Raw genomic sequence first — 63,745 nt, 5'->3', positions numbered from 1 at the left:
GAGGTAGAAGTAAACATCACTCTCTGCAGTAACAGCCATGATTCATCAAACTATGACTCTCATGACATCCTGGCATTTCACTGTATTCAGACTTTGACCTGTGTTTCATGCTCTCATGGGGAGGCACTCTGACCCAGTCAAACAGGAGCACAAGGCTGAAGTGTGGGTTGTGTCATGTTTGCATTCAGAAGCTGTACCTCTATAACTTTACACACATTTCAGGGACTATCCTGAAACTAATGGAGAAGATGATTTTTCACTAGTGAATAATGTTTTATGTGAACTATGTATTACACTGAACTAACTATATATATCTATAGACACTTCAGACATTTCACAAAAAATCCATCTCTGGTTAATTTAAGAGTATCTTTAATGGTGAGGGAAAGTCAGCCTCTGGAGACCATGAATACTCACAAAGTGTAACACTTCTCCATAGTTTTTATTCTAGTTTTTAAAACACAAATGTTGAGAACTGATGGAATAGACTATGTTTTACTTATTCTTTGCCCAAAAGTCATGAAATAAAAAGTAGGTTGGCTTCATCCTCTGACGACCATGAACGCTGACAGAATAGAACACTCCTTTGACCTTTTTTAATCAAACTTACTGACCAAGTTTAGTGTGTTTTGCTGTTTCTTCCTCTACAGTGTAAGCAGAAGCATTCTGCATGTGTATAAACTCACATCATCTTTGGGTTGATATTAAAGCTAGCACCAAACCCAGATCCAGATCCTCTACAGACAAGCACACAGTTCCACAGAAACATGACATAGACAGTAAATAAAGTCACAAAGTACATACCAGAGAGGAAAGAGCATAGATGGTCACGAGCACCAGAGGAAGGCCGATACTGATGACTATGCACATCACAACATATTCTATGTAATACATTCCTACGTCATCCTGAAGTCCTGTGAGGTTTCTGTCATCGTAGTAGTCTGTGTTGTAGGTGGTGTTATTGAAGCCTGCTTCCATTCTTCAGTGTAATCTAAAGTTATAGAGATCAGGAAAAATAACAGTTAGTAAAAAGCATAGTGCAGTAACATGAATAACATGGTCGTCACTAAACACAGCATTTCATCTCCTGTGCGGTATCCTGACTCTCATGTGATCCAGCTGTCGAACAGGTATGATATATTTAAACTGGACGAGTTTCCCTCCTCTGGTTTCCCACTCATGGCTGACCGCCGTGAGTGGGAAACCAGAGGAGACTAGTGCCTCCTTGCTCTCCCCCTCAAAGCCTGTCGTGGGCCAGAATGTCGCCCATTTCCAGCCATTCTCTGCCAAACTTCACCACGGCTCCGCAGGGCATTTCCGCCAGTCGCTCATCTGGCTGTGCTCTGTCGCCGCCGCCTATAGACTCGACTCCGGCCGTGGCTTCCCCTGAAGTCGAGCTGCTTCTCCTCCATGGGTGTTCAGTGCAAACCGGGCTACTCAAACTGCTTCAACCAGGATGAGGCGCCGTAAGATGCTGAAGGAGGCCGTGATCAGACGCTACGTGGATCTCCCTCAGACGGGGCTTCTTCGCTCTTGTTCACCTGGGCTGTGCCCACAATCACAACCGCCGTCCCTGTCTCTGTCCTCCAGCCCCGACAGCTCCCAATCATCGCCCCCACGTCCTCTCATTCCCCCAACAACTCTAATTATCAGCGACTCCATAATAAGGGACATCCACTTCTTTAACGCCATCACTCGGTGCTTTCCTGGAGCTACGGTCCCCGTCATCCTGGACAATCTGCTGGACCTCCTCCCCTCACTCCTGCTGACCATCAAAAACATTGTCCTTCATGTTGGGACGCACCAAACGCACCAAAAATGATTTGAACCTTCTTTTAAATGTTTTGAAGGACTCTGGAAAAACGTTTTTTTATCTCTGGCCCCATCCCTACCCTCGGTCGCGGAGCTGAGCGATTCAACCGAATCCTCAGTCTTCACACCTGGCTCCAATCCGCATGCAGCTCTCATGACCTGTCTTTTGTGGACAACTTTAACCTTTTCTGGGACCGTGCAACACTGTTCAAACGGGACAGAATTCACCCCAACAGACGGGGTAGCCGAATGTTGTCAGCAAACATTCTGCATCAGGTCCACTCTCGACACTCCGAATGACTGTCTGCAATCACAAAACACAGGTACACCTGCTCCTGTCACTCACTCCTCCCCTCAAAACTGCCTGTTGTTGTCATCTGGAGTTACCGCAATAGCCCCACCTACTGGTTCAATAGTGTCCATACATGTCCAACCCCCGTAACAACAATCACAGGAGTTGTCCCATCTGTTAGAATCACTCACACTACCTCACCTCACTCTGTTGATTTCATTAAAGCCATCATCTCTGCTCGCTACAATACTGTCAAAAGAACTACAAAAGGACCAAACAAGAACAACCTTACTACAGTACACATAAACAAGCACTCCTCTTCATCTCCAACTCAGACAGAAATCAACATGGCACTTTTTAATCATCAGGGCATTAACAGAAAAATCTCTCTGTATAAATGAACTCATCACTGATTACAAACTGGACTGTCTTTTTCCAACTGAGACTTGGCTGGGCACAGATGCACCTGCCACACTGCTAGAGGCCTGTCCACCCAGCTACACATTTTCTTTTTGCTTTAGGGAAGGAAAGAGGGGTGGAGGCACAGCCTCAATTTTTAAAGAAACAATGAAGGTAAGAGATGTGGATTTGGGAAGCTTTAATGCATTCGAATATAATGCAAGCTTTTTTAACGCCAACCCTAACTTCCTTGCTGTGACTGTATACAGAGCTCCTAAATGATCTGTACCCCTGTTTTTAAGAGAATTCTCAGAACTACTGTCAGTCATTCACACTACCCATAATGCCTGTATCTTAACTGGTGATTTTAACATACTATACATGTCGACAATCTGGCAGATACCAGAGCCAAAGAGTTTTTAGAATTGTTAGAATGTATGGGTTTTAAGATAAGATACTCCTTTATTCATCCCCCAACGGGGGAAATCATGGAGTTACAGCAGCAAACAAGAAGGTGTACAGTACAAGAATTTAACAAGAATATACATAGAAATAAAATGTTCATCAAAGACGACAGCTTGGCAGTAATTTTCCTATCCGCCACCACCTCCACAGGGACCAGGACTTTGAACAGTTTTAATCACTGCCTACCAAATTGCACAGAACATAGTCAGAAAACGCTCCCCCCCCCCCCCCCCCCCCCCCCCCCCCCCCGAAGTAGCCACAGCTCTCACATCACAAATATCAAACTACAAAAATCATGTCAGACCGTCAGCCTGTGATGACTTAGTCAAGGATTTTAACAGTAAAATGAAAACAGTGCTTGATGCAACTGCTCCAATTAAAACCAAGAAAACGACCACAAAAAAGGTGGTACCATGGGAAAATGACCACACAATGAACCTCAAGAGAGAGTGTAGAACTGCTGAGTGCAGATGGAGAAAAACAAAACTCACTATACATCAAAACATATTTACTGAAAAATTTCAAAACTACAATAAAGTAATTCGAACATCACGACAAGCATACTTCTCAAACCTCATAAACACCAACATCCACAACCCCAGACTTCTTTTAACGTATCATTGATTCACTCTTACACCCCACAGTCAACAACAGTGCTCTGCTTTCAGGTTCCAAATGTGAAGAGTTTGCTGGCTGCTTCAGGGAGAAAGTACTCAACATTAGGTCTGGTATCTGCCAACAAAACATGCACACTGCACTTTTACCTGTACCACATGTGCCATGTGATGACAAGTACGGCTGTTTTGACCTGGTTGATGGTGACACACGGAGAAAAGTAGTAACAGAACTGAAACCCTCCACATGTTCCCTTGATCCCATCCCTACCTCTCTCTTTAAAACTGTTTTTAATTCTGTATCTGAAGACATACTCACCATAGTAAACTACTCTCTACAGCTGGCTGTCTTCCCCAATGATTTTAAAACCGCTGTAGTCAAACCTCTTTTAAAGAAAGGGAATTTAGACATTTTATCAACTAGCAATTTTAGACCAATTTCAAATCTCCCATTTTTAAATAAGATTTTAGAGAAACTTGTTTTTATTCAGTTAAATACCTTTTTAAACTCAAATACCAAATTTGAAATGTTTCAGTCAGGTTTTAGAACACATCACAGCACAGAGACCGCCTTACTAAAAGAAGTAGATGACATTAGAAAAAACCTTGACAACAAACCTACAGTCCTGGTGCTACTTGACCTCAGTGCTGCTTTTGATACTGTTGACCATCAAATCCTTTAAAACAGATTAAGTGAGCATGTTGGCCTGTCCGGTAGTGTTTTTAAATGGTTCACATCCTACCTCTCTAACAGAAATTTGTATGTAACAATCAATAATCAAAACTCCAAACATCATGAGGTTAACTGAGGGGTACCACAAGGATCAACTTTAGGACCCCTACTTTTTAACTTGTACATGCTTCCCCTGGGCAGTGTCATCAGGAGACATGGCATAGATATCCACAGCTACGCTGATGACACTCAGCTCTATGTGGCCGTGTCTCCTGATGACACTCAGCTCTATGTGGACGTGTCTCCTGATGACACTCAGCTCTATGTGGACGTGTCTCCTGATGACACTCAGCTCTATGTGGACGTGTCTCCTGATGACACTCAGCTCTATGTGGACGTGTCTCCTGATGACACTCAGCTCTATGTGGACGTGTCTCCTGATGACACTCAGCTCTATGTGGACGTGTCTCCTGATGACACTCAGCTCTATGTGGCCATGTCTCCTGATGACACTCAGCTCTATGTGGACGTGTCTCCTGATGACACTCAGCCCTATGTGGACGTGTCTCCTGATGACACTCAGCTCTATGTGGACGTGTCTCCTGATGACACTCAGCTCTATGTGGACGTGTCTCCTGATGACACTCAGCTCTGTGTGGATGTGTCTCCTGATGACACTCAGCTCTATGTGGACATGTCTCCTGATGACACTCAGCTCTATGCGGACGTGTCTCCTGATGACACTCAGCTCTATGTGGACGTGTCTCCTGATGACACTCAGCTCTATGCGGACGTGTCTCCTGATGACACTCGTGTCTCCTGATGACACTCAGCTCTATGTGGACGTGTCTCCTGATGACACTCAGCTCTATGTGGACGTGTCTCCTGATGAGACTCAGCTCTGTGTGGACGTGTCTCCTGATGACACTCAGCTCTATGTGGACATGTCTCCTGATGACACTCAGCTCTATGTGGACGTGTCTCCTGATGACACTCAGCTCTATGTGGACGTGTCTCCTGATGAGACTCAGCTCTGTGTGGACGTGTCTCCTGATGACACTCAGCTCTATGTGGACATGTCTCATGATGACACTCAGCTCTATGTGGACGTGTCTCCTGATGACACTCAGCTCTATGTGGACGTGTCTCCTGATGACACTCAGCTCTATTTGGACGTGTCTCCTGATGACACTCAGCTCTATGTGGACATGTCTCCTGATGACACTCAGCTCTATGTGGACATGTCTCCTGATGACACTCAGCTCTATGTGGACATGTCTCCTGATGACACTCAGCTCTATGCGGACGTGTCTCCTGATGACACTCAGCTCTATGTGGACGTGTCTCCTGATGACACTCAGCTTTATGTGGACATGTCTCCTGATGACACTCAGCTCTATGTGGACATGTCTCATGATGACACTCAGCTCTATGTGGACGTGTCTCCTGATGACACTCAGCTCTATGTGGACATGTCTCCTGATGACACTCAGCTCTATGCGGACGTGTCTCCTGATGACACTCAGCTCTATGTGGACGTGTCTCCTGATGACACTCAGCTCTATGCGGACGTGTCTCCTGATGACACTCAGCTCTATGTGGACGTGTCTCCTGATGACACTCAGCTTTATGTGGACATGTCTCCTGATGACACTCAGCTCTATGTGGACATGTCTCATGATGACACTCAGCTCTATGTGGACGTGTCTCCTGATGACACTCAGCTCTATGTGGACATGTCTCCTGATGACACTCAGCTCTATGCGGACGTGTCTCCTGATGACACTCAGCTCTATGTGGAAGTGTCTCCTGATGACACTCAGCTCTATGCGGACGTGTCTCCTGATGACACTCGTGTCTCCTGATGACACTCAGCTCTATGTGGACGTGTCTCCTGATGACACTCAGCTCTATGTGGACGTGTCTCCTGATGAGACTCAGCTCTATGTGGACATGTCTCCTGATGAGACTCAGCTCTGTGTGGACGTGTCTCCTGATGACACTCAGCTCTATGTGGACATGTCTCATGATGACACTCAGCTCTATGTGGACGTGTCTCCTGATGACACTCAGCTCTATGTGGACGTGTCTCCTGATGACACTCAGCTCTATGTGGACGTGTCTCCTGATGACACTCAGCTCTATGTGGACGTGTCTCCTGATGACACTCAGCTCTATGTGGACGTGTCTCCTGATGACACTCAGCTCTATGTGGCCGTGTCTCCTGATGACACTCAGCTCTATGTGGCCATGTCTCCTGATGACACTCAGCTCTATGTGGACGTGTCTCCTGATGACACTCAGCTCTATGTGGACGTGTCTCCTGATGACACTCAGCTCTATGTGGCCGTGTCTCCTGATGACACTCAGCTCTATGTGGACGTGTCTCCTGATGACACTCAGCTCTATGTGGACGTGTCTCCTGATGACACTCAGCTCTATGTGGACGTGTCTCCTGATGACACTCAGCTCTATGTGGCCGTGTCTCCTGATGACACTCAGCTCTATGTGGCCATGTCTCCTGATGACACTCAGCTCTATGTGGACGTGTCTCCTGATGACACTCAGCTCTATGCGGACGTGTCTCCTGATGACACTCAGCTCTATGCGGACGTGTCTCCTGATGACACTCAGCTCTATGCGGACGTGTCTCCTGATGACACTCAGCTCTATGTGGACATGTCTCCTGATGACACTCAGCTCTATGTGGACGTGTCTCCTTTTATGTAGGGTTTAACAATTTTATTAATTACTTTTGCAATTATATTGATTTAAATGTTGCTTTATTATTTCATTAATTTTAACTTTTTTATCTTATTCTATTTGTATTAATGGTTTTCTTGGTCAAGGCTTTCCTTTTTCACTTTACAAAATGTTTTCTTTAGAAATATTATTTGTGTTCAATATTTGAAAAAAATACAAAAGGAGGTTTAAAAGGTTCCAAATAACACGGGCTATAAAGATGGAGTCTGGGGTTTGAATCCCACATGGAGCTAAGAATATACAGCTTACATTTTTCACACTGAGACAGGTCAAGTTTCTTTTTCTGGATGATTCCTATTTTAGTCTGATCCAACTTTTTAATATTCATACTGCATAGTACTGTACACAAACACAACAAGCTTTTAGTTTACCTCTTCAAAATAATGCGTCTGCACTGTTTATTGTCATTTTTAAAATATTTATTGATTAATGTGCTGAGAAAAATAATCCAAGATAAAGCTGCAGGTGGTGATGAACAGGCCCTGGCACTTTGGTGTGCAGCAGCTGTTGGTTGTGCAGCAGCTGTGACTTATCACCAGAGGGTGGTGCTGTCACTACTGAATGTATATGTAGAGCTGTTCAGGTCCAGACTATCAGCTTGTGTAAATGTTAGCACAGAGAACAGTCTAACACTGGCTTTAACCCTTTAAAGGGCACTCATTGAAATACTTTGAAATTCAAAATTTCAACCCTAGTGTTATTGGAGGACATAACAAGACTATTTAACATTTGTGACATTTTTAAAAATGTTTTATTTTCATGTAGAAAATCGAGGTCAACGAAGTTACCAAATATAGTTCCTTGCCCTGTAGTGGTAAAAAAAAAATCAAAGAATAGTGTATATGAGAAATACAAGAAAAATCATGTCTGGGTGAAAAGAACATTTATTTAACAACGTTAGAACATGAGAACATAACATAGAACATGGAGTGGGGGGCAATATCCAGGTTGCAGGTGGGTGTGACAAAGTTAGGGTCTGTCAAATCATCATCATCGTCCTCTTCATCATCGTCACTGATGGCAGGGTGGGCTGGCACAACAACATTCTCCTTCCTTTTGCCATAAAACATCTGTGCAGACATTGCGTACCATTTAGACACACACAATAAAACAGAAATTGTATTAAAATGTATTCTTTATTTATTTATATTATTTCATCATCAGTAGGGCTGCAAGTATTGATTATTTTACAATTATATATCAGTTTATCAGTACCTATAGGTGCACTTCACGTCACCTCAGGTTTCTGTTGAACTGTTTCTTACTACATTTGTGCGCTCAACTCTGACACAAGGAGGGCGTATGTCCCAAAATGTATATATCATACTAACTCTAGTTATTACTTGAACAGGGCGTATGATCAAATATGATGCCTACATTTTTCATGCCATAATTGCACTTATTTCACCAATTTGTCCCCAAACAACACACGTGTCATCACTTAGCACAACTAGTGTAGCATAAAATGCTTGAGTTTTGTCAACTTACCATGGTTTGTTTTGATGTTGCACCTTATTTACTGAAGTGGGCGGAGCCGGTAATGCATCTTTTTCCAACTTCAGAGTATAAAGAAAGTTTTTAGTGTTCCAGGACTCTGCTGATTGGTCAAATTCCACGTTGGGGCATTCTGTGACGTAGAGTGATTTTTGCTGATTGGCTGGGTGTAAATCACATGCCTCTCAACCTCACTGTAAAGTAGAGGGGGGTGCCATTTTGGGTGTGTGTGGAAGTTACCAAATATGGTTCCTCACCCCATAAAGGACAGCAGGTGGGCCATGACTGAGTTATCACCTGTGTTCACGGAACGACACCAACCCTGTTAGATCAAACACTGTGTGGAAAAGTTGGTGTCCGTATTCCCACAGGGTGGCGCTATGACTGCAGTTGGAAATCTGCATATAGTTGTGTTCATTTTTCAGATTTTTCAGCAGTCACAAAGGGAGTACCTCAAGGCTCGATTTTAGGTCCAGTTTTGTTTACTATTTATATTAACAATGTTGTTTCTTCTTCTATGGTAAATGGTAAATGGACTTGTACTTATATAGCGCTTTTCTAGTCTGTTTGACCACTCAAAGCGCTTTTACATTACTTGTCATATTCACCCATTCATACCCATTCACTCACTGATGGTAGAGACTGCTATGTAGTGAGGGACCATCAGTGTTAGCTAATCTCATTCATTCACATTCACACACCTCTGAACAACAGAGGGAGCAATTTGGGGTTCAGTGTCTTGCTCAAGGACACTTCGGCATGTGACTGCTGGAGCTGGGATCAAACCGCCAACCTTCTGGTTGATAGACGACCGACTCTACCAACTGAGCCACAGTCTATATGCTGATGACACTGCACTGTATTGTTTTGATGATTCTGTTCAACTTGCAGTCAGTCATTTATGAGACAATTTATAAGATACCCTGGATGACTTAAAGCTAGGGATGTAACTCCACACTCAACCCACGATTCGATTTGAATTCCCGATTTTTGGTCCACGATACGATTCACTCACGATTCTCTAACGATTTTCAAGAAAACTGGATTGAACTCAAAATTTAAATAACTATTATTTTATTTCAGTTCTCAGATATGGACAGTTGGGGTATATATTTGTTTTCTTATATTTCTTTGTAAACAAAGTAATCCTTTTTCATTTTTAAGGTGTGTTGTTACTAAAATAAAACCACTGCACACTTTTTTTCAGCACCTTGAAAAAAAAACTAAAATCACCGTACAAAAATACCTTGTTGGAAAAATTCAGAACAATTATAGAGAAATTGGAAATGAAAAATTCCCAAATGAAAGTATTAAATATTAAACAAATAAGGTCAATCTCTTTAAATTAGGGATGTCAATTTCAAATATTTTCCGTGATCAATCTTTGGAAATGTTAATGATCAATTATAGTTTCATCATTAAAAACATGTTTTCCATGTCAAAAATAATGACAAATGTGTTTTTTTCCCCTAAATCAAATGTTCCTTCACGATACAGTGTATATTACTGACGGTATTAAACAGCTAGGGATCAAAATGTTAACACACTGAATATCAACGTGAGGAGCAGGCTTATAAATAATCTCTGTGGACGCATAGTCATAGGGCCCGATCTACTAAAGGTTTGCGTGTATAAAAACACGTGCTAACTTGATAGCGCACGCAAAGCTGACATACTAAGCGGGTGCACCGAGGATTGCGTCTGTCAAATGAGCAAAATAGCACACTCTATCCATTTAGCGTGTTTGCCTTCATGAATATGCAGAATACATGTAGATCATCAGAACGTGCAAAATACTGGGAGGAGGAGATGCAAATGTAATCATTTAGCACACGCAATGTGATTTATCAAACCTGAAGCAGATAGTGAGCGCTGTTTTTGCGTCTGTATTTAGCACATTTGAAAGGCAGGTGCAAACTGGCACAGCGTTACGCACACATGGCAGTCACAAAAAGGAGCCATGCCATATCTCCTGTCGAGAAACTCCTTGTAACACTTCATTTTATTGTGATAGAAAGACAATAAAACCACACAAATTCAAAGCAGTTCAGCACCACGGATAGCGACCGCATCATCCTGACACCCACTTAAACTTTTTCATATAATGAGAGCACAGTAGGTCACTGTATCAACAGATATAAAGTTTAGTCAAATTGGCACAGCGGCTCACATGTTCACATACAAACAAAAAATCAATATGAAGTACTCGGCCTACTCACCACTGTTTGGATGAGCCTTAAGCTCCGCAGACTTGTCCGCGGTGCGCTGTATGTCCATTTTCTTTGCTCTTGCTCAATGAACAATGTGGCAAGTATACTCAGTCTCTCCTGTCCCACCGTGCTCCTCAAGGGGTTTTTAATTTGTTTTAACTTGGAGAATGAGCGCTCAGAAGTTGTGCTGGAAGTGACGGGAAGAGTAAAAAATAACAGGAGGGCGCAAACCTCACTGCTGGGTGGTTGACAATGAGCATTTTTGCCACATCCCTAACATACTTTTGCTTTGGTATCTGGTCCCTGAAAGAGGTTCTAAAATAAAGCAGTTGGTCAGGGAAGCTGGGGGCGATGTCCAGACTGTGGTGCTCACTAAGCCATTTAAGCTGGTGAATCTTTGGGACAGTTGCTGGATGATGATATCAAGACAGGCATTAAAAACGTTCACCCGAAAGTTGCTCTCTGCGTCAGTGAGGCGACGGTCTTCATCAAAGTGACGCCTAACTTGTCTGGCCCTGGTTGTTTCAAAACTGCGATTGACTTCCCAATTAAGTAGCTAGAGCAAGAGTGGCAGACTTTTGAACTGATTAAATGTGTCCAATATTAGAGATTTTATTAAGTTTATTAAGTTTTTCCTTTTTTCTTCTGCGGATATTTTGCCATATTCTTTTTATTTCATCGGCAGATCTTCTGTTTTTTCTCACAGCATTCACCTTTTCACAGGCCTGATAAAAACGCTGAGATGTCTCTGCTGGAGTTCACCGATGTGTTTATTTGCGTCCTCCACTAAAACCTCCAACTCCATGGCTTCAAACTTCATTTTTCCTTCACGGCCACTCTGCTCTCCAAATCTATCCATGGGGACAGCTGATTTAGCACACGCAAAATCCTAATTTAAGGGCGGTTCGTTCCACTTTTGCACTTGTTATCATTTGCGCACGCAATCATAGTAGATCACCCGCAACACGCCCAGAAATAGCACGTGCAATGTTTTAGTTTGCACACGCAATGAAGCGCTCATTATTTGAGATCTTAGTAGATCAGGCCCTCAGAGTGAAGACTCAGAGTACAACATGTGGATTTACTGCAACAGGACAACTGAACAGAATCAGATTTCAGACTCACAGGGTCCAGTTTTCTCCTTCTTATTGAGAATAATAATAATTTAAACGCAGTAAGGTGTCAGCCAGGAGCGAAACCGGGTCAGAATCAGTCCAGGGGTGGAGAAAAAAAGCGCTCGTGGAGACCTGTCACTCAGCCGCAGCCCCCAGCTGAGCGTCTCCGCTGTGAGCAACACCTTCAGTCAGCTGATTCTGAAACATGCTTTAAACTTCAAACACCTCCACTCAGCGAGTGACGAGAGAGCAACGCAAGAGACTTCATGATGTTGAACAAGCTGAGTATAATGCATAAAGGGCCTTCTAATGTAAGCCCTAAGAAAAAGTAACGTTGAAGGCCTTAAGGTGACCAAAAATGGGCATTGCTTTAAACTGATATAAATATGTCATATATTGATGGATCATTCCAATTTTTTTTTTTATCTTTTAATTAACTTCAGAATTAATGATACATACTGAATATTCACTAATATTATAATTAACCCTTTAGTTACCACGTGTTACAGTGCCAGAGAGGGAAATTTAGGGAATGAAAAAACACTAAAAATCGATTATATCCCGCACAATACAATGAAAACTGGAATTCTGTTTTTAGGGTCAACACATTTTAACATATGTTGATGACTCACAACAACACTAATTAAATGACTGCATTTTTTTGCAAAGTCATGTTTTTTATCAAAAAGTCTCGTTTTTTTTTTTTTAGAGCAGGGTTTGTGCCCCTAGTGGACAAATGGAGAGTAGCATGAATTTGGCGCTATCTGGTGTTCAATGGTAAAAATCGAAATTTGAGGTCCCTGTGATTTGGTTCACAACAATGAGTAACTTGGAACATTTTTTTCTGATGTTGTAGTTACAGGATAAAAAAAAAAATGTTTGAATGGGTTTCAATGGCTGCTATTTTTGGCTTAAGAGCACGAACGTGAGTAAATGAGTAAACTGTAAGACATTAGACTTACCAAATCATATCTGTAAAAAATTTGTAAATTTACCCAAAAAACTCCACTGTCTTTAATATCATGCCCCAAGCTTAGAAAAAAACACCAAACACAACAGGCCAATATTGCGAATGACAAAAATGGGCAAGGGCTTACAGAGGGTTAAAAATGATATCCCGATACAAATTAAGTTGTATCCATTTTAATCCACCCTTATTTGTATCGATTTTTACCAATTTTCGATATATCGTTACATCCCTTCTTAAAGCTGGTACTTAATGTGACAAAATAAAAGTGATGCTGTTCTCCAGAGCCAGAACAATAGAGCAGAATGATGTAAGTATAGTTACAAGAACAGGATTCAGAACTGAGAGAGTCACAGAATCTAAATATCTATGCATTGATAAAAACCTCACATTTAATATTCACATCAGTACTCTTTCAGACAGACTCTGAGAGGAAGAGGGCTGTGGAGGCTGTTTTCATGTCAGTCTTGGACTACGGGGAAATAATCTGTTGAAACACATCTTCCTCAACCCTCAAACGCCTCGACTCCATTCATCACTCTGCATTAAGATTTAAAACAGGTGACCCCTATAACACACATCAGTGTGTTCTGTACAATAAGGTTGGCTGGTCCTCTCTCCAGGAGAGATGGAATATTCATCACCATCTTTTTATATTTAAAATGACCACCATACCTCACTGAACTTTTTAACTACACAGATCGTTTGTATCAGACTCACACCTCAAACCAGCTGCTTCTACATGTTCCTCCATTAAAACATCCCATAATTCCCCCTCATTAGTTTCATGTTGGGGCCAAACATACAGAACAGACCATGTGAAAATGAATAATGAGGAGAGGAATATGTCAAAGGCTATGAACAACATTCTAGGTATACAGAGCTTATATGCAAATAGATATATATTCTTTACTTTTTGTCTTTACAATCACACACTGGACATCATCCCAAATTAAACTAGAAGATAGAAGCATTACAAATGTCATTACTGTAACATTCATTTTCATGCCTTTTTGTTCCTCTTCTCATTCTTTCACTGACGTTTCTGAAAAGATCACAATATTAACTCTGTTGACTACTGAAGGATTCTAAAGAGTCCAGATCTTACCTGAATGAAGTCCCTGCTCTGTGTCTGATGTTTCTCTGCTTCTCCACCGTCTACAGTGATCACTTTAAAGTATTACGTCCACCAGGTTCCTCAATTTATCTCTGGTCTCTTTTAAAGAAGTCAATAAAATGATTCAGATATGATAATGTGTTTTTTGAGGAAGAGATTGCATCACAAGCACAAACCATGTAGTAAGTAAAGCAGAGGCCTTTTATCACATGAGTTTCATGTCCTCCTACAAAGAGACAACCCAGGAAATGTACTTTATTAGTTAATATATATTACATCCTTTTAAAGTGTGTGTTCCACTGAAAGCTGAAGGCAGGGGTTTGTATAAGAGGTGCCGGCTGTAACTTCAGAACACGTTGGCTTCTTAAAGTTGAATTCTGAAAAAGTGAAATTATAGACCCTGTTTTAAACAGGCATCAAATATTCCTGTCCTCCTGCTCTGTCCACTCCTTGGTGGACAGGGGAGATAACCATCGGTATCTGTTGGCCTCCAGTTTTGCAGTTGTCAGGAAATAGGTGAGGGGATTGCTGTCAGGGACAAGTGTGAAGGGAAGCTTTAGTAGGGGGTTCTGATGGTTGAGTCACAGACTGCTGGTTATTGACACTTTGTTTTGCACTCAGTTCAACCAGCACAGTCTTTGTGGGTATTACTACATCATGCCCAGTCTCATTGTGCAACACAACTGGAAGTCGACTGAAGTGCCTTGAGACAACTGGTTACCAACAACCCACAGGTCAAAGAAGAACGCCCTGAGATGGGATGAACCATGGATATGGGACACAGCATTATCTGTCTTGACAATGTGCTCTTCCACTACCTTCTGAACCTCAGGTGGGTTGAACATGTAGCCTGAAAGGGTGAGTGGATGCGTCACTGTGGCAGGAGGCACAAAGAAAGAAGGAAAGTCACTGGTCAGGCTTGGCAGGGTTTTAATCTGTTCTGTATTGCCATCCACTGAAGTGTCTTTGAGTGGACATTTGACTTCATGTTCCCTTGGAGATTGAAACACTTGTTAGCTTTTCCAGTCAGATATAATCTCAGATATAATCTCAGCTCCTGAAGGGGCTTGAGAAAGTTTTTCTAGCTCCTCTAGCAGAGGATGGTGCTGCACAACATGAAGTGGGCGGGACAGATGCTGGAAAGCCTGAATGCTATTGGTTGTCTGGGGTTATGACGGAGGAGTTGATTATACGACAGGAGAGGCACAGAGTGTGGGAATGTTTGGATCAGTTGGACAACAAGAACTATTCCAGAGGGACCCATTGTACCTAGGTTACACTTGCATCTCTCCACTGGCTCTCTGTCCATTTTAGAATTGATTTTGAGGTTTAACTGATCACTTTAAAAGCTTGTCTGGTTTTGCCTCGAGTCTAAAGTCTAGAAATGCAGAACCTTTATGAGCCATCTTGCTGCCTTAGATCCTCGGATGGAGCTCTTCTAATAGTTCAAAAGTCAAGACTTGAATCTAGAGGAATTTCTGCTTGTGCCATCCAAGTGGCAACCTCCGGCCGTGAGAAATGAACAGAAAGTCTAAAAACTGCAGTTCCTCGAGTGTCCACTTGTGACGCTGGCCCCAAAGAACCAGAAACCACATACACACCCATTCAAAGAGCCGGTCTTTACAGCAGAAATAAACATGTTTACAGCCTGGTTTAAAAGACGGTTCAGGTCTGAACAGTTCATTTCTCTGTCGGCACACACTGTACGGGGTGAACCGTTTTATAACTCAGAATTTTTCGATGATATACTGTATATATCTTGAGATGATTTGTTTTCCATAATTAGAGGCACAGCTGACTTAATTAACAGTCGGGAACACTGTAGCTGTTAGCCAGGAAGCTAAAGGCCCGCCTTTTTACCTCACACTAACTCCACAGCATGATCGGCTTCAGAACAGGGCTTTAGGAACAGATTGGTGATGTCACTCAGACTAGGTCTGTTTATTATACAGACTATGGGGCCATCAGGGACCCTCTACACCAAAACGACCTTCCAGTGGGGAACAGGTGTGCAGGAACTGTGACATCTTTTGAGTCACTTATTAAAACTCACCTTTATTCCAATGACTTTGTGTGATTCTACCTTTTTAATTAAAGTCATTTAGTATTCATTAGTTTTGTTTAATCTCTCTGTCATTGATTCTTTTTAATGCTCCTGATCTATTTATCTGTTTGTTCTTCTTCTGATGTTCTGTCTTCCTGTCTCTAACCTCTTTTATGTATTTCTTTTACTTTTACGTCTTACTGTTCCACATCTTTTTATGTTTTGTAGGATGTCAGGGGAGAATTGCCACTTACAGTGGATAGCGAAAGTCTACACCCCCCTGTTAAAGTGCCAGGTTTTGTGATGTAAAAAATTGAGACTAAGATAAATCATGTCAGAACTTTTTCCACCTTTAATGTGACCTATAACATGAACAATTCAACTGAAAACAAAATTAAAATCTTTTAGGAGTAGGAATAAAAAATAAAAAGCTAAAATAATGTGGTTGCATAAGTGTAAACACCCTTTAACTATTACTTTGTTTAAGCACCTTTTGATTTTATTACAGCACTCTGTTTCATTTTTTTGTAGGTCTCTATTATCATGGCACATCTTGACGTGGTGATATTTTCCCATTCCTCTTTACAAAAAAGCTCCAAAATCATCAGATAGTGAGGGCATCTCCTGTGCACAGCCCTCCTCAGACCACCCCACATATATTTAACTGGATTCAGGTCTGGACTCTGGCTGGGCCATTCCAAAACTTGAATCTTCTTCTGGTGAAGCCATGCTTTTGTTGATTTGGATGTATGCTTTGGTTTGTTGTCGTGTTGAAAGTTGAAATTCCTCTTCATCTTCATCTTTCTAACGGAGGTCTGGAGGTTTTGTGTTAAACTGACTGGTGTTTGTAACTATTCATACTTCCCTCCACCTTGACTTTGGCCCTGGTTCCAGCTGAAGAAAAACAGGCCCTGGTGTTCTTTATGTGATGTGCAGTGTTGTTTTTATGACAAACATACCTTTTGGAATTATGGCCAAAAAGTTCAACCTTGGTTTCATCAGACCATAAAACATTTGATGCTTTTGGGAGACTTCATGTGTGTTTTTGAAACATGTTGCTGGGCTTGGATGTTTTTCTTCATAAGAAAAGTCTTCCGTCTTGCCTCCCTACCCATAGCAGAAACATATGAAGAATAGGAGAGATGTTGTCACATGTAGTACACAGACAGTACTAGTCAGAAATCCCTGCAGCTCCTTTAATGTTGCTGTAGACCTCTTGGAAGCCTCCCTGAACAGTTTTCTTCTGGTCTTTTCATCAGTGTTGCAGGGATGTCCAGTTCTTGGTACTGTCACTGATGTGCCATTGACCCTTTACCCCTCAGAAGGCTGTGCCTTTTTCCAGGTCTTCACTGGAAATAAGAATTTGTTCTTAATGACTTACCTGGTTAAAAAAAAGGTTAAATAAATAAAAATAAAAGTGCCGTATTTTCTCCACTTGATGATGACGGTCTTCACTGTGGTCCATGGTAGATCTAATGTGTTTATTAACATGTTTGTACCCTTCTCCTGACTGATACCTTTCAACAATGAGATCCCTGTGATGCTTTGGAAGCTCTCTGTGGACCATGGCTTTTGCTGAAATATGAACTGAGGACATGTGATGAAAATCCTCCTAGAACAGCTGATCTTTATTGGGATTAATCAAAGTCACTTTAAATTCTGACAGGTGGATACTGACTACTATTTGTCATGAGTTTGAATGTGATTGGTTAATTCTGAACACAGCCACATCCCCAGTTATAAGAGGGTGTGTACACTTATGTAACCACATTATTCTTATTATTATTATTTTAATTCTTCCCCCTAAAAGATTTAAGGGGTGTTTAGACATTCGCTATCCACTGTAGGGTGTAATATAAAAATATATGAATATGTTTTTATAAAATATATGAACTTACAGAGAAACTTGTGTGCAATAAAAATGACCACACTTACTGTTGAACATAAAGTAAAGACAACAACAACAACACTTTGAACAATAGTTCAAATGAGCTCTTCTGTTAGAATCTTCTTACAACAAGTACAAAGAAAATAAATAACATAACCAAACAAAACACCACAACTGTGGCTAGAAATACCTGTGGCAGCAGCATATCCACAACACACACACACACACTCAGACACACTCAGACACACTCAGACACACACACACACTCAGACACATACACACACACACACACACACACACACAAACACACACATGCGCGCACATACACACTCAGACACACACACACAAACACAAACATGCAGGCACATACACACACACAAACACACACATGCACGCACATACACACACACACACACACACTCAGACACACTCAGACACACACACACACACACACTCAGACACACACATGCAGGCACATACACACACACAAACACACACATGCGCGCACATACACACTCAGACACACACACACAAACACAAACATGCAGGCACATACACGCACACAAACACACACATGCACGCACATACACACACAAACACACACACATGCAGGCACATACACACACACATGCAGGCACATACACACACACAAACACACACATGCACGCACATACACTAGCACTCACACGCGCACACACACACACACACACATACACACACACACACAACATGGTGAACTGAGTTTACAACATTCTGTTTTTCTGCTTCCCTCTTTGCAGCAGTTCCTATTTCTCATGAAACCTCTGATGTGTTATCTTTCTCTACAGAGCAGGGATGACTGTGCTCAGGTGTTTCTGTTGGTCAGCATGATAACGTGAAACAACAAAACTGACGACTCACGCCCAGGCCTTCTTGGCTGTGTGTCTCTTTCCCGTAAAGAGGAAGTCATTTTGGGAGTGGAGCTTGATCAGCTCTGCTGTGTTCTCTTCCGTCCCTGTTAATGAGGAGATAAGACTGCACTGGATTACTCCTCAGGTGGTAACAAACATCCGAATGCATCAAGCCATCAAACACATCATTTCACACTTGATGACGTGTATAGAGCTCTATGACATGTCTGTGTGTGTGAATGCTAAACGATAGAGTTCATTTGGTCTTGATGTTAGCAGCCACATGAGTGCTTCCTGATGTCGCCCAGGTTAAGCCTTCACGGTTTTCTCCACCAGTTTATGGATCAGTACAGCAAAGGCTGTGATAAACAAGTCCCCTTTGTTTCACAACATGTCTTGTATGTTTGATGAAACCTCTCTTTAACCAGGAACTCCCATTGAGAGTTCCAAACAACACAACATGAAGAACACACAAAGATCATCCTTGATGACGGTCGATCATTTGTTTAGTGATATTAATGTGTCAGATTGAGCTTTGTTAAATCATAATAAATGATCTGTTTGGACGCAGCTGATCGTGAAATTAATGAAACAACAAAGGAGGTTATTCATAGAGGTAACTACAGACACTTCACTGTTCACATTTTTAGTATCCTCACCCTCTTGCATTACATATTGATTGTTTTAGGAGTAAAATGTGGGGTTTTTGGGGTGGGGGGTGTGGGTTGGGTGGACCGGTTTTATACTGGGGGGGGGGGGGCAGATTGTGGTGCAGTAGTGCGCTGCGGCTCTCCCCCCTCTCTCCCGCCCCCCATCTGCCCCCCCCCCTATTTTAATGCACCTCACTAGATACTGATATAGGTAAAGATATAGGGTCGGGGGGGCGGGTTTTATACGGGGGGGGGGGGGGCGGCGGATTGTGATGCAGTAGTGCACTACGGCTCTCCCCCCTCTCTCCCGCCTCCCTTCCTGCCCCCCCTATTTTAATCCACCTCACTAGCAAACATACATACAACAAAAAAACAAACAAAACAAAATTCAAATCATATCACACACACACAGTTCAGGTTTGGCGGGGCCTTAGTGTTTGGCTCGGCCCTACTCGTTGGGGGCCCATCGGGGCTGGGTGGGTGGCTGGTGTCCCTGTCATCCTCCGCCCCCCTGCTGCCCCCTCCCCTGTGGGGGCCTGGTCCTCAGCTGCCCTCGGGGCCGGGTTTCCCGGGGTTCCCTCGCGGTCCTCTTGGGGGGGTGGGGTGGTGCGCAGCTGGGGGGGTGTTACTACGGCAGCCATTGGGGTGTCCCTCCATGCCCCCGCGGCCTGGTCCATCAGTCGTAGGGCGTGGGTGGGGGGCGTGGCTAGGGGGAGTGGTCGGGCCGTCTGGGGGGGGCAGGTGGGATTGGCCCTGCCGCCTCCGCCCTCCCCCCGCTCCGGCGCGCCGGTTGGTGGGCTCTGGTCCTGCCCGTCTGCCTGGCTGTCTGCTCCTGGTGCCGGGCCCCCTCGGCCCTGGTGGCTCCTTTGGCTCCGTCTTGGGGGGCTGTGGGGGTGGTGTTGTGGGGGTGTCCCTTGGGGGGGCTGCGGGATCTCTCCCCCGTCGCCCCCCTTTCCTCCTACTGGGTGACCTGGGGGTCGCCCTGGGTGCTCCGGCGGTACCTGCTTGCTTCCGGTCTGGGTCCTTGGCTTGTCCCCTGGCCTGGGTCTCCCGCGGCGGGTTGGGTCCTTCGGTCTGACTGCTCTCGCGGCCCGGGTGCTGGGCCGTACCGCTCGGCTGGTCTGACCCAGGTGGTTTCATCTGGACGTTTGCCGGTCCAGTTATCCAGACGCCTCTGCTACCGGCTTGTATCTTAGCTGCGGGAGCTATCATTTCGCCACAGAAATTGCCTAAGTTACTCATCAAGAGGAGCTACAAGTTGCCGACTGAAGACCCCTTTTTTCTTCGGTAGGACCACTCATTGCTCTAGTTTTCCTTAAAACTATGGCTCCACTCACCTCTTCCTCCGGCTGTGTCAGCTGTGCTCGCCTATTCGATAAAGTAGCTGAGCTGGAAAAAAGGATATCCACTCTTTACCAGATCCATGAGGCAGAAAAGTTTATGGATACTATAATATTTGGTCCAGCACAAACTGACTGTACCCAGGTGCAGAACGCCTCGGTCCTTTTTCCTGCCGCTGACCATGGCGACACCGCCGGTGCCGTCTTGTCCTTGTCCCCCGCTGCTGACCAACCTGCTGCCGTTACCGATAATCCCTGGACACGGCTTGGGGCCAGACCCAAAACCGTGGTCAGCTCCACACCATCATCCCATCAGGAGCACTGGTCCCAGGTCGGTGGTCGTGGCGGAGGAGGGAGACGCTCCTGTCAGGCACCTCCGCACTTCAATATCCAACTGGAGAACAAATTTAACATCCTGGATCCTCGGGAGTTTCCTCCACTAGCTGCAAACACCCAGCTTCCAACCGATCTGCCTATCAGTCCTTCCCGTGGATGCTTCAACTCACCAGTTAAGCCTCCTGTCAAACCCCTGCTCGCTGCGAACAGGACTCGCCGCTCCTTGCCGCTCTTCACACCTGCGCCGCGGCGGGCTCTGGGCCGCCGCTTGGACCGCTCTGACCGCTCTGACCGCTCTTCTCAATTGACGAGACCTTCGCGGGTTGAAGACTCTCCGCTACCTGCTCCTCCACCTGCTACACTTATCATCGGAGACTCCATCGTGAAGAATGTGAAGCATAAAACAGCTGCCACCTTTTGCTTTCCCGGAATTAAGGTGATCGACCTGCTGGAAAATCTCCCCAGCATCATGGCGAAACATCCTCTGGCCAGGGATGTTGTGGTACACGTCGGCTGTAATGACATTCCTAATCAGTCCTCAGAACTACTAAAGAAGGACTTTAATGAACTCCTGGACTCCATTGTTTCACACGGGAAAAGAGTGTTTATTAGCGGACCTATCCCTCCGCATAACCGCGGCATGGGCCGCTTCACTCGCACGCTGAGCCTGCATACCTGGCTCAAATCTGCATGTGCCACACGCAATGTAGAGTTCATTGATAATTTCAATCTATTTTGGAAACGCCCGCCCCTTTTTCACCCAGATGGCATCCACCCCAATGGCCTAGGCTCGCGCACTCTAGCCGACAATATTTTTTACTCCATCTGGACCTCGTCCTCTCATTGACTGTCTGCATACCCTTACATGGTCGTTTCCGGTCACAACTATCGATCGTCTCCCTGCAATACAAACTCCAATAGCCCCCCCTCTCGGTTTGAGCGTGATCCATGCTCTCTGAGTCTTCCCTGTATCATACATCCTATTAAGTCAAATGAAAACCCTGGTCCTTCAGCCTTGCAATCTGTAAATGAACCACTGTCTCAGTTGACCTCTATCTGTACTTTAAGTCCCTCAAGTTTCAAGAACAGGAGAGGCCTGGGCTTAATTCACTTAAACATAAGGAGCATTCTTCAGCCTGAAAAACTTGACCAACTTAAAATCCTTGTGTCCCAAACTGATCCAGACATTATTGTGTTGTCTGAAACTTGGTTGAAATCTTCTGTGAATGATTCTGAGGTTGTTTTAAGTGATTTTAACCTTTTTAGAATGGATAGACAGTCAAGGGGAGGTGGTGTAGCCATTTACACAAGAGCCTCATTAAATTGTACTGTTCTTAATGCAGTAACAGTTGAAAAAGGTTTTGAGTTTTTGGCTTTGAAAGTAAATATTGCACATAATAATACTATTACTGTGATTGCTGTGTACAGACCTCCTTCTGCTGCCACTTCTGCTTTAAATGCATTGGCTGATCTTTTAGCTCCACATATAAATTCAGAGGTCATAGTTTTAGGTGATTTTAACTTAAACTGGTTGAGCTCCCCCTCTGATAACTTAAAACACATCTTTGAAAATTTAAACTTTGCACAGTTGATTACAGACCCCACTAGGCCAAATCTAAAGGACTCATCAAAGTCCACTCTGATTGACTTAATATTTACAAACAGATTAGATAAAATTACTGATTCTGGAGTGTTTGAACTTGGTTTCAGTGATCATTGTCCGATAGCTTGTATCAGAAATACCAAGTTACAAAAACAGTGTCCTCGCATGGTGGTAAGCCGTAATTTTAAACACTTTGTTGAGCAAGCCTTTCTCTCAGATCTTTGTAATAGTGACATTCATGCTACTGTTGAAATATCTGATGTTGACTTAGCTCTAAACCATTTTTGTAAATCTTTTAATTCTGTAGTTGACAAGCATGCACCCTTCAAACAACACAGGGTAAAAAATAGGTCCTCTCCCTGGTTCTCTGCTGAAATTTCAGCCCTGCTGAGAGAGAGAAATAGGGCCTGGGTCATCGCTAGGCGCTCTGGTGAACCCAGTCACTGGCTAACTTTCAGGCGCCTTAGAAATAAGTGCACCTCAACTATAAGGAAGGCTAAAACAAATTTTTATTTGCTTTTAATCCCCAACCCTCACTCAAATCCATCAAAATTCTGGAAGGTAATAAATTCTATCAATCGAAAGTCCTCCCCCTCTTTACCCTCCCTTACTTCATCTGATGGAACATTAATAACAAACCAGAAAAATATCTGTACAGCCTTTAATGAACACTTTTATGCTGCTGGTAACCTATTTGAAGAAACTTATACAGGTCCCCCCTCTGCCTTTTATCTATAATTCTTCTCAGATGATGCAAAGACCAAGATTTACTCTTCAGCCCATTTTTCCTGGTGATGTCTTCAATGCCTTAGTAGCATTGGACTCAAAGTATTCAATTGGGGAGGATAAACTTGAGCCCTACTTCTTGAAGCTTGCAGCCCCTATTATAGAGAGCTACATAACGTACATTTTCAACCTTTCAATTTCATGTGGTACAGTTCCCTTGCTTTGGAAGACTGCTTATATCACTCCATTACAAAAAGGTGGGGAGACAGGTAATGTGAACAACTACAGGCCTATCTCTAAACTATCATGTCTTTTAAAAATATTAGAATCTCTGGTGAATGATCAACTTAAAGCATATCTTTTCAATCATTCTATTATAAACTCTCACCAGTCTGGTTTTAGACAAAGGCATAGCACCATTACTGCTGCCACTCTTGTTTTAAATGACATTATCGCAGCCTTGGATAACAGGAAACACTGTGCAGCCGTCTTTATTGATCTTTCCAAAGCTTTCGACACAGTAAATCATGTAATGCTCTTAAAAAAGCTAGAAAATGCTGGTTTCGATAAAAATGCGTACAGCTGGTTCAAGAGCTATCTCTTGGGCAGACAGCAGTGTGTTGCCCAAGGAACTGTAAAGTCAGACTTGGTTGAAATTGTAAATGGTGTTCCACAAGGTTCTGTTCTAGGACCTGTTCTTTTTACTGTTTATATCAATGATATTGTGTCTGCTGTCTCAGATTGTAAAATTCATCTTTATGCTGATGACACAATTCTGTACTGTACTGCTGCTAATGCACAGTCTGCTGTGCATTCTGTCCAACACTGCTTCTCTGAATTAGAAGCTGCAATCACCCAACATAGGTTGGTCTTAAATGCTGAGAAAACAAAATTCATGCTCTTTTCCAGGTCCAAACATATTAATCTGAGTAAATTCATCATCAATTCCAATGCAGGCACCGAAATAGAAAGGGTGAAGATTTACAAATATCTCGGCATCTGGATCGACGAGAAAGTAACTTTTAAAAGTCATATTTTAAATTTGTCAAGTAGACTTTGACAAAAGATTGGCTTTTTTTACAGAAACAAGTCCTGTTTTCCTCTCCACTGCAGGAAAACTCTGATAGAGGCAACATTTTTATCAGTCCTCGATTACGGTGACATATTGTACAGGCATGCTTCAGCCTCTACATTAAAGCCACTTGATGCTGTATTTCACTCTGCCCTACGTTTTATTGCTGGTGATAGTTACAGCACTCATCATTGCATACTTTACCAAAAGGTGGGATGGTCTTCTCTGGCAGAAAGACGTGATTTGCATTTTTACTTGTTTATTTATAAAGCACTTATTGGAATGCTACCGTCATATTTATCTTCGATGCTAGTTTGGTCTTCTGGGGCAAAACATACCAGATCAACTGGTTGGCTCACTCTCCAGGTTCCCAGAGTTAATTCTGAGCTGGGAAAATCTGCCTTTTGCGTATTTGCACCATCTGCATGGAACTCCCTGCAAAGCACTTTAAAAATAAATGCACTGGTTTCTTTTAATCATTTTAAATCATTAGTTTTAAAATGTTTAACCTCTGATTGTACCTGTTTTCACTGACTTTGTGTAACATTATTTTTTCAATGGTTGTAACATTACTTTTAACTGTCGTCTGTTTTTAATTGATCATCATTCTTTTAGGGTTATATCTTTTATTTTGCTTGTCATGCATTTTAATGTTTCTTTTATATACTCGTCGTCATTGTAAATGAGGGCTTGCCCTCAATGATTTTCGAGTTTAAATAAAGAGATATTTGACCAAAGTTCTATATTCATCCTTAAAACACTTTTCTTACTTTTAATTCTTTACACCAAAGTCATGGCAGTAAAGCAAAGCCCGCCTTTATCACTAAAGATATTATCTTCTAGTACTTTCTTTTTATATTTTTGAAACACAAGTCTTTAAGAAGCCTGTCTTTTAGACCCATTCCCAACTAAGCTGCTAAAAGAAGTCCTTCCACTAGTTAGCAGTTCTTTACTCAGTATGATTAATATGTCTTTACTGACAGGCTATGTACCTCAATCATTTAAAGTAGCTGTAATTAAACCTCTCCTTAAAAAGCCCACTCTTGATTCAGGCTCCTTATCTAACTATAGACCGATATCTAACCTCCCCTTTGTCTCTAAAATCCTGGAGAAAGTGGTGTCAGTTCAGCTCTGGGACTTTCTTAAGAGCAACAGTCTGTTTGAGGACTTCAGTCTGGGTTTAGAGCCCACCATAGCACAGAGACTGCACTGTTAAATGTAACCAATGATCTACTAATGGCCTCAGACAGTGGTCTTCTTTCCGTACTTGTTTTATTAGATCTTAGCGCTGCATTCGACACGATTGACCATCAAATCCTGTTACAGAGATTAGAGCGACTAATTGGCATTACAGGGACTGCTTTAGCTTGGTTTAAATCGTACCTAACAGATCGATCTCAATTTGTTCACGTTAATGAAAAGTCCTCAGTGCAGACCAGGGTTAGTCAGGGAGTTCCACAAGGATCAGTGCTAGGACCAATTCTTTTCACCTTATATATGCTTCCTCTAGGTAACATCATGAGGAAACACTCTATTAATTTTCATTGTTATGCTGATGACACTCAGCTCTATCTATCAGTGAAGCCAGAAGAAACCAATCAGTTATCTAAATTAGAAGCTTGTCTTAAAGACATAAAGACCTGGATGACCAGAAATGTCTTACTGCTAAACTCAGGAAAAACTGAAGTGATTGTTATTGGCCCCAAACACCTCAGAGAGACTTTTTCTAATAATATAAGTACCTTAGACAGTATTAGTCTGGCATCCAGCACCTCTGCTAGGAATCTAGGAGTCCTATTTGATCAAGATTTATCCTTCAACTCCCAAATTCAGCAAATCTCAAGGTCAGCCTATTTTCACTTGCTCAATATTTCTAAAATTAGACACTTCCTATCTCAGAGCGACGCAGAAAAACTAGTCCATGGATTTGTTACCTCCAGGTTAGATTACTGTAACTCCCTCTTATCAGGCTGCCCCAATAAGTCTCTAAAGACTCTTCAGCTAGTTCAAAACGCTGCAGCTCGAGTATTGACTAAAACTAGGAAGAGAGAGCACATCTCTCCAGTGTTAGCTTCTCTACACTGACTCCCAATAAAATGTAGAATAGAATTTAAAATCCTTCTTTTAACCTACAAAGCTCTTAAAAATCAGACACCCTCGTATCTTAAAGAGCTCATAGTGCCCTATTACCCCTCTAGAACTCTACGCTCCCAACATGCAGGCCTGCTAGTTGTACCTAAAATCTCTAAAAGTAGTATGGGACCTCTCTCTCTTACTCCCCTCTGTCTTTCCAGACCCAACTTGGTCGAGGCATGATGTCTGTCTAACATGAGTCTGGTTCTGCTTGAGGTTTCTGTCTGTTAAAGGAAGTTTGTCCTCTCCACTGTAACTAGCTAAATACTGCGATGTGCAATGGTCATGATGGATTAAGGTGGGGTCAGACTGAGTCTTATCCGGTCTTGAAGTTGGGTCTCTGTTCATAATTTGACATAGACCTGCTATGTTTGTAAAAGCGTCTTCAGATAACGTTTGTTGTGATTTGGCGCTATACAAATAAAGATTGATTGATTGATTGATTTATTGACCATGTCATTGAACATTAAAAAAAGAAACCACATGATGTTACAGTTTTAAGAGTTTTATTTTAAATAAGATAAAGGATGGAGGTAGGGAGGGATGAGTAAGGGTCGAGGTATCTGAATAGTCGGGAATGAGGTGTCGAGACTCAGGATGGGGACACGTCTTGACGCCCCTCTGGTTCAGCAACCCCCAAGTGAACCTCTGTGGACTAATCTGTTATGGGCCCTTTTTGTGTCTTTATGGTAGATGTAACCCTGGTAGGCTTGGGAAGACCAACAACCAAGAGTTTTAATTGTGTGGTCAGGGATCCCTTGCCTGGATGTGGCTCCGATTGAAAAGAGTGACCTGAAGAAAGCTCAGGGGAGATGCCTGTTTTTGTGAGAACTTGGCGGAGGTGGTGGTGGAACCTGAAGCGTGTTTCTACTGTGCCAGTTTTGGTGGTGCAGAGAGGGTCTTGAGGGGAAGCTTGCTAGGCTAGACGTTAGTTTACGTGAGACGTGACGGGTTCGAAAGTGCTAAGATAGTTGTCAAGTTTGAAAAGGAAAATGGGCTCAGAAAGAGCAAGTTGATCTGTTTTGCTGTTTGAGATGAAATCTTTTTTTATTTTGTATTATTTAAGTGTTGCATAACAATACAAGAAGTGTGAGGAACATGACAATACCGTACAAAACAAAGTGGAAGACAGGACAACAAGTGAACATTTCAGAGACAAAACAGTGACAAGCAGGAACAAACAAGGTACTGTAATAATAAGCATATTAAGGAAGTTAGAAAGCTCTCTCTCTCTCTGTGTGTGTGTGTGTGTGTGTGTGTGTGGGCGTGTGTCTGTCTGTCTGTGTGTCTGTGTGTCTGTCTGTGTGTCTGTCTGTCTGTCTGTCTGTCTGTCTGTCTGTCTGTCTGTCTGTCTGTCTGTCTGTCTGTCATTGTAGCAAATAGGTCAGTTGTTTGAGATAGACTGGGTGGGAGAAAGTAATGGAAACAAATCTGGGGGAGTGGGGTGAGTTACATCAATGATTAATAGAGAACAAACATTAAATAAAAATAGATTAATCAATTCATCATAATGATAATAACAACAACAACAATAATAATAATAATAATAGTAATAATTATTATTATTATTGTTATTATTCTAATGATAATAATAATGATAAAATAATAATAATAGTAATAAATAAATAAAAATAAAGAAAAATAGAATTAAGAAAAAAAAGGTATACAGATACTACTGCTACTACAAATAATAATAAAAATCCTCATGAATAGTAATAATAATTACTATAATTAACATTACCAACATCACATACAAATGAAATAAAAAAGGAATATAAAATAATAATATTAAAGGTACTATGAGGAGTTTTTAACTGGCTGAGAAACAGACTAAAACTGATACTGATGCATCATTATGACCCTCTAAGGCAAACAAGACCATCCACAACAACACTGATACCTCCTCTGTTGTCATTTTTAATGCCTGAAACTGTTCTGAGGGGGTAGGTGTCAGAACAGATGATTGACATCTCGCTCTAGAGACACCCTTTTTTTGGCTGTTTTCATGGCAATTAATCACATTGTGTGATGAAGATAAATGGTAAAAGACAACAGGATGAGGTTATTGTCTGAAGACATTAATTTTGTATTTGCAGGAGAAGAGATAAGAGGTATCACTTTGTCCACAAGGGGGCGCCAGAATCGATACACACCAGAAGTTCCTCACAGCAGCTTTAATAATAATAATAATAATAATAATAATAATAATAATAATAATAATAGTAATAATAATAATAATAATAATAATAATAATAACAGTAATAATAATAATAATAATAATAATAATAATAGTAAATAAAAAAAGGGGAAATAGTTCAGTGGGCCAGCAAGAAATTGAGCAAATAAAAAAAAAATACAATACTTATAATACTATTAATAGTAACAATAAAAAAGTTTAAAAAATAAGAGTACTATAACCAAGAACTAAATAATTACAATAATAATAATAATAATAATTCTAATAATATGTTTTGTCTTTTTCCCCCTGATTTGTTGGGTTCCTGATTGGGCCACCTCCCGACAGACTCTCAAACATCCCGGACAGCCCCCAGACCCAATGGGAGGGGGCTTGCCCGAGGGGGTAAATTTCCATGGGAAGTTAAGCTAGGGAATTTTGCAAATGGATAGGTATCATATCCAAGAATAAATATTTGTGTTGTTATAAGCAGACATCCATCCAAAATAATACAATTAAAACAGATTTATTTGTAAGTAGAACTTTATCAAGTGTTAAATTCTTTCATTGAAGAACAAAAACATGAATGTTGAGTTAAATATTACTCATCCCCCTGATCCAACCCATTCAAAACTTAACAAAAATACAATCCCAACAAAGTCCCTTTCAAAATGTTAAATGAAAAGAGCCACTCTTCCTGCAACAATGTCCCATTCAACATGCAAATAAAAAAGCATCTTCCCTCAAGCTTCTCAAGACTAGCCTCTGCAGGATTCTAGAAATCATGTGTGCATGTGATGGAGGAATGCACAGTGCATGTAGGGGGCGTGGTCTCAATAGCCCTGCAGTAAGCAGTGTGCTATGTGCATGTGATTGAGGAATAGCATAGATATTCAGCTGTACTTGCATGAAATCTGGTTGTTTTAGTCAGGATTATGCTCAAATATATTTCCCCAACTATATTTAAGTTCCCTATTAAGAACCAACCTTCAATTTAGTTAATTCCTGCTTTATTCCCATTTATTCCTGTTAATTCCCATGAAAAGTTTCCAACTTTGAAAATTCCTGCAATTTTGCAAACCTAGTCAGGTCCCAAACTGTCCATCAACCACACTGTCTATCACATATTTCCTGATTTCCAAAAGTTTTTTTTATCTTTTCAACAGAGGGTGAGATGGAGGGCATCAGAAGGGAACAGAAAAGGTGAAGTGAAATAAATGATGGTACAGATGGAGCAAAATCGTTCTGATTCTAATGATATAATGACAGCAACAAACATAGTTGGAGTAGAAATAATAACAACAATAAGTCATGAATGAAAATAGAAGAGGTAAATAAAATTTGAAAAAAAAAAATTATATATACTTAGCTTTAGCTTTCTACAAGTAGCCTCTGCACAGTCCATGTGTAGTTTTGTAGAGGTTACTGGATTTATTTCACTTTTGTGTCTGCACTTGAAAGAAAACACACATTTACACATAATTCATCATGTGATTTATTTCTGTGCCATGAAGAACATTTGAAGATGGAAGCGTATGAGTTGAAGAAAGGGGGACGTTTGTCCGTTGGTGAGCACTGATGCTCTCGGCCCTGCGTAGACCACTTTAACCCATTTGATCAATTCTGCCCCAAACCAGGTTTTCCCAGACCTTTATCAGAAAGCCTCACTCTACTCTGTCAAATGCCTTCTCAAGCTGAATTGGATAGAGATATGAAGTTACGTTAGCCTAGCGCTTTTCTTCTGCTAACTATCAGTAGTAATCAGAATTGCCTAGCAGCTGTATCACTGCGTCTGTTAACCGACTCCTGGAGTGGGAGGAGTCATGAAGCTAAGTTCTGGTTGCTGCAGAAGTAAAAGATATACTTATTAAAGATCCACAAGTGTGTGTAGCTAGTTTTCATGCTTTCAAAGATGATTAACAACATGACAAACATGGTCCTTCTTCATGCACATGCTAAAGGTTTTGGATAGACATGGATGTACATTTTGGATATACTATGATTCTAGAGTACATTTGCTCTGTTTTCTCTTCTCTCTCTCTGCCTCCTTAAAGCTTTCTGTCTAAATGTCGTCAACAGTCACTGCTGATGTGGTGGGATCATTGCTCTCCTTTATGCAACAACACACAGAGGCCAGACAGTTGCCCATGGTCTGCTTTCTGATGAAGATATACAGAAGCAAGTCTGCCAGAGGACTCAGTCTAACAAACGCATCGGACGTGTAGTGAAACATAAAACAGTCAAAGCCAGTCATCATTAACAGGAGCAAAATGATGGTGGGCAGGAACAGCAGCGTGTAAATGAGCAGCACCACCACCAAAGTTCCAACTATTCGTCGTTTCTCATCAGAGTGGACCGAGACGGAAGAAGAGAGGGCTCTGAGGGTCCTGACCAGGAAGAAGATGAACAGTGGGAAGGGGATGATGTGGATAATTGAGAGTACTATTACATCAACCATATCAGTAACCCAGGGAAACACAATAAGGAAATAAACAGGAGGCAAGGCCCAGACCACGGCACAGACTGCCACAGAGATCTTGATGGTTCGTTTGAACCGGTACCACAGTGGGTGGACGATGACCAGGTACCTGCAAAACCAGAGGGACACACTGTCTTTGAGGAGGTGCAGGAACACTCAGAAACATGATTATCAGACACTGTAGCACTACACACGGCTTTAAACAGACCTTACCTTTCCAGTGAGATGCACACCATGAAGCCAACACTCGACAGTACACCACAGCGGTAGACATCATCAGCCATGGGAGTCTCAGGATTTGACAGTAATGCGATCATGCAGCAGAGCTGAATGATGTCTGAAATGAGAAGGTTGATGACGTATATTGGAGCAACTTGACCCTGGCGTACCTGCAGAAGAATAGAGGTAGAAGTAAACATCACTCTCTGCAGTAACAGCCATGATTCATCAAACTATGACTCTCATGACATCCTGGCATTTCACTGTATTCAGAATGATTTTTCACTAGTGAATTATGTTTTATGTGAACTATGTATTACACTGAACTAACTATATATATCTATAGACACTTCAGACTAGGGGTGACCCCAAATAGTCGTATATTGGACGATTCGTTCTAACGAGTCTGCCAATCTCATAGTGGAATATTTGCATATGAAACGTGGATCATTCCATTCAAACCATGGGGGTGCTCAATGTCTAATTTTACATTATTTTCCTGTTTCCCGTAAAAACAGTGTCTCATTTAGCCTATTTCTATATAAATATAGACTTATTGAATGTAATTCTGAGAACAGCTCTTGAAGTGTTAAATCTCCTTAAAGTGGTAATTAAATCTCCCCTGGTAATTAAAGGTGGACTCTCCCATTTAGCGGGACCTGTGGAGCAGACGTACCTCAGCTGGTCTTTAAATCTTTCTACGTTCATGGCAGCTCAAAATGTCAGGAAATAAAACTTCAGTTGATCCTAAAAACTAGTGATGAAGATGAGGAGCAGCTTCATGAAGAGGGCTGTGAGATCAAGGATTACCGGACCACACAAAAACTGTATGGGGCCAAAAGAACCAGGAGGAATACCCAAAGCTGTCCGAAGCCTCAAAAACAATCCACAGCATCCCATCCACCTCCACATCATCAGAGAGGATATTCTCAAAGACAGGATTTACAGTCAACAAAGACAGGAGCGCACTTCTGCCCGTACACACGATGGTTTTCCTCACGTACAATTTGAAAAGACTCAAGCGGACAAAGACGTGATAAAGACTGTTTTAAAAGGTTCTGTTAAGAGATTTAAAAACCCTTTAGCTGGTTCAGGTTTGATTTTGAACATTATACAAATGTTTAGCCTTAAGTTAGACAAACTACCCTCCACAGTGCTGCTCTCCTCTGTGTGAACACTGTTTAAATATCTCCTGATTCCTTACTCTATAGTGGAGCGTTGTTCCATGTTTAACTGATGGTGGTCTTATTGGAGTTTTCTCTCCTTCATCACCTCGTTGTTTTTGCAATATAGATTTAAAAAATCTAAGTTTCATACTTATAATATTCTGTTGTCCCTTTTACTTTAAGCTATGAGTCTCTTAATTGTAAAGGGTTATGTGTAATATTGTCATGTGGTCACCATCATGCAGACTTTGGGTCAATAAGGAAAAACAACAAACATTCCACTATTAGTCGACTATGGGCAAAATCTGATGAATCAGATTCCACTAAGCAAATCCTTAGTCGGGCTCACCCCTACTTCAGACATTTCACAAAAAGTCCATCTCTGGTTAATTTAAGAGTATCTTTAATGGTGAGGGAAAGTCAGCCTCTGGAGACCATGAATACTCACAAAGTGTAACACTTCTCCATAGTTTTTATTCTAGTTTTTAAAACACAAATGTTGAGAACTGATGGAATAGACTATGTTTTACTTATTCTTTGCCCAAAAGTCATGAAATAAAAAAGTACGTTGGCTTCATCCTCTGACGACCATGAACGCTGACAGAATAGAACACTCCTTTGACCTTTTTTAATCAAACTTACTGACCAAGTTTAGTGTGTTTTGCTGTTTCTTCCTCTACAGTGTAAGCAGAAGCATTCTGCATGTGTATAAACTCACATCATCTTTGGGTTAATATTAAAGCTAGCACCAAACCCAGATCCAGATCCTCTACAGACAAGCACACAGTTCCACAGAAACATGACACAGACAGTAAATAAAGTCACAAAGTACATACCAGAGAGAGAAGAGCATAGATGGTCACGAGCATCAGAGGAAGGCCGATACTGATGATTATGCATGTCACAACATAGTTTATGAAATACATTTCTACATCATCCTGAAGTCCTGTGAGGTTTCTGTCATCGTAGTAGTCTGTGTCGTAGGTGGTGTTATTGAAGCCTGCTTCCATTCTTCAGTGTAATCTAAAGTTATAGAGATCAGGAAAAATAACAGTCAGTAAAAAGCAGAGTGCAGTAACATGAATAACATGGTCGTCACTAAACACAGCATTTCATCTAACATGCTCAGTTTATTCAAAAGTTTGAGATCAGTGTGAATAGTTTCATGGACTTTAAACTTCAAAGGTTCTGCTGGTCAAGGCTTTCCTTTTTCACTTTACAAAATGTTTTCTTTAAAAATATTATTTGTGTTCAATATTTGAAAAAAATACAAAAGGAAGTTTAAAAGGTTCCAAATAACACGGGCTATAAAGGTGGAGTCTGGGGTTTGAATCCTACATGTCTAGTCTAGTTCTCTGTTTTTAAATACCTCTGTTATTGACTCAGTATCATTGTAAATGAGGGTTGCCCCTCACTGATCTCCAAAGCATAGATGATAGATGAAAGGCTGATTGATTGATTGATTGATTGATTGATTGATTGATTGATTGATTGATTGATTGATTGATTGATTGATTGGGGCATGTTTAGGCTGCCAAATAAAGGATTCATATGGAAATACATTCTTTGGGTTAAGACTTTTTTCACTTGAAGATAATTGACTATATTTCTAAGTGACTGTAATCTGCCTCAGACATCACGTCTCTAACCTGCAGGGAGATAAAGCACTCTTCATGTCTCAGCTGTTATCATTGCTTGGACATTTAAAACATCCCATAATTCCCCCTCATTAGTTTCATGTTGGGTCCAAACATACAGAACAGACGATGTGAAAATGAATAATGAGAAAGGAATATGTCAAAGGCTATGAACAACATTCTAGGTATACAGAGCTTATATGCAAATAGATATATATTCTTTACTTTTTGTCTTTACAATCACACACTGGACATCATCCCAAATAAAACTAGAAGATAGAAGCATTACAAATGTCATTACTGTAACATTCATTTTCATGGCTTTTTGTTCCTCTTCTCATTCTTTCACTGACGTTTCTGAAAAGATCACAATATTAACTCTGTTGACTACTGAAGGAGTCTAAAGAGTCCAGATCTTACCTGAATGAAGTCCCTGCTCTGTGTCTGATGTTTCTCTGCTTCTTCACCGTCTACAGTGATCACTTTAAGATATTACGTCCACCAGGTTCCTCAGTTTATCTCTCGTCTCTTCTAAGAGGTCAGATATGATAATGTGTGAGAAAGAGATGCATTGCAACCACAGATAGCCTGACAGACAGGAAGTGGCAAGCAGAAGATGAGTGATCTGATTCAGTTCTGATCTGAGGTTAGAGTGAAGTATCTCACATGAAACCATATAAGGTAAAGTCTTTGCTGCTTAGAGTGGTTCCAGGAAGTTTAGAGACACCTTTCCTGTTCTTCAAATTACAGTGACAGTTTGCACCCCTTATGTCTTCAGAGCTGGGGTCCAGTATTAATGTGAACCAGATGTTAAGAGAAGTCCATGTGTGTATATAAAGGCTCTACGTGGAAGAAGACTCTATCTGGCCAAGTCGTCCTACCAGCATCCGCGGTGCTTGTTCAATACTGGTGTTGTTTTTTGTAATAAACTTATTACTCTACAAGCAAGCCAGTGTCACGAAGATTCCTTCTACATCTGCACATCACGGGCGGTCAAGACATGACAAATTTGAGTCACAAAATAGGATCAGCTGCAGCCTCGGGAGACACTGCAGCTTCAGCACATCTCTTCCTGCACCACATTGACATCAGGTTCGTGTTTTCTCACTTTTGTGGCACTGGTTCATGTGTTGGGGCTGTTGTGTTCAACTGGTTGGATGCACTGTACAAAGTACTTGTGTGGATGTGCTGTTATGTGTTGATGTTTGAAGAGATACTTCATCTAAATTTGGGATAAAGAAAGGAATAAAAAGAGGTTGTATTGATAAGGAGAGTGAAATAATAAGTGTGTAGAATAGCAAAAAACTAGTAACGGACAGTGTGCTAAATAACCATGCAAGATTAATGAAAACAGGGCCCGTATCTTCCTGGGCCCAGGGAAATTGACAAATAAAATATAGATAAAAGGAAAGGAAAAGACAGAAGATAACGTGAGAGAAAAGTAAAAAGAGAAAGGGCTGAGCAAGCCCAAAGAAGAAAGTGAAATGAAAAGGCTTTTGAAGAAGCTTGAAGATGTTTGATAAACATACATACATACATACATAAGTATATGTATATATATATATATATATATATATATATATATATATATATATATATATATATATATATATATATATATATATATATGTATGTATATCAGTCCCTCCAGGAAGTTGCGATTTCGCGATCGCAACTATCAACGCAAATTCAACCAATCAGCACGATTTTTTCGCGGCCCTGCAATTTTTTTACAATCACCGCAACTTTCACCAATTACCTTAACCTCAGCCCCTGTACGTCATCGGTTTTGTCATCAATTTGACTTCCTTGGAACATAAATGTAAGTCCTCACTTGATCGGCACTTTTCAACAACAAAACACGCACAGAGGACAGGTGATAAGAGGGGACAGCAGGCAGGACAAGTGACCATGACAACGTTGTTATTTATAGATTGAGGGGCTCAGTGTTAGCTTGGTCTCTACTGCAGCAGGTGTGCTTTATGAACCAGCTCTCCTCACCTCCATGCATCTGTCTCATCTTCATTGAGGATTTTTACCCCCCGGTGTGTGTTTGTCACAAAGACACAACCGGGGGACGTCTGTTTACTATTTGATGTTTGACGTTGTTGCCGTGGTTACCGTAAAAAGCTCTTCATCTACAGCTTGATTTAATCCAGTTTGGTGAAACATCAGACACATTCAGTAAGTTTTGATCAACTCCTTGTCATCAAAGATGCAGATTCACTTCAGAGTGCGTGAACTGACTGTGCATCAGTCGCTGCGAGGTGCATTCAGGGACCATCGTAAATGTGCAATACAGTCTTTTCATGGCATTTTTTCTGTGAATCAAGAGAATCAAAATACAGTCAGTGACCACATCAAGAATGCTTTCTAAAAACTACTGTAATTTAGCGTATTTACTTGCCCCTGAGATGTTATTGAGGGAAAAAACCAAAAAAATAATCGCAACTTTCACCGGAATTTTTTCAAAATATATATATATATATATATATATATATATATATATATATACACATATATATATACACACACAGTGAAGCACTTTGAAGCAGGTAGAGTCGTGGTAAAAGAGTTATAACACTTTGAAGCAGGTAGAGTCGTGGTAAAAGAGTTTTAACACTTTGAAGCAGGTAGAGTCGTGGTAACAGAGTGTTAACACACTTTGAAGTAGGTAGAGCCGTGGTAACAGAGTTTTAACACTTTGAAGCAGGTAGAGTCGTGGTAACAGAGTGTTAACACACTTTGAAGCAGGTAGAGTCGTGGTAACAGAGTGTTAACACACTTTGAAGCAGGTAGAGTCGTGGTAACAGAGTTTTAACACACTTTGAAGCAGGTAGAGTCGTGGTAACAGAGTTTTAACACACTTTGAAGCAGGTAGAGCCGTGGTAACAGAGTGTTAACACTTTGAAGCAGGTAGAGTCGTGGTAACAGAGTTATAACACTTTGAAGCAGGTAGAGCCGTGGTAACAGAGTTATAACACTTTGAAGCAGGTAGAGTCGTGGTAACAGAGTTATAACACTTTGAAGCAGGTAGAGTCGTGGTAACAGAGTTTTAACACTTTGAAGCAGGTAGAGCTGTGGTAACAGAGTGTTAACACACTTTGAAGTAGGTAGAGTCGTGGTAACAGAGTTTTAACACACTTTGAAGCAGGTAGAGCTGTGGTAACAGAGTTTTAACACACTTTGAAGCAGGTAGAGCCGTGGTAACAGAGTTTTAACACACTTTGAAGCAGGTAGAGTCGTGGTAACAGAGTTTTAACACACTTTGAAGCAGGTAGAGCCGTGGTAACAGAGTTTTAACACACTTTGAAGCAGGTAGAGTCGTGGTAACAGAGTTTTAACACTTTGAAGCAGGTAGAGTCGTGGTAACAGAGTTATAACACTTTGAAGCAGGTAGAGTCGTGGTAACAGAGTTTCAACACTTTGAAGCAGGTAGAGTCGTGGTAACAGAGTGTTAACACTTTGAAGCAGGTAGAGTCGTGGTAACAGAGTTTTAACACTTTGAAGCAGGTAGAGCTGTGGTAACAGAGTGTTAACACACTTTGAAGCAGGTAGAGCTGTGGTAACAGAGTGTTAACACACTTTGAAGCAGGTAGAGTCGTGGTAACAGAGTTTCAACACTTTGAAGCAGGTAGAGTCGTGGTAACAGAGTGTTAACACTTTGAAGCAGGTAGAGTCGTGGTAACAGAGTTTTAACACTTTGAAGCAGGTAGAGCTGTGGTAACAGAGTGTTAACACACTTTGAAGCAGGTAGAGCTGTGGTAACAGAGTGTTAACACACTTTGAAGCAGGTAGAGTCGTGGTAACAGAGTTTTAACACTTTGAAGCAGGTAGAGTCGTGGTAACAGAGTGTTAACACACTTTGAAGCAGGTAGAGTCGTGGTAACAGAGTTTTAACACACTTTGAAGCAGGTAGAGCCGTGGTAACAGAGTGTTAACACTTTGAAGCAGGTAGAGTCGTGGTAACAGAGTTATAACACTTTGAAGCAGGTAGAGCCGTGGTAACAGAGTTATAACACTTTGAAGCAGGTAGAGTCGTGGTAACAGAGTGTTAACACACTTTGAAGCAGGTAGAGTCGTGGTAACAGAGTGTTAACACACTTTGAAGAAGGTAGAGCCGTGGTAACAGAGTGTTAACACACTTTGAAGTAGGTAGAGTCGTGGCAACAGAGTTTTAACACTTTGAAGTAGGTAGAGTCGTGGTAACAGAGTGTTAACACACTTTGAAGCAGGTAGAGTCGTGGTAACAGAGTTTTAACACTTTGTAGCAGGTAGAGTCATGGTAACAGAGTGTTAACACACTTTGAAGCAGGTAGAGCCGTGGTAACAGAGTGTTAACACTTTGAAGCAGGTAGAGCCGTGGTAATAGAGTGTTAACACTTTGAAGCAGGTAGAGCCGTGGTAACAGAGTTTTAACACTTTGAAGCAGGTAGAGCCGTGGTAATAGAGTGTTAACACACTTTGAAGCAGGTAGAGCCGTGGTAACAGAGTGTTAACACACTTTGAAGCAGGTAGAGCCGTGGTAACAGAGTTCTAACACTTTGAAGCAGGTAGAGCCGTGGTAATAGAGTGTTAACACACTTTGAAGTAGGTAGAGCCGTGGTAACAGAGTTCTAACACTTTGAAGCAGGTAGAGCCGTGGTAATAGAGTGTTAACAAACTTTGAAGTAGGTAGAGCCGTGGTAACAGAGTTTAACACTTTGAATTAGGCAGAGCCGTGGTAACAGAGTTTTAACACTTTGAGGAAGGTAGAGCCGTGGTAACCGATGAAAATCCCCGCTGCAGCTGTATGATGTGTGGCTCTGCCCTGCAGTGACAGAGGGTAACACAGAGAGAATCGGGGTCCGATCTACGTTGCTGTCTGTCACATATCACTCTGCTACTGGGATATTCACTTAACCTGCTTAGTGAAACGGGCCCCAGGAAACCCCCACAGTTTGATTTGAGCCACTGATGTTAACGATGACAACACTTTGTATGAACTCAGGAAATGCTGGGCTGGCTCCTCTCTCACTGCAGGAGTGCACGCTGAACTGAATAGAGGAACTCCACAAAGGAACTAACAAAAGTAAGTAAACAGACACAGAAACAACCAACCATAATGTTTCAACCTGAAAGTTCATCAAAGTAACTCCAGACTGTGTGTCTGCTCTTCCTTTGTGTAACCAAGCTAGGGCTGGAAAGGGATTTCTGGGTTTAGAAGATAAAATACCAACAATGGCACCTTGGAACTTTAACCCAAAGAGTTTTAACTGTCACAGTTATCACCTGCCACACCTGCTCAGCCTCTCAGCCCACTACATTTCCACTCCCCTTCGTTTACCTGAACCACACTCTCCTCATTAAGCCAACACAAATCACCTGTTTCTCATTACCTGCTGCCAGTATTTAAGTCCCGGTCTCAGCCCACTCAGTGCCAGATTGTTCTCACTGCAAATGCAAGACTCTCCAGCACTTATCCTCGGACTGATCTCCCGGTTTCGACCCTGCCTGTCCCCGACCTTCCTTCCTCGTTTCTGCCCTGGTAACTACCTCAGCCTTCTGTCCCCGACCAAGAGATTTGCCTGCTCCTCGTCTGTTTCCAGCCTGATCCTCCACACAGCGAAACCAGCTTCTCAACAGACATTGTGTGACCGGGTTAGTAAAGACCTGCAAAGACTTGTTACCTGCTGTTTCCTCCGGGCTCCAGTGTGCTGCTTTTGGGTTCACCCTCACACCCGTAACATTAACAATATACTTATTTTTAGTTACCGTCCCTTAAACAGAGGGTTTCCCCTTTAACAATACACAGGTTAGTCCACACATGAATACAAAGGCATGGTTTAGAAAAATATATACACAATCTTTATTTAATTGGCAGAAAAATAGTTTGTTTTAAAAATACAATAATCGTTATTAATTTAACCATGAACAGACATACAACTTATCCTAGAGATCAGTGTAAGAAAGACACCGCTAACTGCAGCCAGGTTATCTGAATCAGGCCTATAAACACGGCACAATCACTACAATAACACACATCTAGTTAATAAATTAGAAAATGCAAAGAAACATGAAAAGGCCTGACACAATGAACTGTAGCTACAGCCACGGCTGCTTACACAGCCTGGACATAGATACTTCAACACTGTTACTGAGTAGAGTCTTTAAATCACACTGTTACTGAGTAGAGTCTTTAAATCACACTGTTACTGAGCAGTCTTTAAATCACACTGTTACTGAGTAGAGTCTTTAACTCACACTGTTAATGAGTAGAGTCTTTAAATCACACTGTTACTAAGTAGAGTCTTTAAATCACACTGTTACTGAGCAGAGTCTTTAAATCACACTGTTACTGAGCAGAGTCTTTAAATCACACTGTTACTGAGCAGAGTCTTTAAATCACACTGTTACTGAGTAGAGTCTTTAAATCACACTGTTACTGAGTAGAGTCTTTAAATCACACTGTTACTGAGTAGAGTCTTTAAATCACACTGTTACTGAGTAGAGTCTTTAAATCACACTGTTACTGAGTAGAGTCTTTAAATCACACTGTTACTGAGCAGAGTCTTTAAATCACACTGTTACTGAGCAGAGTCTTTAAATCAAGACTAAAAGAACAAAGACAAGCTAAATAGAAAGGCAAAAAGAGACAAAAAGACAAGGCAAAAGTGGCAATCTGTAACAAAATACATGAGCGTTAACCATTTACACAAAACAACAAAAACGGCACATTAAGATAAACAAAAACCAGTTGAGGTTTACCTCGGCCGTCCCTATCACGGCACTACCCCGCGCTCGCACTGCGTACTGTATGGTTGCCTGCTCACCAAGATCTGCCAACGTGAAAGGAACACATCCTGGAATAAAAGTGAAAGTTACTCACATGTACGATCATTGAACACACTTAAAACGCGACTCGTACCTGCTCTCAACCCGGAGCTCTGCAGAGACTGAAGGGAGCTCCGTCACTCAAATTTATCCCCGCAAACAACCAGGTAACCGCAGGTGATTGGTTCCCACCCAGCTGTGGGGCATGAGCGCTAATCAGCCAGTTACATTTGCACTTTGATGTGAACGGTTAATGCTAACACAAACAGACGTCAGCCGTATGTGCTGCCGTGTTACAAAAGAGGAAGTGGATTATAGCCAAATGAAGAAATGTTTGAAGCAGAATGGGATATGTAAATGAAGATTTCAGTGAGCAGTGTAGAATAAGGAAAAGGTCTCTCCCACTTTGTCCCAGGTCTGCCCTCAGAGCCCTGAAGATTATTACCTCTATGTCTTTGTATATTCAGTAAAGTGATATTTGAAATCTAAAACCTGTCTCTGAGTGTCACTCTGAGCGGTCTCACATGTCCTGACACGAAGTCTCTACAGGTTCCTGTTGTCTGTGTGCTTTGAGCTGGACTCGGCTTCTGGTTGTAGGTCAGGCTGATTTCATGTTAACAGTTCTAGACTTTGTTCAGTGGTGAGAGCGTGACGGCATCCTCAGAGTGATGATGATGAACTGATGAAGGAGGGGCAGCTGCTGAGTGTTGTGATGGATAATTACTGAAAAGGATGAATGATCATGTTTGATGTTTAATCATATTTGTTGTGTTGCTAAAGGTGCTTTTTAATCAGAAGTTCAACCATTGATTGATTGATTGTTTGGACAGTGGGTGAAATAAATCACTGCCGGTACTCTACCAATCAGAAACAGGGACCTACAGGGTCAGATTAAAAGGCCCCTTAAGAGTAAACCTTATTCTAATGTTAAGTGTGTTTTATCTCACGTGGTGTGAGTACTGGAGGATCTGGTAAACAGGATGTGTGTTGAAATGAGGTCAGCGCTCTGCTGCTGCTGACACGTGAACTCGGGGGAACTGTGAAGAGAGCATGTGATTTATGAAACCACAAACTGGAAGTAACCAGCAGATACAGCTTCCCTGTGTCAGTCAGCAGAGAGAGGACTCTGTACTCGGTCGGCTCTGATCTGTTCCTAAAGGTATTTTATGAACAAGACAAAGACTTGTTTGTTGGTCCATCACTTTATCTACAGTTTTTCCACCCCAGTCTCTCTCTGTGGTTCTTCTACAGGTGAAGCAGGAAGTGGATCTGAATTGACCTGGTGAGTACTTTCTTTATTCTGCCAAACATCAAAGTGAAAGTTTTCTCATGTCTTCATGTTTAACTGAACTCTAAATGGATCCAGACAAGCTCTGGAGTCAACAAGGAGGAACGCTTCATCAAGAGAATATAATGAACGTGGCTCCATCTGGTGGTAGAGGCAGGGATGACACTGTGTCAGAAAGCAGTGTGTGTCTCTGTGGTGTAAAGTTGTAATGATGAACATGTTGTTATTTTTGTGTGAAGGTGGAGGCTCTGCTATGAATCAGTGTGAGGACGGAGAGGATTCTGTACCAGGATCAGGACCTGGATCTGGACCCAGCTGTGTGTCCTTAAAGAGTGACTGGTCTATGGACAGACAAGAAGATTTCAATGATGGAGAGATGAGTGCTGATGAGCGGTAAGCCTCTCAAAGTTCCTGTTGTTGTGTGTGAAACCTTTGTAACTGTGGTTGGTGTTTTCTCTGTGAAGGTGAACATTAGTCACTGGTTGTGTTTCTATCAGGATCAACAGCAGTAAACAGGAGTGGAGGCAGAAAGAACTGTACTCAGCATGTAGTATCTCCATGTGTGTCCTGTGTTTGTAGGAGGATCCAGCAGTGTTTCTACCAGGATCCACTACATAGAATCTATCACATCAACACTGTGTGTCATTATATTATATACACTACATGATGTTCTATTTGTTCCACAGAGGTCAGAGATCAGAGGCTCCCATTGGTCAGTCTGCCCAGCAGCATCAAACACAGCTGGACTCCATATTCATGGTGAGTAAATGTACAAACACAGCTCCTCCTGAGAATCAGAGCACACACTCATTCTGTTTGGATGTTTCTGTTTCCTGATTACACTGCAAACATCATCTCTGCCTGAACTCTCTTCACACTCAGTGTTTGACTGACTGAATGAAGACTTACATTTCTGAGCTGCACACAGTCAGAGGTCAGAGGTCATGCTGCTCTCACAGGCTCAGACTTTGGAAGCAGAGTTCACAAAGTGAGTCCAGTTTGAGGTCTAAACAACAGAAACACTTTGCTTCATGTTAATGACAGCTGCTGCTTTCAGCTTCATTCTAATAAACACATCAGGTCTAAAGTCACTGCAGATTTTTTCTGGATGAAAGCACACCAGGAGATTTCTCCATCAGGAAGTTCATTTCAGAGAAACTTGATTTGTAGAAGACAGGACCATCCACCGACTAAGTCCTGAAGCAGCATTGTGATCCAGTCTCCATGCTGGACTCTGCATACCAGCAGGCTCTCTGTCTGTCACAGATGATCTGATGCTCTATTTTGTTCTGCTCCAGCTGCTCCAGGAGAACATCATCAGTTTTGTAAAGACCGAGCTGAAGGAGATCCAGAGAGCTCTGAGTCCAGATTACCCAGAATGCTTAGCGAGTCAGAGGGAGGATGACGATGAAGAGCAGAGGAGGAGCAGAGAGGCCTTTCTGGAGATCACTCTGCACTTCCTGAGGAGAATGAAGCAGGAGGAGCTGGCTGACTGTCTGCAGAGCAGTAAGAGGATTTGAACACATTGAACATGATGGAGAGAGGAAATGGAGACAACATGGGAGAGGTTTACATTTCAAACTCTGCTGTTAATATGATGCACACATTTGTATCACATCTATGAGCTGTGAGAAACTGTTCACAGCTGATGAAGAGATTTCAGAGAGGAGGAAAATCAAATCCATCCTGATGTCTGAAAGTGTAAATTCATCAGACTGATTGTAGCTTCAGATCATTCATCACATTTCTCTTTAGTTCTTTCAGGAACTGTTGTTCCAGAGTGCAGACGTAAACTGAAGTCTCACCTGAAGGAGAAGTTCCAGTGTGTGTTTGAGGGGATCGCTAAAGCAGGAAACCCAACCCTTCTGAACCAGATCTACACAGAGCTCTACATCACAGAGGGAGGGACTGGAGGGGTCAATGATGAACATGAGGTCAGACAGATTGAAGCAGCATCCAGGACACCACACAGACCAGAGACCACCATCAGACAAGAAGACATCTTTAAAGGCTCACCTGGAAGAGATCAACCAATCAGAACAGTGCTGACAAAGGGAGTGGCTGGCATCGGGAAAACAGTCTTAACACACAAGTTCACTCTGGACTGGGCTGAAGACAAAGACCACCACGACATCCAGTTCACATTCCCCTTCACTTTCAGAGAGCTGAATGTGCTGAGAGAGAGAAAGTTCAGCTTGGTGGAACTTGTTCATCACTTCTTTACTCAGACCAGAGAAGCAGGACTCTGCAGGTTTGAAGAGTTCCAGGTTGTGTTCATCTTTGACGGTCTGGATGAGTGTCGACTTCCTCTGGACTTCCACAACAATCCGATCCTGACTGATGCTACAGAGTCCACCTCAGTGGATGTGCTGCTGACAAACCTCATCAGGGGGAACCTGCTCCCCTCTGCTCGCCTCTGGATCACCACAAGACCTGCAGCAGCCAGTCAGATCCCTCCTGAGTGTGTTGACATGGTGACAGAGGTCAGAGGGTTCACTGACCCTCAGAAGGAGGAGTACTTCAAGAAGAGATCCAGAGACCAGGAGCAGGCCCGCAGAGTCATCTCCCACATCAAGACATCACGAAGCCTCCACATCATGTGCCACATCCCGGTCTTCTGCTGGATCACTGCTACAGTTCTGGAGGATGTGCTGAAGACCAGAGAGGGAGGAGAGCTGCCCAGGACCTTGACTGAGATGTACATCCACTTCATGGTGGTCCAGTCCAAACTGAAGAGCATCAAATACGATGGAGGAGCTGAGACTGATCCACTCTGGAGTCCAGAGAGCAGGGAGATGATCCAGTCTCTGGGAAAACTGGCTTTTGATCAGCTGCAGAAAGGAAACCTGATCTTCTATGAGTCCGACCTGACAGAGTGTGGCATCAAGATCAAGGAAGCCTCAGTGTACTCAGGAGTGTTCACACAGATCTTCAGAGAGGAGAGAGGACTGTACCAGGACCAGGTGTTCTGCTTCATCCACCTGAGCGTTCAGGAGTTTCTGGCTGCTCTTCATGTCCATCTGACCTTCACCAGGTCTGGACTCAACCTGATGGAAGAACAACCAACATCCCTGATCTCTAAAATCTTTAGAGACAAACCTAAACTGAACCATCTCCATCAGAGTGCAGTGGACCGGGTCTTACAGAGTCCAAACGGACACCTGGATTTGTTCCTGCGCTTCCTCCTGGGTCTTTCACTGCAGACCAATCAGACTCTCCTGAGAGGTCTGCTGACACAGACAGGAAGTAGCTCACAGACCAATCAGGAAACAGTCCAGTACATCAAGCGGAAGATCAGTGAGGATCTGTCTGCAGAGAGAAGCATTAACCTGTTCCACTGTCTGAATGAACTGAAGGACCGGTCTCTAGTGGAGCAGATCCAACAGTCCCTGAGATCAGGACTTCTCTCCACAGAGAAACTGTCTCCTGCTCAGTGGTCAGCTCTGGTCTTCATCTTACTGTCCTCAGAGAAAGATCAGGACCTGTTTGACCTGAAGAAGTACTCTGCTTCAGAGGAGGCTCTTCTGAGGCTGCTGCCAGTGATCAAAGCCTCCAACAAAGCTGTGTGAGTTCATGAGGGAGACATTTGAAATAGAATTCATTCTGTTCATGACAACTGAAACCATTTGTTTGTTCTCATCATCTTCTTCAGGCTGAGTGGATGTAACCTGTCAGAGAGAAGCTGTAAAGCTCTGTCGTCAGTCCTCAGCTCCCAGTCCTCCAGTCTGAGAGAGCTGGACCTGAGTAACAACCACCTGCAGGATTCAGGAGTAGAGCTGCTGTCTGCTGGACTGAAGAGTCCACATTGTAAACTGGAAACTCTCAGGTCCGGTTTCCTTCTCATAATGTTTATGGTTGTTTGTATTTAAATGGTCCAAACTTCAACACTTTGCTGACTGTATGTTTTTATTTCTAACTCCAGGCTGTCAGGATGTCTGATCACAGAGGAAGGCTGTGCTTCTCTGGCCTCAGCTCTGACCTCCAACTCCTCCCACCTGAGAGAGCTGGACCTGAGCTACAACCATCCAGGAGACTCAGGAGTGGATCTGCTGTCTGCTGGACTGGAGGATCCCCTCTGCAGACTGGATACACTGAGGTATAACAGACAACAAGAACTCAAACACTGAATGTGTAAAAGAAAACATCTCATTCACTAACAAAGATCTTGTTGAGTTGAAGTCTTTTCAGAGGAGTGATTGGACCTGAATCAGAGAACACACAGACCACCAGAAGACTATCAAGTAGAACAAATCTATCCAATAGAAAGATCCAGATCTGGGCTGTAAAGACATTCGTGTTTTAGATCTCTCTCTCTCTCTCTCTCTCTCTCTCTCTCTCTCTCTCTCTCTCTCTCTCTCTCTCTCTCAGGGATGCACTCACTCACTAAATGTAAGTTAATGATCATCTTTCATGATCAGCTGATTGATCAGGTAACCTACAGCTGCCCTGTCTTCTTAAAATGACGTTAATACACATCTGATTTCTGACAGTTACTATGTTTAGAGAGAATGAAGAGGCCGACTGAACCAGCTTCTCTGTCAGATTGGACAGTAAAGGTTGTGAATGAAGATACATGAGGACTCTCATCAGTGTTGACACCGTACGTCTTTGTAAAATGTCCTCTGATAGTTCATTTGTTGTTTTCAACATGTCATCATGTAGTACACTATCCTGTGTGCTGACTCCAGCATCACTTATTTTATGATTAGAAACAGAAAGAGAACATGTGACTATTCATCCTCTAATATACAGAGCTAATCTCTAGGAGACAGTATTTACTGGATCTGAAATGTACTGCTGTCCACACTCTACACTTGTCTTACAATCTAAATGCTCCTCTAAACAACAACTCTCAGGGCCTGATCTACTAAGATCCCAAATAACGAGCGCTAATTTGCGTGTGCAAATTATAATTTTGCGCGTGTTATTTCTGGGCGTGTTGCAGGTGATCTACTATGACTGCGTGCGCAAATTATAAGTGCAAAAGTGGGACGGACCGCCCTTTAATGAATATTTTGCGTGTGCTATCGGCTGTCACCATGGAGAGTTTGACAGAACGGAGTGGCCTTAAGCGATAAATGAAGTTTGAAGCCATGGAGTTGGAGATCTTTGTGGAGGAGGGAAATAAACACATCGGTGAACTCCAGCAGAGACATCTCAGTGTTAGAAATGTGATTTGGGAGGCCATCTGTGAAAAGATGAATGATGTGAGAAAAAACAGAAGATCTGCCAATGAAATAAACACATCTACTCTACTCCAAAACACAATCAGTGTTTTGATGGAGTTTAGAGAGCGATTTGATGAGGCTTAGTCTGCCACTCTTGCTCTAGGAAAGTTAGGCGTCACTCGGATGAAGACAGCTGCCTCACTGACGCAGGGAGCAACTTTCTGGTGAACATTTTTAATGCCTGATATCATCACCCAGCAACTGTCCCAAAGATTCACCAGCTTAAATGGAACTGGGAACATGTTTGAGGACATGTCATGTTATCTATTGAGAATGACAGATCAAAGAAAATGGACATACAGTTCATCGTGGACAAGTCCGAGGAGCTTAAGGCTCGTCCAAACAGTGGTGAGTAGGCCGAGTACTTCATATTGATTTTTTGTTTGTATGTGAAGATGTGAGCCGCTGTGCCAATTTGACTAAACTTTATAGCTGTTGATACAGTGACCTACTGTGCTCTCATTATATGAACAAGTTAAAGTGGGTGCCAGAATGATGTGGTTGCTATCCGTGGTGCTGAACTGCTTTGAATTTGTGTTGTTTTATTATTATAATTTTTTTATTCTCTTGGTTTGATTGACTAAAAATGTAGTATAAGCCTCACTGTTGTGGGCATGTTGTAAAGCGATGTTATGATGAGCTTTACAGTGACTGCAGCCATGTGTGCATAACCATTTGCCAGTTTGCACCTGCCTTTCAAACGTGCTAAATATAGATGCAAAAACAGAGCCCACTATCTGCTTCAGGTTTGATAAATCAAATTGCGTGTGCTAAATGATTACATTTGCATCTCCTCCTCCCAGTATTTTGCGCCTCCTGATGATCTACATGTATTCTGCATATTCATGAAGGCAAACATGCTAAATGGATAGCGAGTGCTATTTTGCTCATTTGAAAGACGCAATCCTCCGTGCACCTGGTTAGTACATCTGCTTTGCGTGCGCTATCAAGTTTGCACGTGTTTTTATACACGCAAACCTTTAGTAGATCAGGCCCTCTGTGTTCTCCTGAAAGCTGTCACGTTGTCCTGAACTGCAGAAACTGGTCCCACTGCCTCTCCTCTCAAAGGAGGAAGTGGTTGAGGATGTTTTGGAGGGCAGGAGGTGGAAACCTTTAGGATATAAAGAGACATTTTGAAATGTTCTTGTTCCTCAGCATGCCATTTCTAGATGAAGGTTAATGATGAAACCACACCAAGGTTCAACTCTCCAACAGATCAGGGCGTACGCCAGTTTTCACGCCAAGTTTGTGATTTATAAAAACAAACTTGACGTCTTAACAAACTCTGACCCAGGCGTACGTACATTCTTAAGTCAGATTATATTTGAATGCCTTTCATACATTTCCTTCATTGAATAACAACATTAACAGACCCGCGTCACCATCATCACGAAAACCAGCATATTCTATTTGAATTTGTCTGTGGTGTGTTGTTTCCAATAAGCTGTCATTAAAAGATAAAAGCTTGTCTTAAAGTTCATCAAATATTTCATCAGCTTTGTCTCACCGTCACATTTCATCCAAAGTGTAGAGGAAACACACGAGCTGTATCCTAACGTGTTCGTCTGGAGGTAAAACCAAAGTAACATCAGAAGACCTAAATCAGCCGCGGAGCAAAGTGACAGTCATGTTTTCAATGTTTCTAACGCTGTGCAGAGTCACTGAGTGTAATAAGGCTCAATAAATATGGTGAACAGGAGAGGAGAGACTGCACACCCCTGTCTACATCCCCGCTGTAGAGTAAAAGGGGCAGTAAGGTCCAGTGGCGGTTCTAGACCAATTTTACTGTGGGGGCCAGGCTGGGGCCAAGGGTGTTGTCAGAGGGACACATTCAACCCTGACAAAAGAGACTGAGAAGGGCGAGGACTGGCTAAAAAACTGGCAAAACATCAGTTCATCCCTATATACTAGACATATATACTACTGTGTACTATATCAACATGCAGACTGACAGCAGCTGATTGGCTGTTTACACTCAACATGAGTCCCTTAGCGCTCTAAGGGACTGGAACCAAGTGCCACACACATGTGTTCCTCCTGTAACATCGGCTCGATACCGAAGCTTTTTTTATTGTATAATATTTGTTTGGTGTGGAGGGGGGGCCACAGGGAGGTCCAGGTTCAGTTTTACAGGGGCACTGGCCCCTGTTGGCCCCTCCCCAGAACCGCCACTGGTAAGGTCCCACTTTACTTTAATTCTGGCTGTGGGTTTGTCATCACTTTTAAGAAGTCCTTGTGAAATCCAAATTTATATAAGAATTTCCATCTAACTGCGTCAAATGCCTTTTGGGCATCTAAACTAATCTCGGCTGATTCTGTCTTATTCTCTGTGACATGTTGTATTAGTTATAATGATCTTCTAATGTTATCCTGTGTTTGTCTGCTTAATTAAACCAGTTTGGTCAAGGTGGATAATATCCAGCAGGCAGTTTTCCAGTCTCCTTGCTATAATAGATGTAAATACTAGGGGTGCAACGATACCCAAAATTCACGGTTCGGTTCGGTTCGGTTCGATACGTTTGTGTCACGGTTCGATACGTTTTCGATACAGAAGAAGAGAAATGTCCACGCCTTTTTTAACTTGTAGTTTATTGATATTACCAACATTTGTTGGCAGCTATACCTGACACATGTTCTGCTGTGTGTGTGTGTGTGTGTGTGTGTTTGTGTGTGTGTGTGTGAGTGTGAGTGTGAGTGTATGTGTGTCTGTCTGCGTGCCTGTCTGCCGTGCGCGATACAGAGCGGGTGCGCCCCTGATATAACGGCAGGGAAAACACTGTCCGGTATCAGGCTGAAGTCTTACACAGCATGCAGTATAAGACCACAAGTAATGCATATACACATTTTAAAACCACATCACCCAGTCTAGCATCACTACAGGACCACGGAACAACTCTGCTCTGCAACCAAAGAGGACACTCGTGCTTCCCTCTCGTTCGCTCGCTCGCTCACACACACATACGTGAACATATGAACCCAGCAGACCGTCGTATGGTGAAATTTATATTTCCATATGAAGCACAGTTAAAACAAACGTGACCCTCTTAGACTGAATGAATGTGGGAGCAGTGCGCAGTTCAGTGGACCTGTGCTCAACAATGCAGCCTGGAGGAGTCAAGCACAGATCCACTGAACTTTTAGCACAGAGCGCCTCGTCAGAAGTTGATAAAATGAATATAAAATTGCATATTGTTCAGTTCATAGGGCGTACCGAACCGTGACCACTGTATCCAAGGGTTCAATACAGATACATGTATTGTTGCACCCCGAGTAAATACCCGCTAATCTATATTTAAAACACTTATAGGCCTCAAATTATCACACTCTTGTCGTTTTTTGCCCTCCTTGGGAATGAGAGAAATCTTGAATCTTCTCCTGCTTATGTTCAGTGTCATTAGTTTCTGGGTTTTTTATTTTGTATAGAGCACTATCTGCTTCTTTTTTCTGTAATTTATAAGCTAATATAATATATAACATTTCTTTTGTGTTTCCTGTGTGTATATTTCATCAATCCAATTTTTAACTATTTTAATTTCTTGTTCAGTGTTTAGGTCCATACTATCTTTATGTTCTCTTTGTAGTTGCTTTAGTTTCAATTGTAGTGTATTTAATCTTTCCTGTCTTCATTTATTAATGCGGGCTGTACGTGCGATAATATTTCCCCTCATGACTGCCTTGAATGCACCCCATAGCATGGGCGGCCTCATCTCCCCCGTATCATTTAACTCCAAATATATTTGAAATTCCTCCCCTAGTGTTTCTTTGATTGATGGGCTTTTAAGTATGCTTGAATTAAACTTCCATAATGTGTGTCTGGGTTTGGTTTAAACTGAAATTAAGATAGACTGGACTATGGTCCGAAATATCAATAGTTCCTATGTCACAACTAACAATTATATGTCTCTCTGTGTTATACATCAGAAAATAATCAATTTGTGTGTATACAGAGTGAAGATGAGAAAAATGGGTATAAACTCTGCCTGCCGGATAAAAGTCCTTCCATACGTCAATAATTCCCATTGCCTCCATAAGTGTAATTATTTTCTTAGATGTCCTAGTTTGTCTGGTATTGGGGCTATGGTGGCCTAGCGGTCTAAGCGCCCCACACAGAGGCTATAGTCCTCATCGCAGGGGTCGCCATGTCTTGCATGTCTGCCCCCACTCTCTCCCCACATTTCCTGTCTCTCTTCAGCTGTCCTATCAAATAAAGGCAAAAAGCCCAAAAATATAACTTAAAAAAAAAATTAGTTTGTCTGGTATTTGGTCTTGATGAGTCAGATCTATCATTCAGTCTAACATTGAAATCATCACCACATATAAGGATTCCTTCAGCCTCTGATGCCATAATGTCAAACAATTGTCTATAGAAGTCCCATTCACTGTTTGGAGGTGCATAAACATTCAACAAGGTTACCACAGTCCCCTCCAACTTTCCTTTAATCAGCACATACCTCCCTTCCCTGTCTTTTTTCCCCCCCATTGTATAAGTGAGAGCATTATTTATTAGGATCGCCACCCCTCTTATGTTGCCAGACTTGTGTGATGAGCAGTGGACATGTTTAAATCCTAATCTTCCTAGTTTTTTGTGTTCTGCTTCATTCAAATGGGTTTCCTGGAGGAAAGCAATTTGTGTTTTTTCTTTTTTCAATTTGGATAGTATTTTACCTCTTTTTACTGGACTGTGAACCCCATTTACATTAAAGGAAGTGTTTTTTTATCCCTTGCATATTCTGCATTTTTCCCCTTCCAGTCCTGTCTTCTTATTTTTTTGCATTGAGACCTTTAACCATTCCTCCATTTTAACAAAGTATAATGAACAAAAACATGAACAATAAACATAGAACATTTCAATTTTTAAGGCTTCCAAACACCAGGTCTGAACTGTGACTTTATTAGAACCAGTTGGACCAAGCTCTGAGGGAAATCCATTGTCAAAAACAAAGGAACCCTCGTCGATGTTGTTTGCACTTATAGGCAGTGCTCTGCATGTTTTAACCTCCCTCCCCCTCAACCCTGCTCCTCCACAGGTTTTTAGATCTTCTTCTTCGCAAGTATAAATTGGCAACAATATATCTGCTACAAAAATGAACTTGAGTGATCACAATCAGTTAACTGAAAGTCACCACAGATAAGTATCTGCTGCAGAGATAGACTTAAATGATCATGACTGGTCAAAACAAGTCAATACAAAGTCACCACAAATAAATCTGCTGCAAAAGTGAAGTCAAACTAATCAAATGAAGTCCCCACAGATAATTTAGGGGTGACACCTGTCAGTCCCACTCACCCCCTCTCATTCAGCAGCTAGAGCGTCCCTCTGTAAAGTCTCCACGTCCTGAAGGAGACTGCGACTCATCATCCCTCCTCTGTGTGGGCCGCTCGTGTTGGCTATCTGCCAGCCTATTCAATTTAGTTCTTTATCCGGCCTTTCGTCTTCAGAGATGGATGTTTTAACTCCCAGTGGCAATAGTCTCTCTGCTGCTTCCCATGCGGAGTTGTATGTTTTGATACCCTCCCTCGGGTGGACCTTCAGTTTAGCTGGATAAGGAGTTTGGAACCGGATATTTCTCTCCTTCAGTTGTTTCTTGATTTCAGCGTACTCACTTCTTTTCTTTTGTAGGGCCGGGGAGTAATCAAGATCCATGTAGATCCTTCTCCCCTTGTGCTGCAGATTGTTCATGCCCCAGGCTTTGGTCAGTACCTGTTGCTTGTGTTGATGGTTGACAAATCCCACAATAAGCGACCTCGAGGGGGCATTCTCATCAGCCGGTCTCTGCTGGAGGAACCAGTGGGCTCGTTCCAGATGAAGGGGAAAGTCTGGTGATGTATCCAGTTCCTCCCTCAAAAATGTCTCGGTCCATTTGACCATGTCCCCCGACTCGGAGACTTCGTTAACGCCGTAAATTCGCAAGTTGTTCCTCCTCATGTAATTCTCTAAATCTTCACATCTATCCTCAAGTTGCCTTTTGTGTAGAGCAGGCATGTCCAAAGTACGGCCCGGGGGCCAATCGTGGCCCAAGGTCCATTTATTTATGGCCCCAAGCTTCCATCTTAAAACATGTTATTTATAGCAAAGAAATGGATCACATTCTGAATCATCAGCACTGGGAATTCTGCAAGACGGCAATAAAAAAGGAACACAAGAACTCTTAAAGTTGACATGCTTTCAAATTAAAGTTTTTATCATGATGTGAAAATGTTCTTGATGAACACTAAAAGTTCAGAAGACACAAAAGAGGACACAAGACAAGATCAAATTATGAAATTGTGCAGAAAGGACAAATTTGGTGCATAAAAATTGTTGTTGTCTAAAAATGTTGTCTGCTGGACAGAAAAGTCTAAAAAAAAAACAACAAGAAAAAGAAGTGTGATGAAATCCAGCCATAGAAAGATAATGAGAATCTTTTTCCCACATTGCCCGACCCTAATGAAAAACATTTTCCTCCAGAAGAAGATAAAGTTTGCCAATGTTTATGTGGCTTGAGGAGAACCGAGGACTACCTAGTTACTGATTTATTGAGGAAAAAAAACGTTATTAAATAGAGTTCATATATAGCTTTTATGATTACTAAGTCTCAGTAGGAGCCACTGGCCCTGAGGTTTTCTGACAACATCAAATGTGGCCCTCTTTGAAAAAAAGTCTGGACACCCCTGGTGTAGAGGATCCCTCTTCTACCTCGTTGATCCGGCTCTCTGCCTGGGTCATTCTTTCCCCAATTTTCTCGACGGACTGTTCCAGAGAGGCCATGGCCGTCTGCTTAATGTTATTCTCCCGTCTGAACGTTTTGAGCTCAGTCAGTATTGCTGCGCTCACGCTGTCCTCTTCCACCATGGGCTCGGGGCAAGAGTTAGCATCACAGAGATTACACTGTAAGAAAAAGCTCGACTTTTTCCCGTCGGAGGACTTTGTTTTATCTTTTGAGTATCTGGCATGGTGACTCATTACGACTTAAACACACACACACTCCTCTGTCCACAGGGGTCTGTACTAGTCTGCACTCTAAAGAAGAAGAGGATAGATTGAAGTGAATCTCAGCAGGAACAGAACTAAGGAACTTACAGATGTTAGAAACATGGATTCATCTTCATTCATATTTAGAAGAAGAGAGCCCACTCCTTCATATCTCTATCTGCAGACACTGTTTAGATTGAAAGTCTATTTAGAATGAGCTTTTTATACTGCAGAGTGAACACAAGCCCTACAAGAAGAAATGAGTCTCTTTTTAAAGGAGGAAAAGAAAGTCTCCATGTTGGAGGACAGAGCAACAGCCAGCCTTTGCTTTTTGAATCTTTGACTTCTTCTTCTTCTTTTTCTCTGAGTATCTCAACACTGTCAGAAAAAGAGACAGAGTGATGGAGACAGCTGGCTCAGATGAGTTTCAGCCTTTTTCTGAGGAACACTGCTTCATGTTGAACAGCAGGTAGGACTCATGTTGGACTGAACATCACTCTGACTGTGTTTCTTCCTCCAGGGTGGACCATGGTGGAGAGCAGTGGTTAAAACCTGGACTGAAGAAGTGTAAGTGTGGAATCAGTTTGACTCATGAGGACCAAACAGCAGACTGTCAGCTAACAAAGAATAAAGCCTTCAGGTGTGTCTGATGATAAACTGCTGCTGTGTTGTGTCTTTGTCTCTCCATCAGATGTCTGTGAACTCACTCTGGACTCAAACACAGCACACAGAGAGCTCAGACTGTCTGAAGACAACAGGGAGGTGACACGTGTGGAAGAGGATCAGTCCTATCCTGATCATCCAGACAGATTTGACTCCTGGTCTCAGCTGCTGTGTAGAGATGGTCTGACTGGTCTCTGTTACTGGGAGGTCGAGTGTAGAGGAAAGGTTCATATATCAGTGAGTTACAGAGGAATCAGAAGGAAAGGAGACAGTCATGATTGTCTGTTTGGATATAGTGATCAGTCCTGGAGTCTGACCTGCTCTGATGAACGTTACACTGTCCGTCACAATAACAGATCAACAGACCTCCCTCTCTCCTGGTCCTCTGACTCTCACAGAGTAGCAGTGTATGTGGACTGTCCTGCTGGCACTGTGTCCTTCTACAGAGTCTCCTCTGACTCTCTGATCCACCTCCACACCTTCAGCACCTCCTTCACTGAACCTCTGTATCCTGGGTTTGGGTTTTGGTCTGGTTCCTCAGTGTGTGTGTGTTCTGTGTAGCAGGGAGAGTTTCCTCCTCTACACACACACACACACATACACACACACGCACGCACAAACACACGCACGCACACACACACACACACACACACACACACACAGCTGCTGAAGAACACACACGCACAAACGCACGCACGCACACACACACACACACACACACACACACACACACACACACACACACACACACACACACACACACACACAAAGAGTGGTGAGATTAGTGTCTGTCCATACTTTCACATATCAGTCCTAAATCACCACTGTTTGATCCCTGTCAGCTGTTACAGAGCTGTTGAAGTTACTGCTGAAACAAACCCATGATGTTACTTAAAAGCTTTACATCTGGGAACCAAAGGAAAGCTTCTATTGCCAAGCAGATACAGGAAACACTATGTGTTTGCAGGTAAGTAAAAAATATGGTGTTAAATCGCTGACAAAACTATCGTGCAAACAGACGAGACTCTCACACGAGGAGAAGTTGAACCCACACGCAAATCAAAGAGACCGAAAAGAAAAATTGTCCTTGTGAGCACAGACATCCCTCATGTGCAACATTTCTCTGCTCAAGAGAGCAAATGTTCATCCTGTGAGAGGAAAACTACCTTTAGAGCGCGTGCAGAAGTGAACTGAGCGCTCAAAGGTTTAATCTGCAAGATTAATTCTCTCACAGTACACAGTTAGGTGGATAGAATAGCGTAAAGGCATCACATTAAGGCTAACGTTTTTCAGCTCTCACTGATGTTTAAACATCAAAATCACGCTGTCACGCTACACCATCAAACACCACGAGGAGAATATACTCTTGTTATATGAATGTTACTCAACATCCAAACAAAGGTGTAAGTTATAGAACACCACAGTATGATAACTATCGCATAAAGGTATAGCTAATGCTAAGCTAACACTTTGTAACAGAAACACTTCATAGCTGTGGTCCAAATTGTGGATGACAGAGATTTTTCCATGTTCTAGCTCTGGGGGGAGAGTGTCTCCACTTCAGAGAACTACATTTGAAGATGTGGATCTTGGAAGATTAGCCAAGGAGCTCGATAATAGCAGCTACTCATGTCCATGTGCATGAGACGAACGATAACAACAAAACTCAGCGAAATGAAAAAAGAAAAAGGCCCAATCAGAAAACACAAGGACTCTGTCCCTGCAGCCAATCACACTCAGACACCATGGTGACAGTGCACGCCCACTGTGCCCGTCCCCCGACTGACAAAACTAAAATATACTCGGGCGCGAGCAGCTCTGATACCTGCGAGCAGGAGAGGCACAGCGTGCAGGGGAAACAGCTGCACGCAGACTAAATCTGTTAGCGCTCAGTTCAGTTCTGCACGCGCTCTAAGGTAGTTTCCTCTCACAGGCTGAACATTTGCTCTCTTGAGCAGAGAAATGTTGCACGTGAGTGATGTGTTTGCGCTCACAAGGACAATTTTTCTGCATGGTCTCTTTGCGCGTGGGTTCCACTTCTCCTCGTGCGACAATCTCGTCTGTTCGCGTGATAGTTTTGTCAGAGATTTAAAACCATAAAAAAACAGCTGGTTAAATGACAAAATATTCTAGGCTGTTCAGTTAGGACCAGCTGTCAACATCAACTTTACAGATACTGAAATAAAGCACCAGTAAGCGGCTTTAGGCTTGAGGTAATGTTACCACCTCACATTCTAAAGTTTTGAACCTTATGCTAACATGAATGGAATAAAAGCAGCAAAATGACCGAGCTGCCCCTTTATACATTAACAGAATGCAGCAAGATGAGTTCATGTGTTTGTTTCAATGTTTACATCTAAAATTAAAGTTTAATGTGGCAAATTTGTTGTTAGATGGTTGATGATGATTGATGAACCAGAATAGTTTTCTGTACATTGATTAATAGTTGGAGGTCTAGTTCTATGCACTATGCTTGTTATTGTAGTGTTTATAATGTTAAACCCTGTTCACACAGAGGGTCCGTAATGAGATGTGATGATTTCAGAATGTTGCAGGGAGAAGCTGCAGACGAATGAACTGTCAGTTACACAGGGGCTGACTCTATTGTGAGGAGCATCCAAAGATTTGTCTTGTTAAAACACAAGAGCAATTTTAAAATGTAATAAGGAAGCTATTTCTCCTCAGAGAGTGAGATAAAAGCTCAGAATACAACAGGTGCACCAAGTATGGTGATAGTTATTACATTATAGAACATAAATATTAAGTATCATGTATGCTCCACTTCACTAAAGCAGAGAAGACAAATCAAAGAAGAGACAGCACTGAAAGACCCAGACTGTGATCAGGACAGATACCTGGCCAGAGCAGAGGGAGGATCAGCTCATCAGCTGTTTAAACAACAGCATTCACTCTGTAACCGTAGCTCAAGGTCATTCTCTAAAAACAAAAGTCAAATAAAATCAATTCAAACACCACCCTTGGTCCAGTGGTTTCCAGTGTCCTCAGTGTATCCAGTTAAGTAAGTTATTATTCTTTTTAATTAACATTAAGCTGATGTTGTTGTTGGCTTCTGGAACCTGGTTGTCTTTTAAAACATTATTTTGTTTATTTCATCACAAAGTCTGTTTCTGCTAAAGACATTGGACTGAGATACATTTTTCTTTTCTTGATCCAGAGGAGAGATCTGTCTCCGAGTGTGTTTGAGGACCAGTGACTGATCTCTCTGCAAATAACCCACTATCACTGTGGACGTTCATGTTTAGATGCTACAATCAAAGCCTGAAAAGCTGCGGTGGTGTCAGAGCGGACATATGGGGGGATTATTATGGAACACAACACACTGTCTCCTCTCCTTGCAGTTACTGTTTTCATTGTTTGAATTTAAATGTATTATTTTACAACTACAGATCAGATATTTATTGAAATGCCAAATGTAAAATATGTAACCTGCACATAGATTCTTCTTCAAGTCCATATAACAACACTGACTTATTTGGGAAAGCTTAAATATCTCTTGTTGATCAGAAGTGTTTTTAGTCATTGTGTTACTGTAACACATATTAATTAACAGCCTTGTCACAGAAACTGTTATACAGTAAAAATTGAAGTCAATGTTTCAATTGAGTATAGACACTCTGTAACACCACTTAAGCCACCAGTGCTCTCAGCTGCAAGTCACAGAGACTTGAGCAGCGAGTGCCACTTGTATTGTTAGTCTAAGTCATCTTACCAACATCACTGCGTTCTCTTGCAGTCTTTTTTGGGCCCTTCCCAGGGGATCTGCTTGCCGTCGTCTCTCTGTCATCTCCATCTGAGAAAGATGGCATGTTAGCATAATGAAAATACAAAACACTATGCATTTAGCGTTTTTCTTTTCACTTCACTTGTCTTTATTGCCTGAACTCACCCCAGTCATCATCGTCTTGACGCTTTCGTTTCTTTACAGTTTTCTGAATGTGCCTTTTTCTATCCTTTGCATCTGTTAAAGAACACAGCCATATGGTAACATAGTGCTAAAGTAGATGCAGTTTTACAATAATACATGAGAGCATGAGCCTCAGACAGGTTTTTATGGGTGTAGCAACCTTCATTTTTAGGCATGTATTAGTAGATTTTAAACCTTACCTTTTTTAAACGATTCTACACGTGTCAGTTTGACTATAGCTGTAAATTTTCTGCTTCAGAATATATACATACACACAGAAGAGGCGGCGCGCTAGGCCAAGATTGGTAAACCTTGTTCAAGACACAACATTACCACAATGAGGTGAAGACAAAACTACACCACTTAGTCAAGTGTAGCCTCTCTGCATGTTTAAGAGGACAAGAATAATAACAAAGTAGCAAACCTTCACAGAATGAGATTTTTGCTGGTGCTTACCATGCTCAGTCTCCACTATCTTCATCATCACCATCATCTTGTGTTATGGTTGCAATCCTCTTTGGTTTGTCAACAGATGAGCTTGCTGAAGTTGAATCTGGCTCCCGTACATCTGTGAAAGATGTCATTAGCACCATAAAAATACTAAACTCAACCAAACTGAATGTTGACACTTACATATTACAAACAGTGACAGGAGAGCCTTAAAGGTGCATTTCTAATGATACTGTTCAAAGCTATGGCAGGCTGCAGAAAACATGGTTACGTTCTCTATTTCCATTGACAATTAGGTATGTATGTTCAGATCTTATCATCCAAGTTAAAAACAAGAGTTCAGGTAGAAGGGAAGTGTTATGATGCAGGTGGTGTATAGTTCAGTGCAACAGTGCGGTTTAGGGATTCTCTCAGCTCCAGTCCCTGTGGATATAACTTGCCATGAATTTAACAACATGTCTGTCGTTCTACAGGACTTAGAGACACTCTTATTTGTAATCTATAATGTATGGAGATATTCAGATATGCTGTCATCAATGGGATATCTGATGAGCTGGAGGGAGGAACAGTAACTACATAAGGTTTAGACTGTACAGTATTTTAGACTTTGGGTGTCTATGCTTTGATGATACACATTTGTATTTGGCTGCTGATATTTTGGAATCCTGCTTGCTTCAGGAAACACATCTTATAGACTCAAGAAATGCAGTTATAAGATCCCCAAATTTCCCACATGCCTTCTGTGCGAATTATAACTCAAGACAGAGAGGAGTTGCAATTCTTATTAATAGTAAATTACAATTCACACACAATACAACCATCTCAGACCCAGAAGGCCGATATGTCATTATCAACATATCCCTCCACAATCACAAGCTAACAATAGCCAGTATATATGGACCAAATCAGGATGACCCAGACTTCTTTCACACATTCTTCTCTCTACTGAACAACTTACCAAGTGCAGACATTATCATTGGTGGTGATTTTAACACCGTTCTCGATTCTCCTCTAGACAGAACAAGCAAGGGAGGGAAACCCAAAACATCTCAAGCAGCAAGGACCCTAAAACAGTATATGGAGGACTACGGCCTCGGAGATAGCTGGAGGATAAACCATCAGTCAGAAAGAAAGTACACCTTTTTCTCACAAGTACACCACACATTCTCGAGAATCGACTACTTCTTAACTAGTAATTCACTTCAATCAGTCATTACAGAGACACATATACACCCCACAATCATTAGCGATCATGCTGCAGTATCGTTAAATCTAAATATTAATACGCAACAGAAACCCTCCATCAGATGGAGACTCAATACATCATTGTTAAAAGATGATGACTTCAATCAGTTCTTCAACCAAGAATGGTCATTTTTCTTGGAAACAAATGACTCCCCAAACATCTCGCCTACACTGCTATGGGAAACCGCCAAAGCGGTATTACGTGGCAGAATCATTTCATTTTCATCCTACAAAAAGAAGAAAGAAATACTAAGAGAAAATAATTTACAATCAAAAATAGTAGAAATAGAAACTCTATATGCTGAAAAACCAACAGAAAGCCTTCTTGGTGAGATCAGGAGACTCAAACTGGAGCTAAATGAAATTATCAATAAAAAAACCACCTTCCAGCTAGAAAGACTAAGACTCAATGACTATCAAAATAGCAACAAATCAACTAAATATCTGGCTAATCTAATCAAACAGAACAAAGAAAAAGCAACCATCTCATGTATCAAAGACTCTACAGGTAAACCTCTCCACAACAACAATGAAATGAATGACGTGTTTAAGGAATTCTATAGAAAACTATACACATCTGACCTCAACCCAAGTGAAGACGGAATTAATCAATTGCTTAACCCAATTAAACTTCCACAGCTCGTAGAAGATCAAGCAAATCATTTAGACAGACCCATATCTCCAGAAGAAATTTTTCACGCCATCAATAAAATTCCAAATAATAAAGCTCCTGGTCCTGATGGTTTCCCTATCGAATTCTTCAAGCACTTTTGGGAAACCATATCTCCGCTCTTTATCCGTATGATTACAGAACTCACAACTTCAGCCATAATTCCTTCAACTATGAACACAGCAATGATAACTGTACTTTTAAAACCAGATAAAGACCCAACTAGCCCATCCAGCTACCGCCCTTTATCACTCATTAACACAGACATTAACATTTTTAGTAAAGTACTCGCATCCAGAATTGAAGGTGTTATCCCATCCCTCATCCACCCCGACCAAACTGGTTTTATTAAAGGACGTCAATCATCTGACAACACCAGGAAGCTATTTAACTTAATGCAATTATCACAACAAAAAGACACAGAAAGTGTAATATTATCATTAGATGCTGAGAAAGCTTTTGACAAAGTCAACTGGACATTCTTATTCCTAACTCTAAAAAAATTTGGATTCAAAGAGACATTTATAGGATGGATTAGAGCACTTTACACTTCACCAATGGCCACTGTTTCCACTAATGGGTTCATTTCAAAAAACTTCCCCCTGCACAATGGTACGAGACAAGGATGCCCACTCTCTCCTTCCCTCTTTGCACTATTCATCGAACCACTTGCAGCTTCAATCAGAGAAAATAGAAATATAAGAGGTTTCCAAACATCTACAACAGAACATAAAATAATTCTTTACGCAGATGACATACTACTCCTATTAAAAGACCCCCAATCCTCCCTCCCAAAATGCTTTAATATAATCGCATCATTTTCAAAAAATCCGGATACTCTGTTAACTGGTCTAAGTCCACAATCTTACCAAACAAATTAGAAGAAAAAAAAGTAGCAGCACTAGCTTCCAATCACCAACTCAGAACAGGGAATATCAAATACTTGGGCATTAATATCTCCCCCAAACTGTCTGATTTGTTTAATCTAAACTTCTCACCTCTCCTACTAACAGTCGAACAGGACCTACGCCGTTGGTCTAACCTCCCTTTATCACTATTAGAAAGAATATCATCAGTAAAAATGTCTATCCTTCCTAAAATCAATTATTTATTCACAATGATTCCAGTCACACCAAATAACTCCTGGTTCAAATCAATTAACTCGGCAATAACCAAATTCTACTGGAAAAATAAAACACCAAGAATAAAACTTACTACTCTCCAAAAACCCAAAGCCCAAGGCGGACTTGAATCTCCGGACTTTGAACTTTACCATCTATCAAGCCAATTGAAATATTTGATACAATGGCACAGCAAATGTAAATCCCCCTGGCTGGATACAGAACAAGCACTCTGTGGGGAGCTTCAACTAGCCGACCTTCCATTTATCACACAAAATATAAAACAACACCAGTGTTTCAAAAGTATAACAATAGCAACGACCCTCAAAGCTTGGTGGAAAGCTGTTAAAATCACGAAGTCTCAACAAATTGCCCCATCCCTCCGCTCTCCCATCTGGAAAAACCCTGATTTCTCTTTTAAAAAGAAACCACTCCACTTCCCCAACTGGGTGAAAAAGGGCATCACGCACCTTCAGCACATTACGGAGGAAAACACTCTCATCAGCCTCACCAAACTAGTCCAGAAATTTAGTATCACCCCAAACCTTTTAGAATACATACAACTACAATCTATAGTGACACCAATCCTAAATAGCATTGTTAACTCGCCGGATGACCCCATTCCAATTGACAGAATCTTAAATATCTTCAGCAAAAAAAAGAACATGTCAAAAATATACGCAATCTTAAACCAGTCCGACACCTCGGTGTCATTACCGATATCAAAATGGGAATCAGATCTCTCAATAACAACTAACTGTGACTTCTGGAATCGAATCTGTATATACAACTTCAATAAAAGCATTAGCAAAAACTTACAACTTATCCAGTATAAAACCATCCATAGGACACACTACACTGTGGCAAAACTACACAAAATGGGATTATCAGAAACAGACAAATGCACCAACTGTATTCAAGATACAACAGACACATATCTCCATGCATTTTGGACCTGCACACCGGTCCGCCAATTCTGGCAACAAGTCATCGACAGATTGTCAACCATGCTCAACTGCAACATCCAGCTGTGCCCAACAACTTGCATCCTTGGCGACATATCGGAAATAACACAACATAATAAACATTCCACCATTCTCTTAACGGCCC

General features: G+C 41.9%; 3 protein-coding genes across 4 annotated transcripts in view; 1 reads left to right on the top strand and 2 right to left on the bottom strand.

The window, feature by feature from the left end:
• LOC117811248 (G-protein coupled receptor 4-like) overlaps window positions 1-13,983 on the bottom strand; it is a 15,393-nt gene extending 1,410 nt beyond the window's left edge. Inside the window, exons 1-2 of one of the 2 annotated variants that reach the window (XM_034681417.1) lie at window positions 13,913-13,983; window positions 805-991 (exon numbers count right to left, since the gene is read on the bottom strand). In XM_034681417.1, the coding sequence (XP_034537308.1) occupies window positions 805-978 (174 nt within the window). In that variant the 5' untranslated portion in view covers window positions 979-991; window positions 13,913-13,983. Of the gene's footprint in view, window positions 1-804; window positions 1,157-13,912 lie in introns of those variants that run through there. The other variant, XM_034681418.1, reaches the window with a different exon arrangement.
• A 16,267-nt stretch (window positions 13,984-30,250) lies between these two features.
• Window positions 30,251-34,805, bottom strand: LOC117811250 (G-protein coupled receptor 4-like). The gene is made up of 4 exons (XM_034681421.1): window positions 34,701-34,805; window positions 33,480-33,666; window positions 31,472-31,647; window positions 30,251-31,367 (listed from the first exon to the last, which is right to left on the bottom strand). The coding sequence occupies exons 2-4, from the start codon at window positions 33,651-33,653 to the stop codon at window positions 30,842-30,844; spliced, it is 876 nt and encodes a 291-aa protein (XP_034537312.1). The 5' UTR covers window positions 33,654-33,666; window positions 34,701-34,805; the 3' UTR covers window positions 30,251-30,841.
• An 8,985-nt stretch (window positions 34,806-43,790) lies between these two features.
• LOC117811232 (NLR family CARD domain-containing protein 3-like) lies at window positions 43,791-55,797 on the top strand (the record flags this gene model as incomplete). The annotated part of the gene is made up of 6 exons (XM_034681394.1): window positions 43,791-43,887; window positions 44,146-45,946; window positions 46,034-46,207; window positions 46,304-46,477; window positions 55,082-55,128; window positions 55,253-55,797. Coding segments are annotated over 6 exons (2,826 nt in total), but the record flags the coding sequence as incomplete, so codon positions are not given.
• Between the last annotated feature and the right edge of the window lie 7,948 nt (window positions 55,798-63,745).

The sequence above is a fragment of the Notolabrus celidotus genome, chromosome 4 (genome assembly GCF_009762535.1).
Source record: "Notolabrus celidotus isolate fNotCel1 chromosome 4, fNotCel1.pri, whole genome shotgun sequence".
In the NCBI taxonomy this organism is placed as follows: Eukaryota; Metazoa; Chordata; class Actinopteri; order Labriformes; family Labridae; genus Notolabrus; species Notolabrus celidotus.
The sequence above is the reverse complement of the archived record's forward strand: the minus strand, read 5'-3'. Positions and strand labels throughout refer to the sequence as shown.

Excerpts from the sequence above, each read along its gene's own strand:
- LOC117811250 (XM_034681421.1), bottom strand. The coding sequence starts at position 33,653 with ATGGAAGCAGGCTTCAATAACACCACCTACGACACAGACTACTACGAT. Across the intron at positions 31,648-33,479 it reads TCTATGCTCTTCTCTCTCTG|GTACGCCAGGGTCAAGTTGC; the intron begins GTATGTACTTTG and ends ATTCTTCTGCAG. Across the intron at positions 31,368-31,471 it reads GTGTGCATCTCACTGGAAAG|GTACCTGGTCATCGTCCACC; the intron begins GTAAGGTCTGTT and ends CTGGTTTTGCAG.